Below are 72089 nucleotides of genomic sequence, written 5' to 3'. Positions count from 1 at the left end.
GTTTGATAGGGATTGCATTAAATCTGTAGATTGCTTTGGGTATTATAGTATTTTCACAATGTTGATTCTTCCAATCAAAGAACATGGTATATCTCTCCATCTGTTTGTATCATCTTTAATTTCTTTCATCAGTGTCTTATAGTTTTCTGCATACAGGTGTTTTGTCTCCTTTGGTAGGTTTATTCCTAGGTATTTTATTCTCTTTGTTGCAATGGTAAATGGGAGTGTTTCCTTAATTTCTCTTTCAGAGTTTTCATTATTAGTGTATAGGAATGCAAGAGATTTCTGTGCATTAATTTTGTATCCTGCTACTTTACCAAATTCATTGATTAGCTCTAGTAGTTTTCTGGTAGCATCTTTAGGATTCTCTATGTATAGTGTCATGTCATCTGCAAACAGTGACCATTTCACCTCTTCTTTTCTGATTTGGATTCCTTTTTTTTCTTTTTCTTCTCTGATTGCTGTGGCTAAAACATCCAAAACTATGTTGAATAATAGTGGTGAGAGTAGACAACCTTGTCTTCTTCCTGATCTTAGTGGAAATGGTTTCAGTTTTTCACCATTGAGGATGATGTTGGCTGTGGGTTTGTCATATATGGCCTTTATTATGTTGAAGTTAGTTCCCTCTATGCCTACTTTCTTAAGGGTTTTTTTCATAAATGGGTGTTGAATTTTGTCAAAAGCTTTTTCTGCATCTATTGAAATGATCATATGGTTTTTCCCCTCAATTTGTTAATATGGTGTATCACATTGATTGATTTGCGTATGTTGAAGAATCCTTGCATTCCTGGGATAAGCCCCACTTGATCATGGTGTATGATCCTTTTAATGTGCTGTTGGATTCTGTTTGCTAGTATTTTGTTGAGGATTTTTGCATCTATGTTCATCAGTGATATTGGCCTGTAGTTTTCTTTCTTTGTGACATCTTTGTCTGGTTTTGGTATCAGGGTGATGGTGGCCTCGTAGAATGAGTTTGGGAGTGTTCCTCCCTCTGCAATATTTTGGAAGAGTTTGAGAAGGATAGGTGTTAGCTCTTCTCTAAATGTTTGATAGAATTCTCCTGTGAAGCCATCTTGTCCTGGGCTTTTGTTTGTTGGAAGATTTTTAATCACAGTTTCAATTTCAGTGCTTGTGATTGGTCTGTTTATGTTTTCTATTTCTTCCTGGTTCAGTCTTGGAAGGTTGTGCTTTTCTAAGAATTTGTCCATTTCTTCCAGGTTGTCCATTTTATTGGCATATAGTTGCTTGTAGTAATCTCTCATGATCCTTTGTATTTCTGCATTGTCCGTTGTTACTTGTCGTTTTTCATTTCTAATTCTATTGATTTGAGTCTTTTCCCTTTATTTCTTGATGAGTCTGGTTAATGGGTTATCAATTTTGTTTATCTTCTCAAAGAACCAGCTTTTAGTTTTATTGATCTCTGCTATTGTTCCCTTCATTTCTTTTTCATTTATTTCTGATCTGATCTTTATGATTTCTTTCCTTCTGCTAACTTTGGGGGTTTTTTTTTTTTTGGTTCTTCTTTCTCTAATTGCTTCAGGTGTAAGGTTAGGTTGTTTATTTGAGATGTTTCTTGTTTCTTGAGGTAGGATTGTATTGCTATAAACTTCCCTCTTAGAACTTCTTTTGCTGTATCCCATAGGTTTTGGGTCATCATGTTTTCATTGTCATTTGTTTCTAGGTATTTTTTGATTTCCTCTTTGATTTCTTCAGTGATCTCTTGGTTATTAAGTAGTGTATTGTTTAGCCTCCATGTGTTTGTATTTTTTACAGATATTTTCCTGTAATTGATATCTAGTCTCATAGCGTTGTGGTCAGAAAAGATACTTCATAAAATTTCAATTTTCTTAAATTTACCAAGGCTTGATTTGGGACCCAAGATATGATCTATCCTGGAGAATGTTCCATGAGCACTTGAGAAGAAAGTGTATTCTGCTGTTTTTGGATGGAATGTCCTATAAATATCAATTAAGTCTATCTTGTTGAATGTATCATTTAAAGCTTGTGTTTCCTTATTTATTTTCATTTTGGATGATCTGTCCATTGGTGAAAGTGGGGTGTTAACGTCCCCTACTATGATTGTGTTACTGTAGATGTCACCTTTTATGGCTGTTAGCATTTGCCTTATGTACCGAGGTGATCCTATGTTGGGTGCATAAATATTTACAATTGTTATATCTTCTTCTTGGATTGATCACTTGATCATTATGTAGTGTCCGTCTTGTACATCTCTTTAAAATATAAGACTTCTGCTCTGCTTGACATATACTGCCAAACTCATTGGCATCATCAACTAGGAAAACTAGAATATAAACTCTAGGAGTACATATAGTGATCCATTATCTCACAAGTCCTAAGGTGTTCACTTTTCATAAGGGAGGTTCTGCTGAGAGACAGATTAATCCCTTGATTTATCCCTGAAACTCAGTCCTGATGGGTTTATATTTAAACAGAGCTAAGTGCAGGTGGGAATGGCAGAGTGAAATGGTTCATGATTCCTGGTAGTTTACTTTCTAAAGCAGAGTCATATCACACATATAAAAAGAGATAACTACAACACAAATAAAAATGAATAAAGGACACTCACGGATAAGCTCTTCAGGAGAGATAAACATCCTGAATTCTTTTACCAAGGAAATTACATAAAGGTGGGAGGTGTGTCTGAAAGTCAGGTAGAACTGAATTCAGATCCGCCTTCTGCTGTTGCTGGCTGTGAGAACCTCGACAAGTTATTCATAAATTTTGTGATCTTTTCTTTTCATATGGTAAAAAGTTATCATTTCTAAACTCTTCAGAATTAAAGTCTATTACATCAGTAAAAAGCCTCAATAAATGCTAGTGTCTTTCCCCTCTTCCATAGATGCTATTCAAAATGCTCATCAAACCACCGTGCCTACCAACTGCTCTGCAGAATACTGGCCTCTTTCTATTCTTTATACCTACCTGGAATGGTGATTCCCCGGGACCTTTGCACTTGCTGTTTGCTGTGCTTGGGGGGCTCATCCCCAAGATCTTTTCATGGCAACTCCTCATCATTAACCTCTCAGCCCAAATCACGCCACCTTAACCAAGTCTCCCAAGCTCCAGGCACTCCCTATCCCATTACTGGTTTAGCATCTTTGTAGTAATCACTGCCACATGAGCTCACCCTATTATTTGTTAGTTTCACTGTTTATAGATCAGTCTCCCTACACACACACACACACACACACACACACACACACACACGCACACACACAATAGACTCCATGAAAGGAGAGAAACTGAACACCTTGATCATGGCCAGATCAGCAGCATGTTTAGATCTGACCTGAGATCAATGGAGACCCTGGGGCGTGAGAGAGAAGGTTGTCATCCTAGAAAAAGCACTCTGGCCACAGTGTGAAAAATGCATTGCTTCTGGAAAAGACAAATTATGGAGACAGTAAAAAGATCAGTGGTTGCCAGGGGATAGGAGAAGGGAAGGATGAATAGGCAGAGCACAGAGGATTTGGGGGGCAGTGAAACTACAGTAAGTCCCTGACATACGAACCAGTTCCATTCTGAGAATGAGTTCGTAAGTTCAATTTGTTCGTCAAGTCCCACAAAGTTAGCCTAGGTACCCAACTAACACAGTCAGCTATATAATACTGTACTGTAATAGGTATATAATACTTTTCACACAAATAATACATAAAAAACAAACCCAAAAAATAAAGAAAACATTTTTAATCTTACAGTATAGTGCCTTGAAAAGTACAGTAGTACAGTACAACCATTGGCATACAGGGGCTGGCATCAAGTGAACAGGCAAGAAATAAAGATAGTGTACTACTGTACTCTATACAGTACTGTAAAGTACACAAAAGGACAATCACTTATAGAGGATGCACGCACATGACAATGTACGCCAGACATGTGAACTAACTTACATGATTGGACACGTGAACGCCCATTCGCATCTTTGAAAGTTTGCAACTGGAAGGTTTGCGTGTAGGGGACTTACTGTATAATGTCATATACATTTGTCCAAACCCGTAGAATGTACAACATCCAGAGTGAATCCTAATGTAAACGGTGGACTTTGGGTGAATATAACGTGTCAATGTAGTTTCATCAATTGTAATAACATGTACCATTCTGGTGGCGGATGATGATGGTGGGAGCAGAGGGTATATGGGAACTCTATACTTTCTGCTCAGTTTTACTGTGAATCTAAAACTGCTCTAAAAAATAAAGTCTATTTGTTTTAAAAAATGGGTTGAAGAAAGCAAACCTCTAGACAGGGAGAAGGGAATAAGACTGTTGCGTAATCCAGGCAAAATTAGAGGCCTCAGCTGAGCTAGAGTAGACTCCCTTCCAGGCTAGGATTGTGTCCTCTTGGTGTGTAAATGTCCCTACCAAAGCAGAACCCCTTGACACAGATACAACACCTTGGGTGTGAGCCCTCTGGTGTCTAGTATAATGGGTGTGTTACCTGCATTCATCTATCTCTTTTGCTTTTTATTAATTAAAAAAAGATTATATCAATTTGAATAGTCAGTTCCCACAATAGATTCTTAAGGAGTTTACAGTCAAGTAAATCCCAAAGATATTTCACATAAAATACTGTCCAAAAATTTTTCTCCATCTTCTATTTTTAAACATCTTTGTTGGTTTCAGACCAACCTGCTGGGCTACTGTGATCTTTTTGATTCCTCGTTCATTCAATGTAAGAGATCTCTCCCTTCAAGATATGTGTCACTCACATATTTTATAAGCCTGCCTTCTTTATTTTTATCCCATTACAGCAAATGATCTTTTATAAGCAACTGGTTTGCGGAGGGACTTTTGGAGCCAACCAATGCCCTTCCTCTCTCGTTTTGAGCTATGTTCTGTACGCTAAATTCCAGCGCAAGGAAGAGGACACCAGGGATTTTTGTATTTCTTTATGGACAACATTTCTGAAAAGGTTGACCAGTATAGAGCCAAGAGGTCCCTGTGGCACACACCTTAAGAACTCCATCCATTTGCATATCAATGCATTGATCCAATTTCTTTGGTTTTAGCTGTCGAGCCATAGTTCTCCATCTTGTTCACAAGGCTATCAGGAAAGAACTTGCTGATTCTGGTGGCTGTGTTGAAACTAGGATTGTCGTGCCAACTGTGAGTGCCTGCCACATGCCAGGGACCATTTGAGATAGATCTAGCACTGATTAAAAGTGACAAAATCCCTGCCCTCACGGATCCTACATTCCAGAGGAATGACATTCCAGTTGGTACCCAAACATTCTAACCTGTTCCATAAACTTCAGTTGATTCTATTGATGAGGCTTTCTTAGAGGAGTTTTTAGGTCATAATACCCATAAAAGTCCGTGCTTCTTCTAGGTATTGGTCCTTGAAACCTTACCTCCTTCTGGTTTTGTATATGTTCTTTAACAATTCTGAGCTCAACAGACTGATTCAGAGATGGAGGCATTTGTTTCCTGGATGGCTTCCTGGCTACACACTACTCAGGATCACAGCTGGGGATACACAGACGTGCCTGCTGTCCTGGCTTTTCCACTTGTTGACTGTCACGTGGGCAAATTACTCAGCCTCTTGCAGCTTGCTTTCTCGTCTGCAAAATAGGAATAATCCGACATACTGCCGAGCGTTGTTGTGAAGAGAGAATGAGCTGATATAAAACACTTCACGAGGTGCCCAGCACATAGGAAACCCTCAGCGTTTATATATATATAAGGCCTAATCCTCTTGACTCATGCTTTCATTGTGAGTTTCTAAACTACCATCAGGGACCTCCCTGATGGTCCAGTGGTTAAGGCTCTGCGCTTCCACTGCAGGGGGCACAGCCTTGATCCCTGGTCAGGGAACTAAGATCCCGCATGCCCTGAAGCCAAAAACAAACAAATGAACAAACAAACAAAAAAACGCCATCAGTTCTCTTTTCCTCTGAAAGTTTAAATACATGTTCTAGCTTAAATGTCACTTAGTCCAAGATATCATGTGTTCCTACAGCCCAGGAATCCACTGTCTCTCCTATAAGGCTGTGGGCTCCATGAGAACCAGGAGCTTCGTTTTCCGTCTTGTTTAAAACTGAATCCCCAGCAACTAATACAGCTCCTGGCACACAAAAAGCCATGCAAATACTTGTTGAAAGAACAGACTCAATTTGGGAAACATGTGCCTGCTGTTACTCCACTAATACGAACTCAAGGATGACAAGGCTCTCTCTCTCTCGTCCCATCAATTACAAATCGCTAACTGCATTTTCTCATCCATCAGAATTAAAGAAAATTCTCTTCATTGAATCCTCTGCATTTTCAGTGATGACACTGTCATCTTATTAGACACAGAAATAAACTACAGGTGGTCCCTGGCATGTGATGATTCGACATATTATTTTTTTTTAATTAATTAATTTATTAAAAAAATTTTTTTTTGGCTGTGTTGGGTCTTCGTTTCTGTGCGAGGGCTTTCTCTAGTTGCGGCGAGCGGGGGCCACTCTTCATCGCGGCGCGCGGGCCTCTCACTATCGCCGCCTCTCTTGTTGCGGAGCACAGGCTCCAGACGCGCAGGCTCAGTAGTTGTGGCTCACGGGCCCAGTTGCTCCGCAGCATGTGGGATCTTCCCAGACGAGGGCTCGAACCCGTGTCCCCTGCATTGGCAGGCGGATTCTCAACCACTGCGCCACCAGGGAAGCCCTCGACATATGATTTTTTGACTTTACAGTGGTGCAACAGTGATACGTGTTTCATAGAAACTGTACTTTGAATTTCGAGCTTTTGCTGGGCTCGCGCTGTGAGTTAGATACTCTCCCATCATGCTGAGCGGTGGCAGCCACAGCTCCCAGTCAGCCCCGCGACCACGAGGGTGGACAACTGATGCACTTACAACCTTTCTGGACCCAGACAACCATTCTGTTCTTCACTTTCAGTACAGTATTCAATAAATTACATGAGATATTCAACACTTTACTGTAAGATAAGCTTTGTGTTAGGTGATTTTGCATTTGTTAGATGAATGTACGTGTTCTGAGCACATTTAAGGTAGGCGAGACTAAGCAGTGATGTTTGGTAGGTTAGGTGTATTAAATGCATTTTTGACTTATGATGTTTTCAACTTTTGATGGGTTTATCAGGATGGAACCCCATCGTAAGTGAGGAAGATCTATACATTCTTCTTGAAAGCTTTACACACACTAAAACTATTTTTGTGGCCATTATGTTACATTTGTAGCAGATTCTTTTTTTTTTTTTTTTTTTTTATTTATTTATTTTTGGCTGTGTTGGGTCTTCGTTTCTGTGCGAGGGCTTTCTCTAGTTGCGGCGAGCGGGGGCCACTCTTCATCGCGGTGCGCGGGCCTCTCACTATCGTGGCCTCTCTTGTTGCGGAGCACAGGCTCCAGACGCGCAGGCTCAGTAGTTGTGGCTCACGGGCCCAGTTGCTCCGCAGCATGTGGGATCTTCCCAGACGAGGGCTCGAACCCGTGTCCCCTGCATTGGCAGGCGGATTCTCAACCACTGCGCCACCAGGGAAGCCCTCGACATATGATTTTTTGACTTTACAGTGGTGCAACAGTGATACGTGTTTCATAGAAACTGTACTTTGAATTTCGAGCTTTTGCTGGGCTCGCGCTGTGAGTTAGATACTCTCCCATCATGCTGAGCGGTGGCAGCCACAGCTCCCAGTCAGCCCCGCGACCACGAGGGTGGACAACTGATGCACTTACAACCTTTCTGGACCCAGACAACCATTCTGTTCTTCACTTTCAGTACAGTATTCAATAAATTACATGAGATATTCAACACTTTACTGTAAGATAAGCTTTGTGTTAGGTGATTTTGCATTTGTTAGATGAATGTACGTGTTCTGAGCACATTTAAGGTAGGCGAGACTAAGCAGTGATGTTTGGTAGGTTAGGTGTATTAAATGCATTTTTGACTTATGATGTTTTCAACTTTTGATGGGTTTATCAGGATGGAACCCCATCGTAAGTGAGGAAGATCTATACATTCTTCTTGAAAGCTTTACACACACTAAAACTATTTTTGTGGCCATTATGTTACATTTGTAGCAGATTCTTTTTTTTTTTTTTTTTTTTTATTTATTTATTTTTGGCTGTGTTGGGTCTTCGTTTCTGTGCGAGGGCTTTCTCTAGTTGCGGCGAGCGGGGGCCACTCTTCATCGCGGTGCGCGGGCCTCTCACTATCGTGGCCTCTCTTGTTGCGGAGCACAGGCTCCAGACGCGCAGGCTCAGTAGTTGTGGCTCACGGGCCCAGTTGCTCCGCAGCATGTGGGATCTTCCCAGACGAGGGCTCGAACCCGTGTCCCCTGCATTGGCAGGCGGATTCTCAACCACTGCGCCACCAGGGAAGCCCTCGACATATGATTTTTTGACTTTACAGTGGTGCAACAGTGATACGTGTTTCATAGAAACTGTACTTTGAATTTCGAGCTTTTGCTGGGCTCGCGCTGTGAGTTAGATACTCTCCCATCATGCTGAGCGGTGGCAGCCACAGCTCCCAGTCAGCCCCGCGACCACGAGGGTGGACAACTGATGCACTTACAACCTTTCTGGACCCAGACAACCATTCTGTTCTTCACTTTCAGTACAGTATTCAATAAATTACATGAGATATTCAACACTTTACTGTAAGATAAGCTTTGTGTTAGGTGATTTTGCATTTGTTAGATGAATGTACGTGTTCTGAGCACATTTAAGGTAGGCGAGACTAAGCAGTGATGTTTGGTAGGTTAGGTGTATTAAATGCATTTTTGACTTATGATGTTTTCAACTTTTGATGGGTTTATCAGGATGGAACCCCATCGTAAGTGAGGAAGATCTATACATTCTTCTTGAAAGCTTTACACACACTAAAACTATTTTTGTGGCCATTATGTTACATTTGTAGCAGATTCTTTTTTTTTTTTTTTTTTTTTATTTATTTATTTTTGGCTGTGTTGGGTCTTCGTTTCTGTGCGAGGGCTTTCTCTAGTTGCGGCGAGCGGGGGCCACTCTTCATCGCGGTGCGCGGGCCTCTCACTATCGTGGCCTCTCTTGTTGCGGAGCACAGGCTCCAGACGCGCAGGCTCAGTAGTTGTGGCTCACGGGCCCAGTTGCTCCGCAGCATGTGGGATCTTCCCAGACGAGGGCTCGAACCCGTGTCCCCTGCATTGGCAGGCGGATTCTCAACCACTGCGCCACCAGGGAAGCCCTCGACATATGATTTTTTGACTTTACAGTGGTGCAACAGTGATACGTGTTTCATAGAAACTGTACTTTGAATTTCGAGCTTTTGCTGGGCTCGCGCTGTGAGTTAGATACTCTCCCATCATGCTGAGCGGTGGCAGCCACAGCTCCCAGTCAGCCCCGCGACCACGAGGGTGGACAACTGATGCACTTACAACCTTTCTGGACCCAGACAACCATTCTGTTCTTCACTTTCAGTACAGTATTCAATAAATTACATGAGATATTCAACACTTTACTGTAAGATAAGCTTTGTGTTAGGTGATTTTGCATTTGTTAGATGAATGTACGTGTTCTGAGCACATTTAAGGTAGGCGAGACTAAGCAGTGATGTTTGGTAGGTTAGGTGTATTAAATGCATTTTTGACTTATGATGTTTTCAACTTTTGATGGGTTTATCAGGATGGAACCCCATCGTAAGTGAGGAAGATCTATACATTCTTCTTGAAAGCTTTACACACACTAAAACTATTTTTGTGGCCATTATGTTACATTTGTAGCAGATTCTTTTTTTTTTTTTTTTTTTTTATTTATTTATTTTTGGCTGTGTTGGGTCTTCGTTTCTGTGCGAGGGCTTTCTCTAGTTGCGGCGAGCGGGGGCCACTCTTCATCGCGGTGCGCGGGCCTCTCACTATCGTGGCCTCTCTTGTTGCGGAGCACAGGCTCCAGACGCGCAGGCTCAGTCGTTGTGGCTCACGGGCCCAGTTGCTCCGTGGCATGTGGGATCTTCCCAGACCAGGGCTCGAGCCCGTGTCCCCTGCATTGGCAGGCGGATTCTCAACCGCTGCACCACCAGGGAAGCCCTGTAGTAGATTCTTATGGTTGTTGTCACAGATATGTTTAAGCACAAAAATATGGGCGCATTTTATGTACAGGAGTTTTGATTTCTACCTGACATATGCTAAAATCTAACAATGATAGTCTACTAAGTATGTTGGCACGAAGGCCAAATACAAACGTTAATAGTATAGCCCTATAGGTTATAAGTCTGGGGAGCTAATAAGTATTTACTGAGAACCTACTGTGTGTACACTGCTGTAGTAGTTACTACGATAATACAGAAAAAAAATCTATTCAAAGGGCAAAATTTATATTCAAGCATACAAATGACACTCCTGCTAAGAAAACCTAAGAAACCAAGGGCTTCCTCTCTTGTTGGATGGAGTTTCATGCCACAGTCTTGGGCAATCAGGCCTAAGGGAAAGAGTTACAAGTGGCAGGTTTTGTAAAAAGCTGTCAATGACAATTTATACAATCCAATCCCAACCTAGACCTCCTTGGTTTATTTCCATTTTCCTGTGATGACAGGAAAACACACAAGGACATTTCTTTAGAAGCAATATTGTAATCATCACTATATGAGGGATAAACTGATAATAGAATCACTAGCTGTGAACAGGTAGCAACACCTACCTAGGCCTAGAGCGACATTTATGTACATACGTATCGTCTTCCCCCCTCATCACGTCAATGGCAGTATCTCTTGGTGATTGCCTATCCTACTGTACAACACGTTGAGCATCTATTCCCTGTTGAATGCCTGCTAGAATTTCTCAAGTTCAAAGACAGAGGTAGCAGGCAACCGTGTGCATGATTAACCCAAATACAATTAGAAATCCAAATCCACTAAAAAAGTAATTTCCTTTAAAATGGTCCTTAAGGAGAGAAAAGTCCTAAAAACTTTTTAAACAATATTTTACACAGATACACAGCTTTTTTTCTGTAAATATGATTCATATACATTCCTTCTTAGATGGAGATGTTAAGACCTGATCTCTATTATGTTATAGCTGACTTTTTTTCTGTATATTATTTCTTTGAGTTATTTGGGTGAATTACCTGTAAAGGAGATTTTGGTAAACATTTGAGGAACAATAAAAATTCCATGTTTGACCATGACATTGTACACTTTAGAAATCTTACAATTTTATTTGTCAGTTATACCTCAATAAAGCTGGGTGAAAAAAGATATGGAACATTTAAAAAATTTCATGTTTCAAATACCATCCAAAATATCAACAACCTTATCTATAAAATAAAATCAGTAAAGGTAATCATTATGAGGTAAGTAAATGGCAAACAGGTACCAAGCGTCATGTACTATTGAAACTGCTAGTTTCTAGAGCAGCAAGATACAAAGTGTGGGTAAAATCTGGCCGGTCCTGTGGTTTTGTAGATGAGGTTTGATGGGGTGCAGCCATGCCCTTTATACTGCTCTACTGCTACGATGGCAGAGTTGAGTAGATGCAACAGAAACTCCATGATACTCAAAGCCAAAAATATTTACTGTCTGGCCCATTAAAGAAGAATTTGCTGACTCCTGCTCTAGAAAAAAAATAACTAACGCTCTGGCCAAAAAAGAGGACAATTTCTTTAGTACGCTTTAGAAAAAAATTAAAACAAAATAACTCTTCAGTAATCACCAAAGCCAAATCAGATTGAAGGACTATGAAGTGTAGGCATGATAGTCAAGCTTTATAGCTATAAAAGACTTCAATAATCTCACCAATTAATAATTTTAGTTGATATTTGTTGTGTTCCTACCATGTTCCAGGTACTCTGGTAGCCACTTTACATACATCATTTCTAGTTTTCAAAACAACTTTCCATGGAGCTACTCGATATCTCCATTTTACAGATGAGGACGCTGAAACCAAAATAACTTACTGAAGGCTACACAGATCTATCCAGCTCCAGAGCTTGTATTTCAGGCATCTCCTAAACATTAAAGAAAGCTCATCGGGAACGTCTTCACAAGCAATGTTTACAGAATCGACATCACAAATCTCTCCAACGTGCCTCTGCACCCTGCGCTGAGAAAATACTAATATAAGAACTAATATTAAAAAAGTATTTTTGGAGACTTCTGGTTAAAAATGCAGGAGTATCCACTCTCCCCTGTGAAACCAATTGAAAAATGAGACAGCAAATGATACACAATAAATAACAATAAGACAGCTCCACATCATAATTAATGAGGAAGAGACACCAAATGCAATGAAGCTTGATTTATATCTAGGTAGAACATTAAGAGGGGACACTAGAAGCTGTTGTCAAATAGTCCATGATTTATTTATCTGTTAATTTGTTTTTCTTCAAGTCTTTGAAGAGATGGGGCTCATTTCCCTCATGATCTAATCAACTGAGCATATCAGTCTACATAGCTTGCTTAAACCATCACAAATGCCTTATTAAAACCTCATAAGACATAAACTAGTTTATCTTACCAGCTTGTCATAATTCCCTTCCATGCCCAGCTCTTCCTAACTTTTCTCTCCTTAAATCCTCAGTTTGGGCTGTTTTCAGCAGATGATCTTGCCTCCTATTTTGCTTCGTATAAAACAAGAACCAATAGGAATAAACAACTACTTTCATGCTCTTTATTACAATTTTTAGTATTATATGAAAATCACTGGGTTGTCATGTTTCCAGTACTTTAGTCAAATGGACCACTTGCTGGTGTTCTTTTTTTATACTAGCAGTACTTTATTGAGGTACAATTTACATATAGTAAAATGCATAAATGCTCCATGAGTTTGGATATAGAACAATTCCATCACCCTAGAAAGTTCTGTCTTGCCCCCTTTCCAGACAATTTATCTCCACACCTTGAGGCAACAACTATTCTGATTTCTATCATCACAGATTAGTTTTGTCTGTTCTAGAACTTCATGTAAATGAAATCATGCAGTGTGTACTCTTCAGTGTCTGACTTACTCAGCTCAACATGTCTGTGAAATGCAACCATAAACATTACAGATGTTTATGCTGTGTGTCATGCAGCTCATTTATTTTTATTGTATAAATATAAATTGTTTATCCATTCTCCTCATGATGAGAAATTGTGCCATCATTCATTATGGTAATATGAATATTCTTGTGAGTCTTTTTGTGGACATATGCATGTGAAATTGCCAGGTGATGAGGAAGGTATTTGTTTAATTTTATTAGAAACTGTCACAGATTGCCAAAGTGATTATGTTGTGATCGCTATTCTTTAAACATATCCCAGCTTTCTCAGTTCTACATCCTTAGCTGTTCTCTCAGCCTTTCCTGGAATGCCTTTCCAATGCTTACGCGTTGAATTCGACTATCCTTTTGGATGCAATTCATTGGCTTCATCTTCCATGAAGTTTTTCTACCCTAGCTTCTGTCCTAAACAGCCAAAGTGCATTTTTTTTTTATCTATTCTAGTCTTTCTAAGCATTTTTTGTTACTTCTTCTTAGGGTCTTTTTCAGTCAGCTTTTTCTATACCACATTCTATGAAAGCGAGATTATACTATGCACCATTGCACCCCTCAGGCCTAGCTCACAGACAATGCCAAACATACAGCAAGTTCAGACTAAAGATTTGTTGAATGAATAAATGGTTTTATATATACAATATCGCTTTCCTAAGATTATAAACTCCTTAATAGCAGAAATCATGTTTTACTAATTTCTATAATACCTAAAATTCCTTGCACTAAAATAACAGATATCTGATGTGTGCTTATAACAATTTATTAAAATATATGGAAATTATAATTAAATTAGATTTGGTGGATATGCAAAATAATTAGTGGATTTATATTTTATCACATGGTTCTAATAATCTTTCTCATTTGATTGAAAAGCTACCTTTTTGTTACAGTGTGAAAGTGGAAGCATATAAATGCTCTACCCCAAATTTATTTCAAATCAGAGCTGATTTCATATACTGTTTTCATAATACACATCTATGCAAATGTTTTCATAGAGATTCTCAAATATTAATCAAGAGCATTTGGGCATTCAGTTGTTCGAACTGACTCTCATTTAAAACGAAATTTAATTTTTTGGAAAAGCTGCTGTATTACAACTCAATTATTTCCTAGGATTTAGCTGTATTAATGTTCTTAATTTTAAATTGCCAGGCATTGTATTAAATGACAACAATAAAATTAATGCATAATTGGGTGAAAGCTTCTAGCTTTTAAAATAAAATATTTCAAGATAAACTTATAGGGTGAGTACTTACTTTAGAATGAAGAAGAAAAAAATTAAATCTCTGAAATGTTGTTCCATTATCAAGAATATCCATTCACCTCCTGAACTCAGGGGAATACTTCAGGATTCTGCTAGATAAGACTGGTTATTAGATGTCTTCTGATATTTTATCTGCTATTCCAGCACTTAGCTCTTACGAGAAATGTCATAACACAAAATGCATTTTATTGTCAGTGGAAGTTTAAGAGGAACTGTGGACATGACATTGAATTCCAATATTTTATTTAACTAGTCTAGGAGAGGATTTCCAAATAAAAAGCGTAGAAAAAGAAAAAAAAATGAAATTAAAAAAAAGCAATACATAGCAACTTTTCTTGATAAGAGAAGAATGCAAAACACAGATAGTTAATCTTGTCATTGTTTTGATAAAAATAATGTCTTAAAATTTTTGAAAAGACTTGTTAAGTAAAAGTTGCTTAGAGGTGGTTGTGTACTTGGTCTGATGATTTTAAAAGTATGTGTTCATCATTTAAACCAGGAATCTACAAACATTTTCTGGAAAGGACCAGATAGTAAATACATTTTGCTTTGCAGGTCATATAGTTTCTGTTGCATCTAATCAACTCTGCCTTCAAGGCTCAAAAACAGCCATGAGCAATATGAAAACACATGAGCATGGCTGTGTTTCTGTAAAACTTTATTTACAAAAATACCAACAAGCTATAGTTTGCTGACTTCGGATTTATAGAATACAAGAAAAATAAAATCCAACAGGATTTTTTTCTTCAGTTTGAAACAAATTCTATCCATTTCAACATTGTGTGACTTCCTAATGACAAACAAGCTTTACCTATACATCATTTGAGAGAGATGATTTTACCTTACCTTTTTTTTATCACCACATCCCTGATCATTCTAATATCTTGACACCAAGCAATTTCTCCTGTGACTAGTCTTTCCAAGAAGCAGTTAGCAGTCACCATTGCTCATTTTAAGATTTTGTCTATGTCATGTCACTAGAAATTTCCAACCATCTGATTGACTTTCTTCAGCGTTGAAATGATAAACAATATTTCATTTTTTGTGTGTGGATATATTGGCATCTTCTAGACAAGTCAAAACAAATATGAACAAGGTTCTATTCAAAATATTTAAGGTGTGGTACATATATATATAATGGAATATCACTCAGCCATAAAAAAGAATGAAATAATGCCATTTGCAGCAACATGGATGGACCTAGAGATTGTCATATCAAGTGAAGTAAGTCAGACAGAGAAAGACAAATATATGGTATCACTTATATGTGGAATCTAAAAAAATGAACTTAGAAACAGACTCACAAACTTTGAAAACAAACATATGGTTACCAAAGGGGAAAGGTGGTGGGAGGGATAAATTAGGAGGTTAGGATTAACATAGACACACTACCTTATATAAAATAGATAATCAACAAGGACCTACTGTATAGCACAGGGAACTCTACTCAATACTCTGTAATAACCTTTATGGGAAAAGAATCTGAAAAAGAATGGATGTATGTATATGTATAACTGAACCACTTTGCTGTACACCTGAAAATAATACAACATTGTAAATCAGTTATATTCTAATATAAAATAAAAATGAAATTCAAAAAATATTTAACAACAACCAACTATAACACCTTGGGTGCCAGAGCTGAGTCCTAGAGACTTCTTGTTGTCGCAGCTGTTAAACCTTTAGTTGCTAGATCACAGGGAAGTCCAGGAGATCCTGCTGGAGGGGCAGGAATGGACAGTTTGTGAGGAGGGCATGCATGGGACTCAGGAGAGCAGCAATTTGCCAGGATCTCCATACGTTGAGTGTATGCCAACTGTACATGACTCTAAATGTTTTGAGCTGCCAATGGGAAATGGTGAAAATAAATGTATCTCATAGAACCACATACATCTCCAAAATCAGAACCGTGTTTGAACATTCATTTCTTACCTGGAATCAGTCATGAGTCTCATCATTTCTTAGTCCAGTTCAGTTTGCTGCACTTGGCTCACTTTCATGTTAGTTTTAGTTTCCCAATTAGACTGTAATGTCCTTGAGGGCAGGTAATCCCATGGTGCTTAAATCAGTGCCTGGCAAATGAACTTTAAAACTTTGGGTCAATTGTTTAAATAAAAAAAATCCACATAGCTATATTAGAAATCTATATATATCTCCTTGGTAATTTACAAGGAATATAGCAGTTATCAGCTGTCTGTTTTGACATTTTTGTCATCATTGACACTATTTTATTAAAAAACATGGCTACAGAGTTAAGGCCCAAAAATGACTTTTCACACAAATAAAGAATTTCAGTTTTATTTTTAAGTAAACTCTAATTCAACAAACAGTAACATTTTTTCAGGACCATTTCACCTCACTCAATTTTTTAATAATTCCCATCACTGTTCGACTTAACTAAAATGATTCTACCAGGAGGAAAAAGGATCTTTTCATGGTGTATTTTTAAATGCAATAGAGAACTTCTGATTTCAGCTCCAACATGAAAAGAGCTTGGAAGTTATCACTTTTGTCCTTACAACAAGAGAAAAGTTGAACAAACTGCAAATCAGTGACGTTTCTTTAACTAGTTAAAGAAATGAGGTCACAGAAGAATGACCACCTTGAAATCCGACAAGACAGGCAAAGACACAGAATAACAGCCAACACCACCTTACCTGGGGCAGAAGCCACTGGGGCCGTCAACCGGCAGGAACACTTCACTCGTACCTTGGACGAATTCCTGGAGGCAGAGTGTGGATTAGCTTTAAGAGGAGAAACTTGTGGGGGTGAAGTCTTCTGTGGGTTTTACTTCCAGGAACCCCATCAGGCTCTCATAAGGAAGATCTGAGGGAAAAATTCCTCTTGTTTCAGGTGGGGGTAGGGGGGAAGTAACCATTTCTAATAAAACCAGAGCATGCTCTGTAGCAAAGGCCTGCTCTTCAAGAGAAACTGCTTTACCAGAGCCTTATCTACCTAGGAGCCCTATCTGCCTGTTTCACCTAAGGGGAGAAATAAAAGGCGAAGAAACACTTATGAAGTTCACTGCCTAGGGACTCAGTCCCACTAAAAGATTGAGATTGGGAGATGGGGATTGACATATATACACTATTGATCCTATGTATAAAATAGATAACTAATGAGACCCTACTGTATAGCACAGGGAACTCTGCTCAATGCTCTGTGGTGACCTAAATAGGAAGGACATCCGAAAAAGGAGGGGATATATGTATATGTATAGCTGATTCACTTTGCTGTTCAGCAGAAACTAACACCACATTGTAGAGCAACTATACGCCAATAAAAATTAAAAAAAAGAAGATTGAGATGTAATCGTAAGATGATAAACTGATCTTCCTCCTCCACACCTTATCTCCACATCAACAGAGCTCTTGTATAATAACTGTGTGATGGTGTGTTTTATAAGAAATGTATATTTGGTCATTCAGATGATCAAAATAGATTTCTCATAAGTATTTGGTCTTCATTCCAGGTTCCTGGCTCACAGCTCCCAAAACCCTTGGAATTTCCTAAGTGTTGAGAGTAACAAAGGTGTCTTTTATTATGTGAATGAGGACTTCTGGAAGTACCTGAGGATGGAGGGTGGTGCCAGGAGGTCCAACCCTGTGATGAGAGGGTTGGAACTTTCAGTCCCACCCCCTGATTTCTGGGAGGGGGGAGGGGCTAGAGGTTGATCAGTCCCATTGGCCAATGACTTAGCCAGTCATGACTGTGTAAGGAGGCCTCAATAAAAACTCAGAAGGACACTTTTTAGCCTTTGTCAGAGAGCTTCCACATCAGGGAAGCCTAATGCTTCTGCGTGCCACCCTACCATACTCCAAACTCCAAAAGGACAGACGCTCACCCTGTCCTCTGGCTTCTGATTCAAGTCTTTTTTTTTTTTTTTTTAATTTTTATTAGGGTATAGTTGATTTACAATGTTGTATTAGTTTCAGGTGTACAACAAAGTGTGATTCGAGTCTTTAATATCTTTTTACAATAAATCAATAATCTGGTGAGTAAGTGGGTCTTCCTGAGTTCCGTGAGCTATTCTAACAAATAAATCAAACCCAAGGAGAGGAAGATGGGAGCTTCTGATTTATAGCCAGTCCATGGGAAGAACAGGTAATAACCTGGACTTCACTGGCATCCTGAGTTGGAGGGAGTTCTCAGAACCTGCGATTTGTAGCTGGTTGGTCAGAAACACAGGTGACAACCTGGGCTTGAGGTGCATCTGAAGTGGAGGATGGTTTTGTGGGACTGAGCCCCTTACCGGTGGAATCTGATTCTATCTCCAGATAGAGAGTGTCAGAATTGAGTCAAATTATCAGACACCCTCCTGGCTTCTAAGAATTGCTTGTCGATGGGGAAGCCTCCACACACACATTGAAGTTGGGCCCAGGAACCCCTTTCATAATGGATTTCAGCTGACAAGGCTACAAGACAGACTCTATCTGAGGAGGAGTTCTCAGGGAAACCCAAAGACAACAGAGGAGGAAAACCACAAGGACACTACAGGAAACTACAGCTACAGCAAACATTAAACACAGCCCGGCCTGCAGCCAGATTAACGTAAAACTGCACACTCAAAGCCCATGTACCTCAGTTTCTATTACCTGATACATCAAGTCTGGCTTTCACCAAAAAACTACAAGACACATTAAAAGTCTGGGGGAAAAAAGACCTGAAGAGACAAAACAAGCAACTGAACAAGACTCAAATATGGCACAGATTTTAGAATAACAGGCGATGTAATTTCCTATGATTAATATGTTAATGTCTAATTGAACAACAAGCAAGAACAGATGGGTAATGTAAGCAGAGAGATGGAAACTCTATGAAAGAATCAAACGGAAATGCTAGCATCAAAGGCACTGTAACAGAAATGAAGAATGTCTTTGATGGGCTCATCAGTAGACTGGCCATGTCCAAGGAATGAATAAATAAACTTGAAGCTATGTCAAGAGAGACTTCCCATTTACTTTCAATGAGACTGAAATGCAAAGAGAAAAAATAAAAGAGACAGAATAGAATATTCAAATAGTGTGGGACATTGCAAAAGGTATAATATACGTGTAATGGGAATATCATAAGGAAAAGAAAAAGAGAATGGATCAGAAGAAATATTTGAAGTAATAATGGCTGATTTTTTTCCCCAAAGTTAATGACAGACACCAAACCACAGATCTAGTAAGCTCAGAGAACAGGAAGCAGAATAAATACCAAAAACTCTACACATAGGCATATAATATTCAAACTGCAGAAAACCAAAATCATAGAGAAAATCTTTAAAGGAGCCAATGAAAGAAAACACCTTCTCTCTGGAGGAGCAAGGATAGGACTTACATCAGGCTTCTCAGAAACCATGCAAGCAGGAAATGAGTAGAATGAAATAAAACGTTGAAAGAAAAAAACCTACCAAACTAGAATTCTATATCCAGCAAAGTTATCCTTCAAAAGTGAATGATAATGCAAATTAAAACCACAAGGGGAGATCATCTCATACCTGTAGGAAAGGCGATTATCAAAAAGACAAGAAATAACGTGTTGGCAAGGATGTGGAGAAAAGGGAACCCTCTTGTACTGTTGGTGGGAATGTAAATTGGTGCAGTCACTATGGAGAACAGTATGGAGGTTCCTCAAAAAACTAAAAATAGAACTACCGTATGATCCAGTAATTCTCCCTCTGGGTAGTTATCTGAAAAAACTGAAAACACTAACTCAAATGCTATGTGCCCCCCTGTGTTCATTGCAGCATTATTTGCAATAGCTACAATATGGAAACAACCTATTGATTGTTCATTGGATGAGTGGATTAAAAAAATGTGATATTATATACATACATAATATATATTATCTAATGGAAAATTATTCAACTATAAAAAATAATGAAAGCTTGCCATTTGCGACAATATGGATGGACCTTGAGAGCATTATGCTAAGTGAAATAAATCAGACAGAGAAAGACATATACTTTATGATCTCACTTATATGTGGAATCTAGAGAGAGAGAAAAAAAAGAGCTCATATATACAGACAGAAAACAGATTGGTGGCTGCCAGAGACAGGGGTGAGGGGTGAGTAAAACGGGTGAAGTGGTCCAAAGGGACAAACTCCCAGTTATAAAATGAGTAAGGCATGGGGATGTAGTGTACAGTATGGTCACTATAGTTAATAATACTGTATTTGCATATTTAAAACTTTCTAAGAGGCTAAATCTTTAAAAGCTCTCATCCCCCCCCCAAAAAAATTCTGTAACTATGTATGGTGACAGATGTTAATTAGAAACAAAAGTGAATGATCATTAGACTATCTCAGAAAAATGAAAACTGAATTGTTGCCAGAGGAACTGCCCTGCAAGGAATATTAAAAGAAGTTCTTCGGAGAGAGAGGAAAAAAAAGAAAGTTATAGGTCAGAAACTCAAGTCTACAAAAGAGAGGAAGAGTGTTAGAGAAGGAATAAATAAAGATTGCTTCAAGTTTGGGCAATTATGAATAGAGCTGCTCTACACATCCATGTGCAGATTTCCATGTGGAAATAAGTTTTTTACTTCTTTGGGTAAATACCAAGGAGCAAGGTTGCTGGATCATTGGTAAGAGAATGTTTAGTTTTATAAGAAACCACCAAACTGTCTTCCAAAGGGTCTGTACCTTTGCATTTCCACCAGTAGTTTAGGCTCCAGGAAAATGATTTCTCTTGAGGGCAGGACTTATTAAAAGAAAAGAATGCATATTTCAGAATGACTTTTTTCCCCTCCCTCTGAAGCAGGATGGGACTTTTCTCCAATCTTCACTGAGAGAACCTGGTAGGGCTCCCAGAGATAAAATTCACAGAAGTACAGGGCCTTCCTAAGACTGGAGTTTTTAAACTCTCACGTTTGGAGCCTTCAGCAATTCATCAATTACAACTCAGATTTTCCTACTCCAGCACTGGTTCCTGTGGGCATCTCTGCTTCAATAATTGTGACTCTCTGTATCTACCTGTTTCTCCAATTTGAGGGGCAATGGGTTGATCTTCAGTGTACTCAGTCTTTTACTTATTATGGTAGAATGACAACTTCCAAGCTCCATATACACTGGACCAGAAACCAGTGTCAAAGAAAAGCAGTGCTGGGCCCTTGTGAGAGGCAGCAAGACAGATTCTATTCAGACTCCTGCAGGAGGGGAAAGCGACTTCGGCATAAATCAAGCTCAACTCCAACTGAGGCAAAGGTAACTGAGGTTTTTAAAGGCAGAACAGAGAGAAAAAAAAAAAGAGATGACAGGGAAGTGAAAAGGGGGGAACAAAAAAGGGACTGAGAGGGTACGAGGAAATGGAAAATTACAGAAGGGAAGTAAGTGGAGAATTACTGAAGATGGTTTGGCACAGCGGGCTGGGACATGGACACTTTGTGGCTCAGCAGTATTGTGTTTTCTTGAGCAAACACTCAGCATGGGAGCTGGGGCCACCATCAGGAACATGGCTAGTACAGGTGGAAGCCAGGCTACAGTTTGATCCAGTCTCTTAGCACCGTGTGGGGGCCAGTCCTTTGGTCCTTTGCACCAGGTGGGTGTTAGCAGTTCATACAGGTTGTCCTGCACTTCCCAGATACTGCGTTTTTTACAGATTGAAGGTTTGTGGCAAGCCCATGTGGAGCAAGTCTATGGATGCAATTTTTTAAACAGAATTTGCTCATTTCATGTCTCTGGGTCACATTTTGGTAATTCTTGCAATATTTCAGACTTTTTCATTATTATTATTATCTTTGTTATGGTGATCTGTGATCAGTGATCTTTGCTGTTACTACTATGACTCACTGAAGGCTCAGATGGTAGCAATTTTTAGCAATATATATATATATTTTTTTTTTTTTTAATTTATTTATTATTTTGGCTGTGTTGGGTCTTCGTTTCTGTGCGAGGGCTTTCTCTAGTTGCAGCGAGCGGGGGGCCACTCTTCATCGCGGTGCGCAGGCCTCTCATTATCGCGGCCTCTCTTGCTGCAGAGCACAGGCTCCAGATGCGCAGACTCAGTAATTGTGGCTCACGGGCCTAGCTGCTCCGCGGCATATGGGATCTTCCCTGACCAGGGCTCGAACCCGTGTCCCCTGCATTGGCAGGCAGACTCTCAACCACTGCGCCACCAGGGAAGCCCATGCAATATTTTTTAATTACGGTATGTACATTGTTTTAGACATAATGCTATTACTTAATAGACTACAGTATAGAGGAAACATAACTTTTATATGCACTGGGAAACCAAAAAACTTGTATGACTCATTTTATTGCAGAATTCTCTTTATTGCAGTGGTCTGGAACCAAACCCGCAATATCTCTGAATTATGCCTATATATATATATATTGACCACCAATCTAAAACTAAGTGTGCAATGATTTTACAATTTAAGTTTTAATTCTTGATAATGTTTCTTCCCAAAACAACCAGGAATATAAATAATACGAAAATAATCTAAATCAGAAATAGAAAGTCCACACTTCATTCAATTTGCCAGTAGAAGTATGTCTACATACTTCATTGGAAAGCCATAAGGCCAGATGCATTTGGGAATTCAGAATTTTTTGGATTTTAGAAAAGTAATGTGGTACATACACTAAGTATTATGTAACACCCACAGCAGGGTGTAGAAAAGCACTGCAAAGCACCACAGAATGAAACTCATTAAGATTTTTGCAACAAAATACATGAATACTCACACTAAGTGTGATAAATAAAAACACATATAACCTCATGTTAGTTCGGGTCAGGTTTTATACCCAAATGCCTCTTGGTGCCAAACTTATGAAAACCCTTCACTTTGCGGAGAATTTTTGATTTCAGAATTGCAGATGAGGGATCGTGACTCTTTACTGCCACATATTTTTTTCTTTCCTAAACTGAAGTCTTTCAAAATGGATTAAAACAAGCGTGAAACTGTTGCAGAATAAAAAAGAATTTAGCCTAAACGTTGTGCCTAATAACTTGTAAGAAGACAGGCTTAGAGCATCTTTTCCCTTCTAAATTCATTTTTATTGGCGAATGTGTCTGATACTTGATGGCATGATTTCCTTTGGAAATCATACTATATACGTGGTGTATACACACACACTGATTTTTTTTCTTGGATTAGATTTCTTCGAGGGAAATACTTTGTTTCCGTCTCTGTTGTAATTGTCTGCATGCTGGCGCGTGACAATGTCTGGTCCCTGTGCACCCCCAAGCATGCAGTCTGTCAAGTGCCTTCTTGGCAAGCTCTCTCCTGGGCTGATATTTTGACAAGCATCTGATATGCTCTCAAAATCCATTTCTTATTTGGTAAAGGAGTTAGAGTGACCACAGGTTTTACGTGTCCCCTCTGCCCCTCCTGACACGTTCCTTTTGGAGGTTTGCTGTGACAGGCGGTTTGAGAAGCATTGTGCTAAAAGACAGCTCTCCTCATGCCTCAAATGCTACTTAAGTTTAGTTTGAATGGACTTTCTCTTCCATTTTTTTCCAATATAAGACTTCCTTCCCAGTCAAGCTTTAACCATTCATTTATCATTGTCAGAAAAGATGAATGGCAAAATGATCACACAGGGAGATCTTAAAACTCAGTGTTTTCATGCTTTTAGATTCATGTTCTATTCTTCATTGAAACTTTAATAAAGACTGTCAATGAGAGTCAGCAGTAAAATTCTGCCTTGGTTCTGGATTTTCTACTTCATGGATGACCTTGAACAAGCCATATTGCTGTCTTTGTGTCTCATGTAGTGTATATGAGTATATCATAGGCTGGTGTGAGGATTAAATTGGTTAATGCTTATAAAGTACTCAGAACAGACCCTGCATATAGTAAGCACTCAAAAAATGCTTACTATTGTTAGCAAAATGTATCTGGAACCGCCTAGAAAACTCTATTCTATACATAAGGCGTACAAAGGAAACATAATAAAATACACATCTCAGAACATATAACCTCCGAATAGTGACTCTCTGATTCCATTTTTTCTATGGTATTATAAATTCCTATGTGATTCCAATCCTGATGGAAGTCATATATTACTTCTGTGTGCATATACCCCGTGCTCAGCAATTTCTTTTCTCCTGAATCTAAAATAGGAAGATTCAAAAGATCATGCTCCCTCTGTCTCTGAAATGGCCTTTTCTTTTGTAGTTTCAAGATTAATCTTTAGTTATCCTTTCAGAGGAAAACTGATATTTCCTCCAAGAAGCCTTCATAGATTCTGTCTCACCTTTAATTCCCTGTTTATATCTCTATGACTGTTCTTTTACGTTGTTCAATAATTCTCTATATTTCTGTCTCTTCCATCCGCTTCTTAAGGGCAGGAGAGCCTTACTCATCTTTGCCTTCCCAATGATTCTTACACTGTTTGGTACAGCATCGTAAGATGAGATAAAGGACACAGGATGTACTTACTCATCCTCAGTCAAGGAGCTAAGGGACTGAATGAATGAAGCAAACCAACATTTTGTCAAAGCAAAATATCAACAATTTCCTACCATATTGGTCTCATGTTACGTACATTGTATATCTCATTGAAAAATATTTTGAAAACACTGTGAGCATTTAGAACTCAAGTAATTGTGCCTGATCAGCAATGAATTAGTCCAAACAGTCTCACTTTACCTATCTTTTTCTTTCTTCTCACAAATAAGAGCGCTTCAAACAACAAAACAAATTAGGAAAATATACTTTCTCAATGCCCCAGCAAACAGAGTTTGTCTTACTGACAAATATTACAACAAACAAAAAGTACAGGCAATGTGCAATCCACACTGGTCTTCTTAGCATTCCTTAAATATTGCCAAGCACTCTCTGCCTCTGGGCCTTTGCACTCACTGTTCCTGCTGCTTGGCACAATTTTCTTCCAGATATCCATGGCTCTTCTTTCACGTAACACATTATTCTACTTTGTTCTCCTCCATATTATTCTTCATTTTTTGCTATCTGACACACTAAATATTTACTTGTGTTTATTTGTTTATTGCCTGAGTCTCCCCCACCAGGATGTATGTGCCATTAGCACAGGGATGTTGTTAGTTTTGTTCACTGCTTTGTCACCAGTGCCTAGTACTGCGCCTGGAATATAGTGACTACTTAGAAAATATTTGTTGAATGAATCAATACACAGAATATTGCATAAAATATAAAATCAGCAGGACATGATGCAGAAGGTTAATTCTTCACGCTAACATTTGTCTACTTCTTTCTAGAGCTGCTGCGTCCAATACAGTAGCCACTGGACACATGTGGTTCTTGAGTGCTTAAAGTGTGGCCAGTCCAAATTGAGATGTGATGTAGCTAGAAATTACACACTTGATTGTGAAGACGTAGTACCCAAAAACATGTAAAATATCATATTAATAATTTTTGTATTTATTCCATGTTGAAAAGGTAATCTTTAGGATATATTGGGTTAAATAAAATATGTTATTAAAATTAACTTCACCTGGTTCTTTTTTACTTTGCAATGAAGCTACTAGAAAATTAGAAATTATATATGCAACAGGGTTGTTCTTTTAAAGTTCAGTCCTATTATTATCCTTCTCAATTCATGAGGCAGAGATTTAGAAATGTATCCCAATATCTCTTTACCGCATCTTGTTTGGTGAAAGTGTTGCCCACCAGGGTTCTTGTTCTCCTTAATAAATAGAAACCTATCAGAGGCCAGACAAGAGATTCAGGCAGGGCTTTATTGGAGCCCCTGCTGCAGCAGAGGTGAGTGAGAACAAACAACATGTCCCTTGCTTGCCTGCTCCCTGGTGGGGGGGCGAGCTCGTTCCTTATACAGGGTGAGGGTAGGGGTGTGTCCAGGGGTCGGGCTGGAGGGGTGGCTTAGGTGGCCTGCCCACCCCTTAGGTGGTGGTGTGTGCAGGGGGGGCATGCGCAGTGCCCTGCATTTCCTCCCAACCCCCTGCTTTTGCTCCAGGCTCTTCAAAAGCGGCAGTTGGGTTTTTTGGTCTTTGTGTATTTTGTTGTCCGGAATTTGTCCCAACTGCGCATGCGTGCAGTTATTTTTTTAGTCCCGTAGAGTTTCTTTGTGTTTTGTGGCTCGAGGAGAGGTGTGTCCGGGTGCCAGCACTGCAGCAAAGGGTCCCAGGTCCCTGCCTGTCTCAGAAGTGCCTATACTTTTCAGCTGGGTGGGTGACTGCCAGAATGAAGACCACTCTTCCCAGCGTCCCCCGTAGCCAGGTGTGGTCCCTGGCTTTGCACTGTGAATGGCATATGGGAGGAAGTGTTGTGTGACTTTTAAAGAGAAAGGATGTGCCCTTCCATTCCTCTTGCTTCATTCGCACTCCTGGTCAGAATTTAGACAAAGTGATGAACCACCTTGGACCTTGCAGACGAGGACAAAAGCCTACAGATGGCAGAGCAGCAAGATAAAAGGACACTGATACTCCTGTGATCATACCGTTCCGTGAGAGAGACACAGACTTCAGTCTTTTTCAAGGTGCTGTTAACTTGGGTCTCTGTTGCAAGCAGTCAAAACAACAACTTAGCAGATACAACTGATCATTGTAAAATATCAATTTCATGGTATGTTCCTATAGCACGTTTCAATTTTTCAAACATTTCTCAGGGTCTCATTTGATGTCCACAACAACACCATCAGGTCACTAGAACAGATGTTACTATCCTGATTTTATAGATGAGAAAAACAAGGCTTAAAGCGTCTCTAGACCTGTCAAAAGAGGAGATGTTTAGAAAGCCACATGCCCGGAATTACAGCTTAGGTTTTTTGACTTGTGTGCTAACGCTCTTTCTACTGCATTGCCCTACAGTGGAGTCAACCCTGATCACACACATGACAGCTGCATCTTGCACATTTCATCAGGCTTTTTAAAAATGAAGACAATAAATGTTCTCAAAAAAACAACAACAACTATTCTGACTTTCAATACGAAGGATATTTAAAACTGGAGAACATGATGGCAAAGATCATGTCTTCCATAGCTCATGTCTCCCTTGGCACCCAGTTCTCTGCCCTATGAGTCATGTCAGTGAAAGGAAACACAGAGAAATATGGAGGCATCTCAGGGATGAAGTGAGGACCTGAAGTGATGTGTCACAGATAAGGCAGAATACAAATGAATAGAATAAAAACATGTGCCATGAAATTAAACCACAGCTGCAGGACTTAAAGATGAGGAAAATTAGAATTCTTTTCAATGGTAATATTATACTAAAGGAATTAAACTATTGAGACCTAAAAGAAAGGTTACAGCTGTCTATAAACTTAGTTATTTCCTGTGTCCATATACAATGTACTATAATTTAAAAAGAGAAAAGAGAGAGAAAAGTTAACCACAATTAAATGGGACTTAAGAATCTTTGCAACACATATCATTTCTTATTAACCTGAATTTCAGTGAGGTACCAGGTGTAGTTTGATGCTGTGAAAACAGAATTCTTGTTTCAACTGTTGGAGTAGTAGAAGTTCCCATACCACTTTCTGCTTAAGCTTCTCAACCTGTATCCAAATCCACGCACAGGGATAAATCAATGGTTGAGTTTCTGCTCTTTCAGCTTCAGCCCCAGTTGCTAAGACTGCTGATAAAGTAGCTATTGCAAGAGCAATTTAGGGGATGAAGGCATTGGTCTATAAGAAATTGAATTGAAAACAATTCATTTTACACAACATCTAGCCATCAGGTGATATAATTCCAATCTCTATCAAGCCATGACAAAAGTGAAAAATGCTTGAATTCCCTTAGGAATAGAAATCTCCTCCCTACTCATCTACATGTTTTTAAATGTGAACACTTTTTTAATTGGAATATTGCTAATGAGTACATTTAAAACCACTTTAGGGAGAATATATATATCAGTTTTGTAAGCTTAAGATTACAGTAGTCAGGTTCTTGTAAAAACTGTATGCAGATAATTATACCTTGTTTTAGTCAACTTTCTAAAATCGTACTTTTTCCAATTCAAGCAATTATGAACTCAAGCAATGATTACTCATACACTTCCACAAATGGTTTCCGAGTTAGTAAAAGAAGAATGGTTTAATGATGAATTAAACACCAATTTCCACATTAACCAAGTCAGAAATCTTGGAGGTACTGCTGACATTTGCCTTTCTTTCATCCGCTATATCCAATCAGTAACTAAGTTGTGGCAATGCTTCTAAAAGCTCTAGGATCCATCAATTTGCCATCTTCACTACCAATACCTTGGTACAAGCCACCACCGCCTCAGTACCTGGGCTACTGCAGTAGACTCTCCACTTCTCTCCACATCTTCTTTTTCCTTCCCTCCATTTCATCCTACCACAGAAGTTATGATGGTGTTTTTAAAACATTAGCTATAATCAACAGAAATCCACACGTATACTGTATTTACCAAAAGACATGTACAAGAATATTCCTTGTAGCATTATTTATAATAATATCAAACTATACACAATCCAAATGTCTATAGCGGTAGAAAGGGTAACACTGAAATTCTGCATGGCAAGGTGAGTAGAATGCACTACACCTAGGTGCCGTGGCATGAATGTTGAGTGAAGAAAAAAACACGATGTTGAGTGAAGTAAATCAGACACAAAGAAGTACCTATTTATAATGCCATATATATCAAGTTCAAAACTAGGCAAAGCCAAGGTGTTCTTTTTCTCCAGCTTTATTGAGATCTAGTTGACAAATAAAATTATATATATTCAAAGTGTATAATACAATGATTTTATATATGTATACTTTGTGAAATGATTATCACAATCAGGTCAGTTTACACATCTATCACCTCACTTCACAGAGTTACCGTGTGTGTGTGTGTGTGTGTGTGTGTGTGTGTGTGTGGTAAGGACACTTAAGATCTATTAAGAAGTTTCAAGTATACAATACAGTATTAATAACTACAGTCATCATGCTGTACATTAGATCCCTAAAACTTATTCATCTTAAAACTGAAGACTTGTACTCTTTAACCTGTGTCTCTCCATCTCTCCCTCCCCTAAGCCCCTGGTAACCACCATTCTACTCTGTTTCTATGAGTTTGACTTTTTAAAAAAAAAGATTCCGCCTTTAAGTGAGATCATACAGCATTTGCCTTTCTCTGTCTGACTAATTTCACTTTGCATAGTGCCCTCAAGTTCCATCCATGCTGTCACAAATGGCAGGATTTCCATATATACCACATCTTCTGTATCCATTCATCCATTGATGGGCACTTAGGTTTTTGCCATATCTTGGCTATTTTGAATTAAATGAAGCAATATGCATGGAAGTGCATATATCTCTTTGAGATCCTGTTTTCATTTCTTTTAGATATATTCCCAGGAGTGAAATTGCTGGATTACATGGTAGTTCTATTTTTAATTTTTGGAGGAACCTTATACCCTTTTCTATAGTGGCTGCACCATTTGCATTCCCACCAACAGTTTAGGAGGGTTCCCTTTATTCCACATCCTCACCAGCACTTGTCTCTTGTGTTTTTGATAACAGCCATTCTAACAGGTGTGAGATGATAGCTCATTGTGGTTTTGATTTGAGTTTTCCTGATGATCAGCGTCGCTGAGCACTTTTCATGTACCTGTGAGCCACCGTCTTCTTCAGAAAGATGTCTATTTAGGTCCTTTAGGCAAAACCCATTTGCGATGTTGGAAGTCAAGGTACTGGTATCCTGCAACTTTACCAAATTCATTGATTAGCTCTAGTAGTTTTCTGGTGGCATATTTAGGATTTTCTATGTATAGTATCATGTCATCTGCAAAGAGTGACAGTTTTACTTCTTCTTTTCCAATTTGTATTGCTTTTATTTCTTTTTCTTCTCTGATTGCCATGGCTAGGACTTCCAAAACTATGTTGAATAATAGTGGTGAGCGTGGACATCCTTGTTTTGTTCCTGATCTTAGAGGAAATGCTTTCAGTTTTTCACCATTGAGAATGATGTTTGCTGTGGGTTTATCATATATGGCCTTTATTATGTTGAGGTAGGTTCCCTCTATGCCCACTTTCTGGAGCGTTTTTAATCATAAATGGGTGTTGAATTTTGTCAAAAGCTTTTTCTGCATCTACTGAGATGTATTTTGTTGAGGGTTTTTGCGTTTATATTCATCAGTGATATTGGTCTGTAATTTTCTTTTTTCACCTCAATGTTCATTGCAGCACTATTTATAGTAGCCAGGTCATGGAAGCAACCTAAATGCCCATTGACAGACAAATAGATAAAGAAGATGTGGTATATATATATACAATGGAATATTACTCAGCCATAAAAAGGAATGAAATTGGGTCATTTGTAGAGACATGGATGGACCCAGAGACTGTCCTACAGAGTGAAGTAAGTCAGAAACAGAAAAACAAATATCGTATATTAACACATATATGTAGAATGTAGAAAAATGGTACAGATGAATCTGTTTGCAAGACAGAAATAGAGACACAGACGTAGAGAACAAACGTGTGGGCACCAATGGGGGAAAGGTGGGGTGGGATGAATTGGGAGATTGGGATTGACATATGTACACTAATATGTATAAAATAGATAACTAATCAGAACCTGCTGTATAGCACAGGGAACTCTACTTCACTTTGCTGTATGGTAGAAACTAACACAACTTTGTAAAACACTATACCCCAATAATAAAAAAAATTGTGGATTTTCATTTCAAAAAAAACCAAGATACTGGTAACCCTGGGGGTGTGGGGAAGGGGGAGACCATGACCAGAATAGGGAATTCTGGGTACTGGTTATATGGGGGTGTTCACTTTGTAAAAATTCATTAAACTCCACACTTAGGATTCGTACTCTTTTCTCTACATATGTTATATTTCAACACAAAATCTACTTAAAAAAATACTAATCTGATCATGGCATGCTCCTATTTAACATTAGGCTTAGGACAAAAGGTCAACACCATTGCAGCACAACATTACAACCTTACTGTCACATCATGGCTCCAGCTTCGTAAGGACCACACTTCCTTTCTGCATAGTTTCGGTTTCCTTCAATGAACGACAATCCTTCTCACCTCAGGGCCAGCTCCTGGGCTCGCCCCTCTCCCTGGAGGTCTCTTTTCCTGCCCTTTGCCTGGTTCACTGCTTCTCACCTTTCAGATCTCGGCTTCAACTGATTTTCATGTGGAGGCTTCCCTGACCCTCGAGCAGGTCATACCCTCCTGTTAAGCCTTCTGGCCTCTTTGCATCACCTGTAACCTTTGCTTCATTATCTGATCTAAACACAGTTCTCTCTCTTGTCGCTCTCTCTCCAATTAACTGCCCCAGAACCCACCAGCACCATTAAGAGGGAAGTCTACCGTGTCCTTCTCGGGGTCTCCCCCTAAATGATCCAGGCACCCTGCAGGGCAGTCAAACCAAGGAGTTTACAAAGCAATGATTTATTAAAATACTTCATTATTCTATGACGCATGCCTGATTTTTTCTGTCAGTTGCTGTAGGTTTGATGTATCAACTGTAGATTTCTTAGATGATATTCTGTCTTGGGGTGGCTAAGTGTAGGCAGCTCTTTAATAATTTTCATCCCTAGATGATGATCCTGCAAATGAACAAAATGATTATATTTCACATTACATGTATGAGATTGCATGATTCAGATGATCAGATCTCAGTCTTCTGAGTCTTCTTATGCCAGAAAGTAAGAACATGCTCAGAAAATCTGATAGGAGGATGTTACAAAGATACAGGAAATAACTTGAAGGGAATCTCACAGGCCAAATGTGGGACAGTAATGAATTGTAAGCCACAGAAAAAATTAAAACCCAGGAGTAAGAACTGATAATAAATAGATTAATAAATGGGAGTAGGAAGGGCTCTTGTTCCAGCCCTCAGTGGAATGCTGAGTGCCAAAAGGTAAACACAGAGAGGGCGTCGGGTTTGTAAAATTACCATTTCTCAATCGCGGGAAAAGTGAGTTCAGGCAAGAAATGTCAACGGATGCTGAATCTAGGAGGAAACTTCAGATGAGAAGCACTGTATTTGCATAGTCAAAGTGTCTCTCCACAAATTGCTTATTAAATATACAGGAAAATATAGTAAAAATATGGTAGAGAAATTGGACAAAACCTTGACCAGGTGATCAAAAGTAGCACCACCAAAGGGGACAAAATGGACACGATGTGCCTCGGGATGTGATACTTTGAGAGGGTCTCAGCATCACTTATGTAGGACCCCTACGAGGACAACTGCCTGAACATGGTCATTTGGAAATACCCAACAAACCCCAAACGAGGAGCATTCTATTCAAAAAAAGGCCTTGTATCCTTTAAATATGTCAGTGTCATGAAAGACTGTGGAACTCTTCCAGATTAGAGAAGATTAAAGAGTCATGACAATTAAATAGATATTTGATCTTAGACTTGACCCTGTACTGGAAGGGGAAAAAGGATATTAAAAAGGACATCTTGGGTCAATTGACAAAACTGGGATATAGACAGTAGATTAAAGTATTGCATCAATATTAAATTTATTTACATTGACAACATTGACAAGTCATCATCTTATTGTACCTTCCCAACTCCAGATGCAAACCACTCTGGTCCATCCTCCAAATACGTGGTTGCCAGAGCGTCTGCTTGCAATGATCATGCTGATATCTGCTCGCCTATGTTCGTAACAGCGTGATTCACAATAGGCAAGAGGTGGAGGCAACCCAAATGCCCACAGACAGAAGACGGATAAACGAAATACACACAATGGAATATGATTCACCTTTAAAAAGGAAGGAAATCCTGTCACATGCTGCTAAATGGATGAATCTTGAGGACATTATGATAAGTGACATAAGCCAGTTACAGAAAGACAAATACCATACGAGTCCACTGTTACGAGGTATCAAAAGTAATCAAACTCATAGAAACAGAAAGTAGAATCGCAGTTACCAAGAGCTGGGGGCAGGGAGGGGGAAAAAGGAGTTGTTGCTCAGTGGGTATAGAGTTTCAGATTTGCCAGGTGAAAAACCTCTGAAGACCTGTTTCATATACTACTGAATTATATATATCAAAATGGTTAAGATGGTAAATTTTATGTTATGTGATTTTTACCACAGTAAAAAAAAAAATGAATGAGCATGTCATTCTTCTATTTAAAATTTCTTCATAGTTTTCTGTCACTTTTGGGCAAAATCAAAACCTCTTACGTTTCAAACAAGGTCTTGTATAATCTGGCTACCGTCTGCCTTTCATTCTCAGGCAGTTCACATCATTCTGGGTACGTCACGTACAAGTAATTTCTTCAATTCACCATTTTCCCTTATTCCTTCTTGCTTTGCACATGAAGGACCCTCTGCCTGGAACAACCCCTCAGTTCTCGTCTACCTTCAAGATCAGGCTAAGCATCACTTTCTCTTGTGTTCTCTGAGACCCCTGGCTTGAGGTAGGACCCACCACGCCCTCCTCTCATTTCACCCCATATGTATTTCAACTTCACCTTCTACTGCAATATAATCATAGGATTCATTGCCTGTCCTCCAAATGGTATTGATCTTGAGAATAGAAAATGTGCATACTTGCTATTTCTGGATCTCTAGCCCTGGCAAGGTGCCTTATACATGGTAGCAGGTCAGTAAGTGCTTGTTGAATGAGTAAATGAATGCCTAGTCAAACTTAGATAAAGAATCTTGTTTCCTTTTAAACATCATAACATTTAAATATTTGTCAATATCGTAAAAGTTTTTAAACAAATAAGGGTTATACATAAAGGTTCCTGTAAGTATTTCTGTGAAACCAATATTCATTCTGCATCTTTTAGGGGAGTTAGCACATCCTCCATTGAATAAAGACTGGAGGGCGTGACAATCAAGGTGACTTGCTCTCCTCTAGCCAAGGAGTGGAGACATGACCCAAGCGAAGTCAATTTATCTCTGTATTTGTAGACTTTGGATCCTGAGCAGAATGACAAAGGGACTGAACATGGCTTTGCCCCAAATCACCATCCATCAGCTACTCTTCTGAGATCAACATACAACAGTTATTTTTTGCCACAATAATATTACATAACCAACTACTAGAAAACTCAGTTCCTTGAAAGAATAAGCATTTATTTGGCTCCTAAATCCACAGATCAGTGATTTAGGCTGGGCTCAGCTGAGTGGTTCTTCTCATCTTGGCTGATCTTGTCCGTAGGTCTGGCAAGGAGCTGGCTATTAAATGTGACAACAAGAACTGGCCTATGGAGCTGTCATTCCCGATAGGCTCGCCCAGCACATTCTCATGGTGATGACAGAGTAGTAGGAGCAAACAACACCACCGAGCAAACTCACCAGGCTTCTGTAACGTGTGCTGACATCCCGAAACTGAGCCCAGAGTCAAGGACAGGGACAGAGAGCCCCATCCGTAGTGGGAGAGTACGCAGAGTTACACGAGAGGTGTAGATATAACGGGAGCTGGAGAATCCCAGCCAGTAAGGCTGTCTGTCTGGTACCTATACCAACCCAAAACCACTCCAGCTCCTCTGATTCTCCTCTTTCCTCATTCTGGTTCTTTTCCCTTCCCTTCAATTCTGTGAGCTCTCCCATGCCCTCCAAGCTTTTCCCCTGTTTTAAGTTAATTAAAGTTGATTTGGGTTGCTTACCACCGAAGAACACTCACGTAAGCTTTCTTGAAGTTCAGTATAAATATGCTTACTATATATGCAGTTGCATTCTTTTATTTCCTTAGATTTCCTAAAACAGGAGTAAAAAACTATTATTTTCAGATCTGAGTGTCTCTGTTTTGGGGGCCTTTTTTTAACCTATAAATTCGAAATTGATTTTTGCACACTTCAACTTTCTATAGAATCAGCAGTTCAACAGTAAATTTAATGAGCATCTGGTATATTCATGATAGTGGTCCCTAATACTCTTATTTTCTCCACCATCATTTTTATCATTTACCTTTAAAACTAATAAAAATATAAAATTATCTCCCTCATTTGTTTAGTTGCTTGTTATCTGCCTTCCCCACAAGATGTGAGCCTAGTGAAAGCAGAGTCATTGCCTGTTTTGTTCACTATATTCTCAGCATCTAGAACAGTGTCAGCACACAGGGAGTCTTAATAAATATTTGTTCAATTGCCTTAAACTCACTTGGGTAGATTCAGCATACAGTTTTTAAAAACAGTTGCTTTTAAGCAAATTTACCAACTCTCACAATATTTTAGTTTTCATTTTCTAACTCAACTGTAAATCAAAATTTTATTCTTGCCACCCTTAGGATTCCAGGGAAAAAAGAAACAGCTTCATTGTAGTTATCATAATGATTAATGGATTGGGTGCTCTAAACCCCACAAAAGTCAAGGAGGTGTGCTGATTAAGAATGGATATAAAAAAAAGCACAGAATAGGTAATGAGATTATACGACTTTATTCCGAAGGCAAAAAATACCAAAACACAAACTCTAAAGTTGAGTATATTTGCTTTACCAAGAGGTTGGATTTGGTTTTTTCAATGACAGCCTCATGATAAAACTAGGAGACAAAATGAGGCTAAGACATAGTTAGTGAGTTTGAGGTCGACATGTACACACTGCTATATTTAAAATGGATAATCAGCAAGGACCTACTGTATAGCACAGGGAACTCTGCTCAATGTTATGTGGCAGCCTGGCTGGGAGGGGAGTTTGGGGGAGAATGGGTACATGTATATGTATGGCTGAGTCCCTTTGCTGTGCACCCGAAACAATCACAACACAGTTAATTGGCTATACTCCAGTATAAAATAAGAAGTTAAAAAAAAAAATCTGTGATTGATTACAAAAATGGCTACAAATTCTTTTGTTCCGATAGGTACACCCCCGAGCGCTGTGACTTCGTAGCTCCTCCTACTAAGAAAGATGGTATACATCTACATATTTTGAATCTGGGTTTGGCTGTGTGATTTGTTTCAGCCCATGAGACATCAACATACATGATGTAAGCAGATGCATGAGAAGTGCTAGTGCATCAGGGTTTTCACTGTCTTGCTTTGTTAGAACCCCAAGACCACCAGGTGAAGACGCCTCCTGGAGAATGAGACACCACAGGGAACAGAGACAGGTTGAATCAGCTGAGCACCCCCAACTCCCAATCAAACCAAGTTTCCCACTAAGGAAGATTCTAGAGAAGCTTCAAACAGGATTAACCAGTCCAACAATGGCCAGTCATGTGAGTGACATGTTTGTAGACTCTCCAGCCCTGGCCAAGCCAGCCCAGACCAAGAGAACTATCCAAACAACTCACAGAATCACAAAAAATAATAAATGTTTAGGATTTTAAGCATTAAGTTTTGCTGTGGTTTGTTATACACTAAAGCTACTATTCATCTGAAATAGTAGTTCTTGACAAAAAGAGGGCTAAAAGCATCACCAGTACTAAGGCAGTGGGAAATCTTATAACTTGAAGTTAGAAATAAAATAAAATAGCTGGAAAAGTATAGTTATAAATTAAAGTGGGGTTTGTAAGATGACATTTAATGTTAAATTGTAGGGCTTCAGTTTCTTTGAGGAACTAATCAAAATATCCCTTTTTAAAAATAGTTAACTACATTTTTGTGGGAAAATGTATTGCACATAAGAGACTGATATTATTCATAATTTTGCTAAGATGATTGCTAGCATCCACCATTTTACACTGGTATTGTTTTGTGATAACAGGCAGGATTTATTTTCTCAAGTGACCAAGAAGTCAGATTCTTCTCTTGGAAATGGTTCTAAAAGAGTGGCGTGATCAGGCAAAGGACTAAAATTTTTTTCCATTTTCCTACCCTATTTGGCAGGCCAAAAAATAAATTTAAAGTAATTTTCCAGTGTTTCAGTACAGAATATTAGCGTGACCATGTAGAATGTGAGCTGATAAAATACACTAATAATACTTTCTGGGCTTTTCAGTCAAAGAACATCTTTCTCTCGTTTGTAGCTCAGAGAGATTTTATCATATGCTCTCTCATTGTAGCCTAGGAGGCCTCAGATAAGCTCCTCGTTTCCAACTGATAACTTTAGCAATTCTGATGACTTTCATCTGAGAAAGACAGGTAATAAAGAAATGTAACAGGATGTTCAAATGAAAGTTTTGACTGAGGCAGAAGATATAATAGATGTGAAATTCCCAAAATCAATCATCATCTGCAAAATTTACAAAAGCTGTATTAAGAAATTGTTCCTGGAGTCCTGAACAATCCAGTGAGAATATGAAAGTCCCCGCAGAAAGAAGACCTATTTTGGGGATGATCACCTGTAGAGACAGCTGGTTGCCATGTGGGACTGGGGATGAGGGTGAGGGGTGATAGAGGTGGAGTGTAGGGGAGGCACTATTTCCCTCACCTCAAGCACAATGAAGGGGTTTCTCAGGACTCCAGGAAGAACTAGAATGTTCCTTGCTGTCGAGGGCCTTAGAGAACTTGCATTACCTCCCGCCTGGAGAGCCAACACAGATGGTACCTGGGCCACAGCCGTGCAGGTGGTTCCCCTGGACGAGATGTGGGCGAGGAAGAGGGAGCTGGTGTGGCCTCGGAGAACAAAAAGCTGGGGGTGAAGGCTGTGCTCCTGGGAGCAGAGGAAGGCATTTCCAGAGACCACCAGGAACCAAGGCGGACAGTGGCCCAGGCCACCAGGTGAAATGCAGAGGGGTCACCCAGCAGGAAACCGCTGAGGTTTCATGACGCACCCACAGGAACCAAAGTCAGCTTTACACCCATGCCGGGCTCCAAGGGTACACGGTCACCTCCCCAAGTTACCGGCTCCTAGAGGAATTTCCTGTGTTCTTACCATTCCTCTCTCTGATCTCCAGCCTCGGAAGAGCCAGCGTTGGAAGGTGAGAGGCTCAGGGGGAGGAAATGGCAAAACAGAGTAGCTGCCAACCACTGCCCCCCACCCCGCTAGGTGCTTCCAAACAGCAGGAAAGTGGTTGCGGACATGGCATGAAGTTGAGTTCTGATGCACTGTACATTCTAACATCTGGATTAAGACTGTTTATGACTTAAATCACTGGAGTATCATAATGTAAGAGGGAGCAGAAGAGCGAAGGGCCTGCTGAAAATTTTATCTGGAGAAAAACGAAAAGATTACACGAGAAAACTTGCAATTTGACAACCTCACACGTCGGGCCTGTTTAACGTTCTGATGATGCTAATAATGTTCTGTTTATAGATGCTATTGCGTGAATACGTTCTGTAAAAATGTAGATTTGAAGAGCTTCTAAGAAACTGTTGGTAAGTACAGTGACTTTTTCCCTATTCAACACTTATTATGGGCTTAATTGGGTCCCCCAAATTCATATGAAGTCCTTTACTCCAGTTCTTCAGAATGTGAGTGGACTTGGAGACAGGGCTTCAAACAGGCCATTAGGTTAAGATGACGTCATTCAGATGGGTCTTAATCCAATAACACTGGTGTCTTTATAAGGAGAGGAGATTAGGACGTAGACATACACAGAGGGAAAACCACGTGAAGACACAGGGTAAAAACAGCCATCTACAAGCCAAGGAGAAAGAACTCAGAGGAAGCCACTCTTGCCAACACCTTGATCTTCGAATTCTAGCCTCCAGAACTGTGAAAACAAACTTCTGTTATTTAAGCCCTAGGAAACTAATACAAGACTCTACACAGATCGGGAGGGAAGAGGAATTTGGTGGCTCAAGTACAAGGGTTCTAGTATTCATCACTGCTGTAAAACCTTTGGCTCTGAAAAATGTATTTAAGGCTCTTTGGAGCTTTCGTCAACTTTTCATCATCACCCTTTGATTTTTTTGAGCAGGAATCTTCTATGTTAATCAGTCAGGTGTAGCTATAGGGTGGGGCTTTCTTGGAGTCAAAATCAATACATCCTCCCGGGGCCAGATTGGAAATTTCATTCCTGCCTGATAAAAGAGAAATTAAGTTTGATATCATACAAAATTAGGGTTGTATTTTAATTCACAGTCTATTTTCTACTTGTTTCTAGTGTCTTGCCGAACATCTCAGAACAGTTCGTGAATTGGAAGCAAGTTCAACTATTGCAGAAAACATTAAATGACATGGCTTGTCTATGATGAGAAAGGGTTTTCTAAATGCAGTTGGACATGTTATATAGCTGTTGTTAAAAGATATAGCTCACTGAAACTCATGGTGTTTTATAGACATTAGCCAACATTCAATGGATTGTCTTTAATAAACTCATTTACCAGCCCAATTAGCTCATTAACTTAGAAATGCTTTTTTCCATTAAATTATTCAGGAAATTCTACCAGAAATTTTACTAATTGCACACTATAGATATTGAAGTTCTTGTATAGGTTGTAAAGTCAGCTGTAAAAACCTACCTTAAAATATTTTAAGCTAATTCTTTTTTTCCTTTTCCATTATGGTTTATTACAATATATTGAATATCCACTGGTCCCTGTGCTATACAGTAGGACCTTGTTATCTATTTTATATATAGTAGTTTGCATCTGCTAACCCTGAACTCCCAATGCATCCATCCCCCATCTCTCCTCTCCCTTGGCAACCACAAGTCTGTTCTCTATGTCTGTGAGTCTGTTTCTGTTTCATAGATAGGTTCATTTGTGTTATATTTTACATTCAACATATAAATGATATCATATGGTGTTTGTCTTTCTCTTTCTGACTTACTTCACTTAGTATGATAATCTCTAGGTTCATCCAGGTAGCTGCAAATGGCATTAATTTCATTCTTTTTTTGTGGCCAAGTAATATTTCATTTTATATATATATATATATATATATATATATATATATATATATATATATATATATATATACACACATATATATATGCCACATCTTCTTTATCCATTCATCTGTTGATGGGCATTTAGGTTGCTTCTATGTCTTGGCTATTGTAAATAGTGCTGCTATGAACACAGGGGTGCATATATAGTTTTGAATTATAGTTTTGTTCAGATATATGCTCAGGAGTGGGATTGCAGGATCATATGGTGGCTCTATTTTTAGTTTTTTGAGGAATCTCCATACTGTTCTCCATAGTCGCTGCCCCAATTTACATTCCCACCAGCAGCAAAGAAGTGTGCCCTTTTCTCCACACCCTCTCCAACATTTATTTATAGACTTTTTATTGATGGCCATTCTGACTGGTGTGAGGTGGTACCTCACTGTAGTTTTGACTTGCATTTCTCTAATAATTAGAGATGTTGAGCATCTTTTCATGTTAAGCTAATTCTAATTCCACTTCCACAATGTGGTTTAACCATGAACTTATACAAGTACTTAAGCAGATACACACCTATATATTTTTTTGGGGGGGGAGGGAGGGATATACATGATACTTGGTGGCATCCTTGTTGATACTTGCATGCAAAAATGCAAAGCTATAGAGAGCAAATAGTCAAGTTAAGCTCTTAAATTTTCACATAGAATGGCAACTCCTTCAGTCAAATGTCATCTACTTGGAGATGGAAGTAGAAAATCACCATTATTATCAATAATATTATACTATTCATAGGTATGACTATAATTGTGGACAATACATGGAAAATGAGATTCCTTACTATAAGACTGTGGGTAAGTTTCTTCTCTGTACCTACTTTCTTTATCTGCACAATGGGAGTAAAAGCACCTATCTCATAGGGTTCTGAGAATTAATAAGTAAATATATATAAATACAAATGAGTACATACTACTATATACAAAGCATTTCTCCAGATAAGGAAATGAAAAGATGAACAATAATCTCTGATCTTAAGGAGACCCTCCATGCTTACAGTAGACTGTTTGCAGAGAAGGCTCCAATTAATGGCTTCCTTGTCTCCACACCCTTTGTAAAATACCTTTGAAGTGCCTCCTGTTAAGAGGCAGAATTTATTTCCTTACCTTTCAATCCAGGCTGGATGTGTGACTTGTTCCAGCCAACAGAAAGTGGTGGAAGTGAAAGAGTGGCAGTTTTTAACCCAGCTTCAAGAAGCTTCTCATGCTTCCACTCCCTCTGGTTCCTTCATCTTTGCCATGAGAACACACCTGCAATCCTCCACTGGAAAATGTGAGATCCACAGCCTACTTATCTACTGTTGCTCTAGTTGTCAGCCAGTCAGCTCTACACATAAGACCAAGTCCATCCTAGACAAGACAGACCACAGCCAACTGCAAGCTGAAAGTAGACACATGAGCAAGCCCAGCTAAAAGCAGCCTAACAGGACCTAGATTAAGAGTGAGTTCAGAAGACACCAACTGATGCATAGACTAGTCATAAACACAATAGTACAATAAGTCCCCTACATATGAACTTTCAAGTTGCAAACTTTCAAAGATGTGAACGTGCTTTTGCATGTCCAATCACGTAAGGTAGTTCACGTGTCTGGCTTGCATTGTCACATGTGTGCATCCTCTACAAATGGTTGTGCTTTTGTGTACTTTACTGTACAGTACTGTACAGAGTATAGTATCTTTATTTCAAGCCCAGGATGTCCAGAAGCAAGTGTAAAAGCAGCAGTGATGTAGTTGGTACTGTACTGTACTTTTCAAGGTATTGTACTGTAAGGTTAAAAATGTTTTATTTCTTGTGTTTGTTTTTTGTGTATTATTTGTGTGAAAAGTATTGTAAACCTATTACAGTAGAGTACTATATAGTCGATTGTGTTAGTTGGGTACCTAGGCTAACTTTGTTGGACTTACAAACAAATGGATTTAGGAACATGCTCTCGGAATGGAGCTCATTCGTATGTAGGGGACTTACTATAAATGGTTTGGGGTGGTATGTTGTACATGAATAGCTAACCAATATAACATACATTGCCAACTAAGTTTTAACCTTTATCTCAAGAACATGATCTGATTATAATCCCCCCAAACCAGGGCTTTTATTTGGTACGTGCAGAATCTAAATTATTATTGAAGTCTTGTGGAGTTTGTGTTTTCTTTGAAGGCTACTCCATGCAGAGATGGGAGATCAATGATTATCTTTAGCCAAATCCTGCTTAAAAATACATTACGTTTGGCCAGCAGCAAAAACTGCTTTTTAAGTCTTGGGATATGATTATTATCTTTAGGAGCTACACATATTCTTCAGTATACTACATTCCTGCCAATTCCTACTATCGTAATCGGCCCAATTTACACTTAAGTTATTTGCCTGGTTCTAGGGAGGGATATTTCAGGTTGCAATCCCTGGTGTAGATTGTTACTGTAGGCTCTTTTTTAAAAATGCAGTGCATCTCTGAGTCAACATACTAATGGGAATTCTAACCAGTGCAATAAGGCAAGAAATTAAAGGTACACAGACTGAAAAGGAAAAAAATAAAACTGGCCCAATTTGCATATGACATAAAAATCTACATAGAAAATACCAAGGAGGGCTTCCCTGGTGGCGCAGTGGTTGAGAATCTGCCTGCCAATGCAGGGGACACGGGTTCGAGCCCTGGTCTGGGAAGATCCCACATGCCGCGGAGCAACTAGGCCCATGAGCCACAGCTACTGAGCCTGCGCGTCTGGAGCCTGTGCTCCACAACAAGAGAGGCCACGATAATGAGAGGCCCGTGCACCGCGATGAAGAGTGGCCCCCACTTGCCGCAACTAGAGAAAGCCCTCGCACAGAAACGAAGACCCAACACAGCCATAAATAAAATAAATAAAATAAAAATTAAAAAAAAAAAAAGAAAATACCAAAGAATCTATGAAAAAAAACTTATGGAACTACTAAATGAGTTTAGCAAGGTTGCAAGACACAAACATGAGGAGACTGAGATTAAAAACACAATGCTGTATATAATCACTCAAAAAAAGAGAGAAATACTTGGGTATAAATCTAACAAAACTTGTATGCTGAAAACTACAAAATTCTGATGGAAGAAATCAAAGAGAACCTAAATAAGTGGAAATACATACTGTTTTCATAGATTAGTAGACTCAACATAGTAAAGGTGTCAATTCTCCCCAAATTGATCTATAATTTTATAATTTCTATCTAAGTCAGCAAGATTTTTTTCATAAATATAAACAAGTTGATTTTAAAATTTATATGGAAAGGCAAAGGAATTAGACTAGCTAATACAATTTTGAAAAAGAAGAATAAAATGGGAGGAAACAATCAACCCAATAGTAAGTCTTAATATATAGCTATATAATTAAGACAGTATAGTATTAATGGAGGGATAAATGCATAGTCAATGGAACAGAATAGAGAACCCAGAAGTAGACTCACACATAGATGGAAAGATAATTTTTGAGGCACACAGGAAGGATTGTGAGTAGGGGAATGATTCCTTTCAACCAATGGTGCTGAAGCAATTGGTCATCCACAGGCAAAGAAAAAAGAAAAAAAAAACCTTGGACCTAAGCCTCACACTTTATACAAAACTTTACTCAGAGTGGATCATAGATTTAAATGTAGAGCATAAACTTATAAACCTTTTAGAAGAAAATGTAAGAGAAAATCTTCAAGACTCATAGCTGGGTAAAGCATTTTTAGATGTGACACCAAAAACATAATCTATAAAAGAAAAAAATCGATAAATTGGACTCCATTAAAATTAAAGATCCTGTCAAAAAAATAAAAAGACAAGCTGTGGACCAGGAGAAAAATATTTGCAAACCACAGATCCAACAAAGGATTTGTATCTAGAATACAAAGGGAGTCATGGCTTTGCACAGTAGTGTGAAACCATAAAAAAGACCATGCAAGTTAAAACCATACAAAGCAACCTTAACAGTCAGTGGGAAGAGGTATACGTGTTCCATGACTTTAAATATTTTTGTCAAAACCTTAAAAACTTTCTTATTTTTGGTAATAAATACAGAAAAATTTTACAAGTAGAAAAACATTTCTTTAGTACATTTTAATTTAAAGCATTAGAAACACTGATAAAGTTTTAGTACTACGTTAAAGGCTACCAGGTGTGCGACAAATATACTATATCCCCTCTTTGTCCCTGGAAGACTTCCTTAGTTGGTCACTGCACATCACACCTGACCTTGTATCTTTTTCAACACGTGTTTCTGGTAGTCATTTTAACCTGAGTTGGCACTTGAGGTGAAAACTATGGCATTATTATATTTTAAACAAATTTTATTGGAGTATAGTTGCTTTACAGTGTTGTGTTAGTTTCTGCTGTACAGCAAAGTGAATCAGCTATATGTATACATATATCCCCTCTTTTTTAGATTTCCTTCCCATTTAAGTCACCACAGAGCAATGAGTAGAGTTCCCTGTGCTATACAGTTAGTTCTCATTAGTTATCTATTTTATACATTGTAGGGTATATATGTCAATCTCAATCTCCCAATTCATCCTAACCCTCCTTTCCCCCTTGGTGTCCATATGTTTGGTCTCTACATGTGTGTCTCTCTTTCTGCTTTGCGAATAAGTTCACCTGTATCATTTGAAAACTAAGGCATTATTAATTGCTAATAGTGAACAGAGAAAAAGTTATCAATTTGGACTGTGGGTGAGGTCAGATTGACTTAAAGAAATGAAATGTCTGATAATAAAATATCTCATAACCGATGGAGGCCAACTCTGAACTAGGTGTAGTGGATGCTATTGATGGTCCACCAGTGTCCCCTTGGCTACCTGAGTTTTCTTGCACCTGTGGACAACCCCCAACTCCCTGACATGTTCCCACCTTAGGTCCCTGCATCTTCCCCTTTCCCTGCCGGAGGGTTTTGTCCAGTGTTACTGAAACTTGCTCAGCTGTAAAAGCTAAACCAAAGTTTGAGAGAGCTAAACCCTTGGGAGGCAACCTTCAATCACTGGGGTTGGGAGTGGTAGACAAGTGTCCCAGCCTGTCCTCTGGTGGGAGGGTCCTGATGTTTGTCTCACAAGGTCTCTGAGAGGGTCTCCAGCAAAACTGAACCCCTCTTACTTTTTATTGGCTCTTCTCCCTTCCCTGTCTCACTTGCCTACCTTCCTAACATGTCTCCCGGTCTTACTTTCCAAATAATCTATCTGCCTCTAAGTCCTTGTCTTAGAGTTTCCTTTTATAGGAGCCCAAATTAAAATTCCAGGTTGACAAACTATTACAGGAACCATTTTATAGGCAGATAATTTTTATAATCAACATTACTTTTAATGTCTATAAGGGAGTCATTGATTTTATTACACAGATTTTAGAGTTGGAAGGACCAGTGGTAAATTCTATTTTTGGTCACTATTATTCATTAACAGCCCTACTCTGTTGAACTCAGGAGTGGCCATGTGACAGGCTTTGGCCAATGAAATGTGGGTGGAAGTGACATGTATCACTTTCTAACAAAGGCTTTATGAGCTAGCTCATGGTTTTCCATCTCTCTCTTCCCTCTGCCTAAGGCAGTCAAAGTTCCAGCTGAAGCTACTCCATCATCCTAAGCCCAAGAGTGAAGATGATAGAGGTGGGACACGACCTCACCTGACCTACAGTGAACACGTACAATCAATAAAAAATAGACATTTTTCTTGTAAATTACTGAGGTTTTGGAGCAATCTGTTGCCACAGCATAATTTAAGCTAAATTGACTAATAAAGGAGAGTTAAAGATAATTTAGTCCAGTGGTTCCCAATCTTGGTTAATCATAAGATTTGCTAGGGAACATTTTACACATAGAGGTTTAAAAATTCTTATTCTTGTTCTGTATGTTGGGGGCAGAAAGTAGACTGTATCACATAAATACTTGTGTAGCAAAGTTTGTGGGAAAAAATGTTGATTGCTAGGATAGATGAATCACTTTTCACACTTCAAGGTAAGGATATCCTAGTGGGGACAAGGGGGTTATATTATTTGATACTGTTTACTTTCATCAGATGTTCTGTTCCAACCCCATTGTATAAAGAGATTGAAAAAACGTATCTCTTTAGATTGCTCTGAATTTTGGAGGGATGGGGGGTGAGGGAGTGGATTTTTCTATTATGTCATGGTGGAGAAAAAGTACATCCCATATTCTTGAATCCCCAGGCTCATTGAGAGGCTGCTTCCTGAGTTCTTGGAGCCCCCAGGTGAAGAGCTCAGTGGTCACAATTATAAACTATAATGAAATCTGGGATTTACTTTGTCTGCTTTTTACAATAACTTGTCAGCTTTATGAAGATTATTAAATAATTAAATGAGTGAAGTAAGTCAGAGAAAGAGAAATATTGTATGACATCACTTATATGCGGAATCTAAAAAGAAATAATACAAATGAACTTATTTACAAAACAGAAACAGACTCACAGATTAGAGAACGAATTTATGGTTACTGGGGGCGGGGAAGCATGGGGGAAGGGATAGTTAGGGAGTTTGGGATTGACATGTACATTCTGCTATATATAAAATGGATAACCAACAAGGACCTACTGTATAGCACAGGGAACTCTGCTCAATGTTATGTGGCAGCCTGGATGGGAGGGGAGTTTGGGGGAGAATGGATACATGTATAGGTATGGCTGAGTCGCTTTGCTGTGCACCTGAAACTATCACAACATTGTTAATTGGTTATACTCCAATATAAAATAAAAAGGGTAAAAAAAAAGTATAAATTTTTAAACATTGATTTCTTGGGAACTAATATAGCACTTAGCACATAGAAAGTGCCCAGTAAATTTTTTTTTTTAATTTTATTTATTTAATTTTGGTTGTACTGGGTCTTCATTGCTGTGCGCAGGCTTTCTCTTGTTGCGGAGAGTGGGGTTTACTCTGTTGCGGTGCCCAGGCTTCTCATTGCGGCGGCTTCTCTTGTTGCAAAGCACGGGCTGTAGGCGCGTGGGCTCCGGTAGTTGTGGCTCGTGGGCTCTATAGCACAGGCTCAGTAGTTGTGGCACTCAGGCTTAGTTGCTCCGCGGCATGTGGGATCTTCCCAGACCAGGGATCGGACCCGTGTCCCCTGCATTGGCAGGTGGATTCTTAACCATTGCGCCACCGGGGAAGTCACCCCAGTAAATGTTTTTCTTAGAGATTTACTGAGAGCTGCCATACAGTAATCCCTTCCCTCCAATGAGTAATGGTAGCTTATTTTCCCATCTCATTCCATCATCTAAGTCCATCTTAAAACACTGGATTTGGAGAAGATCTTTTGGGAGGCCTACACCGTTGGCATCTTTCTCCTGTTCTGGCTGCCTCGTGTGGGTTCTTTATACTTAGAATCTGAGGAAAGCTGTGGATGTAGCTAGGTAAAGAATGAAAAAAAACTTTCAAAGAATAATCTTGTCTACACATTAGCAATGAGGAGGGACTCCTCATAACCAAGTTTAATGTGACAAATTCCAAAGAGGAAACTTTATATTTCTTTTCACTTCGGGTAGGCATAAACCTAGGACAGGTGCCCTCAACCCCTGCCACCTCATTGCCTCAGGCAAATTCCTTGATTCAGTTTTATCTTTCATAAAAAGAGTATGTCTGTGGGGAAAAGTGAGGGTTGAGGTATTAAGCAACACACTATGATGTTGTAATGTTAAAAATATGTACTTCAGACTGTGGTTTGACATTTGAAGAGCCTGTGGTGAAAAGCTTGAGAAGGTGGTAGAAATCAATCTAACGCTTCTTCATTTGTCCTGCAGTGAAGAAAAACACAGTTCCCATTCCTTTGGTAAAACTACTTTGAAACAAGCAGTTTGTTAGGAGTGTGAATGAAATTTACCACTGTCTTAAAAAAAAAAATCTAAAAAAAAAACCAAAGCAAAAAACCCCATCCCAATTTAGCCCTAAGTCATGTAGGCACTGAGGCACAACTGTTTTAAGAATAGGCATGTATATTGAACTTCTCCTCACAGATCCTCCTGTGAATTAAGCTCTGATTTCTCATTTTGGGATCTCACTTAAGCTGGTTGAACACTAGTGGGTTAAATTGCTGAACTCGCTTTGTCGTAGTGTTCTCATTTGGAGATGACCCAGGGCAGTGCTTTGCAGATTTTTGTACCAACCAAACTGTTTCCATTTGGGTGCCCATAGAAACAGATTTTGAGACAGTTTCCTAGAGTAAAATAATTTATTTGAGAAATACAGGAAACACAAGTAAGGAAATGGGAAGAGAGATGGGGAAGGAAAGGCAGCCAATAAGAGGTTCATTATCAAGTCAGTTACTACCAATGTCCACTGACGCATAATCCCAGGGGGAAAATGGTATAAAATACACACCTCTGAGATCTCCCACTTCAGAGATGAGGGGTATATATCTGTATTGTATCTGTATTAGTCAGCTTGGGCTGCCATGACAATATACCGTAGGTTGACATGCAGAGAGCAAGATGGGAAAGCAAACTCTCTGGTATCTGTCCTTATAAGGTCAATAATCTGATCATGAGGACCCGACCATCAAGACATTATCTAAACCTAATTACTTCCCAAAGGCCCCATCTCTAAATATTGTCACATTGGTGCTTAAGGCTTCAACATATGAATTTTTGGTGGGTGGGATACTACACAGACCATAGTAATATCTCTAACTTTCTATCTCTACCATCTCTGTGTATCTACATCCTCTCTCACCCTCTCTCTGTCTCTCTCCCTCTTTCTTCCTTGCTCTAGGGAGCTGAATATTAGTTCCTCACTCCCATCAGTCATGGGTTGAGGGCTGCTTTAGGGGGTTGATTCCAGGAACTTCCAGCCTACTGTTTGCTTAGGCAGAGCAGACTCTCAGTAGCTTCAGAGAAAAGCCCTCAGGCAGTGAAATTCAGACAGGTCGGTGAAAGTTGGCCCATAGACACCGAGGGTACCAGCATCAGTTTTTACAGCTGGGGACGTATCCCACATCTACTATGGTAACCATTTGGTTTCTGAGATGACTTTCCTATGTTACTCAAAGTGTGAATCTTTTAAAAAGTTTTATGTTTCAAGATACAAATAAATGTAAAATGTGAATTTTTTTCCATAATATATTTGGCATTAATTATAAATTTAAAATTATGTTTAAAATAACAGTTGAATAACTTAATCTTTTCCTCCAACACAAAATTTCTTTAAATGAAAGAGAATGTCTTAGACTGGTTTCCTTTGAAAATAGAGACTAAGACAAGTTCTTTCATGCAAGTAGTTTATTTGGAGACTAACTGCAGGGGCCAGAAGGGAAGGCTAGGGGCATGAAATAAGGAAGGAGGGAAAGCCAAGTAAGGATGAGTTACCAAGTTGGCTATTGCTGTAGGTTGACTGGTGCTTGATCTTGCCGGGATCTTTTGAGGAGCCTATGAAATACCTCTCAGAACTGTCTAACCGGGGATCAGTTTATGAAAGAACTATGCTGGGACACAGAAGAATTGCATACATGGTAGAAATGTTTGAACTAGCACTTGTGTGTATCATGGAAGGTCTGAGTGACAAAATCTTAGGTTGCAGCACTTACTAAAGGAGTCACCTAGGATTCCTGCTTCTCTCCTATGGGGGATCAGCTTTTAGGTTGGGCTGGACTGGGAAATTTCTTTCTTTGCAGAGACAGGTTGGGTAGAAACTTAGAGAATGAAATTTTCAGGTTAGAATATAAAACACACTTCTAGTAGCTGGTTATAGGCATTTTTTTTTTTGGATCGCATTGTAAAGGGCAAAACATCTCCTTAGGAAACAGTGAGAGAGAACTTGTTTTGAATCTGAATTCTGAGAGATAGTAGACGTAGAGCCTGTATTAATGTTCTCTTATGAGAAATTGCCCACAACACATACATGCATGGGAAAAAAACAGCATTGGTCAGGAAAAAATGGGCAAAAAAAGGTAAGAGGCTAGGGGCTTCACTAATTACTAGTGAGGGGATTCAATATTAGAATCTCATTGTTTATTTACAGTTTTTAAAAATAATTATACTAATGCATAAACAGTAACCTCTTTAATTTCAATTTCATAATATTGAGTTCAGTTATTCTCAACCATTTTCATTTTTTCCCCTTAAATTCCCAAGACAAAGAATATCTCCCGATACAATGAAATATAGATATCTGGACTGAGTTGAACTTAGATGGCAATCACAGTCAAGATTCTGGAGCTCAGAATGGGCAAACCAGGTAAGCAATGCCATTTTTAGAATGTTGTTTTAATGAGGCTTATTCCTGTCTGGTTTGACTGCATTTTACATACGCAATCACCTGGCTGGGAGTAAGAAGAGTTATTGTCATGACAACCAGGACTGACTGACTTGCCTTTCAGAAATGGTAAAAATTCAGCATGTTTGTAGCTGATACCTGTAGTTGTCAATGACTTTCTAGAAGGTCATACAGTTTTGGCAAATGGTTCCTAGTGGTGTGGAAAGACCACAGGACAAGGAAAAACATGAGTTAAGTTGTAGTCATCTTGCCTCTTTATGAGCCAAATGTGGAGGCCTCAGGCAAATCTGTTGGGGCCTCAGTTTCTTAATTCATTTGACAGGAAGCTGTAGGCTAGATTATATAGTCTCCAGGCTTGTTCGCAAGTTCTAAATTTCTCTAATTCCATAGGTTTATATATTGTTAGCACATGGAACAAGATAATCACTCCATAATCGTGTCATCACTTTTAAGCATTTTGTGAATTCTCTTTTTATCTTACCTTCAGAACAGACAGAATACTCTCCAGATTAAAAAAGAACAACTCAAAACTCTTGGGGGTTAAAAATAATCCATAAAGAAAAATGATTCTAAAATGTTTTCGAGCAATTGCAGTTTAACAGTCTGCAAGTACCTATAATTTTTCAAGGTAATAGACTTGAATGGTTCAACTCATTTGATACACATATGAACACTGGAATTTTTTAAACGTCAAAGCCTGTACTTCAAACAGCAGTTGATTATTTTGATTATCGATCACAATAGTAATGTGAACGGACTCTGTGAATTTGTTCTTTGTCCTACCTCGCCATGTAGGCTGGCAATCCATTTTAGCTATCATTTATATAATAGCTATCTAACTCGTGTTTTTTGTGCAATATAAAGCAATGTTTCATAATGAAGAGTTTTGTCTGTTTCGTGTTCAAGTGCCTTATCTCTTCCATCAGTTGAAAAGCCAGCTGTGATAGTATGGTTGCCATTGTCAGATGGCCTCTTTATTCTAAAAAATAGATTGACTCACATTAAGATGTTTTCCTGCTCAAAGGAGTTTGAGAGAACTTTAACATAACACTTAGTCATTGCCCTTTTCGCAATCCTTCCTTCCTCAGCTTCTAATTAGGCCCCATGGGTAACTGGAGTCATCATTTCCTTGGAGAGACGGCACACGGTACCAACCTGTTGGTTTCTTGATATGGAGACCCAAAGATGGACTTGCTTCTTTTGGTCCATATGTCTATGGTCTTTTTAATCTGTTCACTCTTTCATCTTTATCTCCTATTCTTCTCTTTCTATTCCCTGCCATTCCCTTAATCTAATACCGTTCATCAGGTTTCCTGACATTTCCCTTTCCATTCCTTTGAATATTCCTAGACTTTCATCTGAATTCATATGCTTATCTTTATTTATTCTCACTTTACTTATAAACACATGCCTTCATGACCGTGACAGGCTTCAGGGGCATGCAATCTGTGCATTTACATGGGCCCCGCACTCAGAAGGCCACATGCTTGGTTTAATGCTCTGCTGTTGCCACCTTGAAGTTTTCAATAAGCTTTGAACAAGGATCTCCGCCTGTTCTTTTTGCTCTGAGCTCCACAGATTACATAGCTGCTCCGATTGTAGCTCTTTTGTTCCCTTCTAGCTGGGTAAGTGGTTTTCGTTTTAGTTCATCTCTCATTCTTTTTCACTCCTCATCATTTTTTTTTTTCACTTATTGACTTCCTGTGGTATGTCCTGTTGACTGCTATTTTAATATAGCCATATTTAGCTCTGTTTATTTCTTACATCCTTCAGGAACATTTAACATTATATAAAAATTGTATATGGTCAACTTTTGATTAGCCACCCTGACTAAGGGAGAAGGGAGTGAGAGAATCAATGAAGACTGCAAGTCATACAGCCAGTAATCATTCTGGAGAGCATTGTATGGTCTGCACCTTCTGGAAATTTACCTTTTTATTCATGTTTGCCCAGGTTAATTGGTTTGCACTCCCTGAATACACAGTAATTGGTGGTTGGGGGAACCTGTTAAGTGGCATAGGCTAGCTAACCTGAGGTTAAATATCTCTGCTAAAAAAGGAGATTGATTGTTTTCGTATTTTATGTTCTTAGATATATAAAAAATGATTTTGTGTGTGTGTGTGGTTTTTACAGGTTTACTTGAGGAGGTTAGCAGGATGTAAAGACTTTTCTAATAACATTCAGACACCATTTTTGGTTTTGACAAACCAAATGACCTATTCTTATCTTTTTGCCTGGTGGCAGTTTGAGTCACTTTACTTTGTGATGTCATCTGCCCAGAAGCATTTACATAATTATTAAGCATTTAAATAATTATGAAGCATTTAAATAACTATGAAGCCCCCAGGTTGACCCAGCTGCCCACGTATGTTATCTTGTCATTTTTTTTTAAAAAAAAAACCTTTTTATATCACATATTATGTGCCAGTCACTGTTCTAAGCACTTTAAAAGTACAAACTCAAAAAAAAAAAAAACAAAAGTACAAACTCATTTAATCCTATGAAATGGGTAGTATTAATTATCCCCATCCTATAATTGAAGAAACTGAGGCACAAATAAGTTATATAACTTTCCCAAAGACACAGTCATTAAGTGCTAACACAGGGATTTGAACCCAGACAGTCTAACTCAGGTCCGTGTGCCATGCTGCCACTCTAATATATGATCTGCTTAATTTTATTCATCCAGACCCTTACAGAGATGGAAACTGAGGTGGCTGATAGAATAAAGCCTTATCATAGTAGAGAACTTCCTAAATGTCTCTATTTCTTTAAGTTTTCTTCCGTTGGCAATACACAATATCCAGTAAGCGAATATGTTAAAAAAAACAAACAGGCAAACCTAGATATTAAAACTGCGTGTGACTCTGAAGCGGAAATATCTGGGCTGCTATCCTGGATCTTACTGGATGAACACTTGGCAGCATATTCCTGGGAACTCATGTTAAAGAGATGCTTCGCTAACTGTCACAATCCCTTTTGGAAACCTGTGATCACAGCTGCTGACATTGCTGACATCTTTTATCTACTGCCATACTTTTCCTTTTGGCTAAGCATTACAGAGTGTGGACTTAGAAACCCAATCATTGTGCTGCATCTGAGTCAATAGCTCTCAGTAAACATTCCATTAGAACTCCCATTAGGCCCGGGAGTCTTCCCATTTCTCAGTCTTGTCTGGGCTTTGCACATTCTCTCATGAAAAAAGAGCTTGGGGATTATCGTCTTTACCTGTAGCTTCTCACGGACAAATGAATCCCCTATTATTATAGAAATCTAGTCAATAAAGCCATCAGAATTCTTAAAATATTGACAGTAGAGCCAAGTTTGGTACTTAACCTCTGTAGTATGTTCTGGGTGTGAAATATAAGAGGGAAATGGTATTTATAAGAAAGTACCTTAAAGTTTAAAGTGAGCTAAAAATGTTAGATGCTAGAAAGGAATTGCTGACTTGAAGTTGGACAAGCCGAGCTCTTGACTTGGTTCTGCCACTGAGTATCCTGGGTAGTTAATGAAATCTCTGCAAAATGAGAAGACTTAGCCTGATAATTGTTAAGTGTCCATAACCGCCTCCAATGCTAAGTTTTTTGACTTTGTTTTATTCCCACAAGCTCATTTCAATCCTGGGTGGATTCACCTATGGAATCCACATGATCCAAAATGGTATGAGAAATGGCTCATGGCTCCTGTTTTGACAGCCTCTGCCCTTTCTTTTTCTGGCATCTAAGTATCTCTTCTTCTCATTCGCCCTCTCTCATAACCTGCTCTCTCTCCACCAGTAGCAAGTCAGAACTCATACGGCAATTTGCTCCTATTCTAGCACGTAAGAACTTTTTCTCTGATGCCTTTCTTCAGGAAACAGGCACATAGGGCTGGCGTGTGTTTACCTTCCTTAGAATTCTAGAACGTATGCCCACCCCAAATAACACTCTCATACCTGAGTTAGGGCAAAGCCGGCAGCTATAGCAGATAAACATCAAGCCTCAAACCTCTTTACACACATTGGGTATTCTTTTTTTTTTTTTTTAAGATTTTTTTTTTGATGTGGACCATTATTTTCTTAAAGTCTTTATTGAATTTGTTACAATATTGCTTCTGTTTTATGCTTTGGTTTTTTGGTTGCGAGGCGTGTGGGATCTTAGTTCCCCGACCAGGGATCGAACCTGCACCCCCTGCATTGGAAGGCAAAGTCTTAACCACTGGACCGCCAGGGAAGTCCCACATTGGATATTCTTGATCAACTGGTGGCTTTCCGTCAAGCGGTGCCTCAGAGATCCAGCTTCCTTTTAGCCCGTGGCCCCAGCCTCTTCTCTACACACCTCTCAGGGTCACCACACGTACCTGCAGCAAGACAATGGCAGGGGAAATAGCATGGAGTGTCATTAGTGGAAACTTTTACGGGCCCAACCTGGAAATAGTGTACATTGCTTTTGTCCATATTCTGTTGGCTACATACAGTGTGTCTGGAAAATGTGGTCTAGCTGCCTGGGAAGAAGAGGAAGCTGGTTTGATGAGCAGCTAGGCCAGTAGTTCTCAAATTGTAGAGGACATCAGAATCACCAGAAGACTCTGAAACCACAGATTGCTGGGCCCCAGTCCCGGAGGTTCTGATTCAGTAGGTCTGGGTTGGGCCCCAGAATGTGCATTTCTAATCAGTCCCCAGGAGATGCCGATGCTGCTGATCCAGGGAAAAAGCCTTGGAAACCACAGAGCTTATGTGTCTTTGCTACACTGTGAACCGTATAACACGGGAATTATCCTTCTTGAGGACTTCAGTCTTTCTCTGAGGCAGAGGAGAGAAAGGCAGTTGGTGGAGGAGCAGGAAACTTGGCTTGAGAGGAATATAGGACTCCAGGGCACAGAGTCTGGTCTTGATTCCACTAAGCTGTGTGACCCTAGCAAGTAACTTCACTTCTCTGAACCTAGGTTTTCTGTATGCGAAATGGGAATGATGACAGTACCAGTTCAGAATGGGAGAAAATATTTGCAAATGAAGCAACTGACAAAGGATTAATCTCCAAAATTTACAAGCAGCTCATGCAACTCAATATCAAAAAAACAAACAACCCAATCCAAAAATGGGCAGAAGACCTAAATAGACATTTCTCCAAAGAAGATATACAGATTGCCAACAAACACATGAAAGGATGCTCAACATCGCTAATCATTAGAGAAATGCAAATCAAAACTACAGTGAGGTATCACCTCACACTGGTCAGAAGGGCCATCATCAAAAAATCTAGAAACAATAAATGCTGGAGAGGGTGTGGAGAAAAGGGAACCCTCTTGCACTGTTGGTGGGAATGTAAGTTGATACAACCACTGTGGAGAACAGTATGGTGTTTCCTCAAAAAACTAAAAATAGAGCTACCATATGACCCAATAATCCCACTACTGGGCATATACCCTGAGAAAACCGTAATTCAAAAAGAGTCATGACCTACTAGAGAATGGACTTGAGGATATGGGGAGGGGGTGGGGTGAGATGTGACAGGGTAAGAGAGTGTCATGGACATATATACACTACCAAATGTAAAATAGATAGCTAGTGGGAAGCAGCCGCATAGCACAGGGAGATCAGCTCGGTGCTTTGTGACCACCTAGAGGGGTGGGATGGGGAGGGTGGGAGGGAGGGAGATGCAGGAGGGAAGAGAAATGGGAACATATTGTATATGTATAACTGATTCACTTTGTTATAAAGCAGAAGCTAACACACTATTGTAAGGCAATTATACTTCAATAAAGATGTTTAAAAATAAAAAATAAAAAAAAATAAATAAAATAAAATAAAAAGAGTCATGTACCACAATGTTCATTGCAGCACTATTTACAATAGCCAGGACATGGAAGCAACCTAAGTGTCCATCGACAGATGAATGGATAAAGAAGATGTGGCACATATATACAATGGAATATTACTCAGCCATAAAAAGAAACGAAATTGAGTTATTTGTAGTGAGGTGGATGGACCTAGAGTCTGTCATACAGAGTGAAGTAAGTCAGAAAGAGAAAAACAAATACTGTATGCTAACACATATATATGGAATCCAAAAAAAAAAAAAATGGTCATGAAGAACCTAGGGGCAGGACGGGAATAAAGACGCAGACATAGAGAATGGACTTGAGGACACGAGGAGGTGGAAGTGTAAGCTGGGACGAAGTGAGAGAGTGGCATGGACATATATATACACTACCAAATGTAAAATAGATAGCTAGTGGGAAGCAGCCGCATAGCACAGGGAGATCAGCTCGGTACTTTTTGTCCACCTAGAGGGGTGGGATAGGGAGGGTGGGAGGGAGATGCAAGAGGGAGGAGCTATGGGGATATCTGTATGCTTATAGCTGATTCACTTTGTTATAAAGCAGAAACTAACACACCATTGTAAAGCAATTATACTCCAATAAAGTTGTTAAAAAAAAATGAACTCCGGGAAGCAGGAGCTCAGAGCTAGAGGTTTTCGTGGAAACCCAAGCCCCTGAAAATGTGGCAAAGGCTAAACGTGTCAATTTCACGACATTAACAGCCTCAGAAGTTTTTGTAGAAAGAACCCAATAACAATGTTGCAAATAACTGATTCATTATGCTTAGAGAAAACAAAGGACATCCAAAACCATGACACTTATAGTGGTATTGCTTAAATTACATTTTGGGATATCTTCTTACTGATTCACTCATATATCATTTACATGATGATACTCTTCTTTCTTTATACTTTCATTGGGCTTTTAAATTTTATTTTTTTAAGTTTAGGCGTGGTTGCATTTTCTACAAACTACCAAATTACCCAAACAGAACAGATTGAATTTCAAGGTTAGGGAGTTTTTCTAATAATAATTTATGGTCCAAGTATAATGTGATGAAGTAAGGTATCGTGCATGCAGGTACCAACCTGAGACTATTTTTGCCAAGAGTTGGCTCAAAAATGGGGAAACATATTTCTAGCCTCAGTTAGAAATGCTCTTAGAATACATTGATTATTATTTCTGAAGAATGTCTTTTTACATATACTCAGGTATTTTTCAGCAAACTGGTTTAATTTCTAGGGATTCCATCTCGTGTAAGATTGTTTCCTATGCATTTTCTTCTGAAATTATAAGAATCACCTCTCCCTTAATTTCTAGGAATATTCTAACACCTTTATTTTCATGGTTTAATTTATGAAAAATTGTAAACGTTCCATTTTCACCTTTGAGAGTTATTTTTCTCCAAGCCTCTGCCTTTTGGAGTATTTGCAAAGCTCTGAAAATGATCAGGCACTTCCACAATGAAGAGAATAATCTTTCTTTCTGTTGGGCTGTTCCTGGGGTAGTGATTAGCAGTATCTTCACTGAATATTTAACTTCCTCAAAATTGTTTATCTGTGCTGTGGATCAGTGAAAGATCTGGGTAAGCTGTCACTACTTTACATAATTAAGTTTTTCTTGCCAAAAAAGAGAAGTAACAAAATATGGAGTGAAAGAAGCATTAGGTTGGACTTTTAAAACATTTTCCCCTTCATGTTCTTTCCCCATTTAAAATAATCCCAAAGAGAAGCAAAATAGCTGAGATTGAGGAGGGACTTTATGCAGATCAGTGAAGCTGACAGCTCACATTTTCTTGCAAAACTCTTAAGAATTTTCCTCCGCAGACCCCTCCGCAGGCAGTGATACACAGTAAATGCCAGAAAGAAAACAATTTCCCATTGTTCATAACTATCTGGTTTGGTGTGTGGGTGAGAGGAGGGGGAGGGGAGGGAGAAGTTCTATTGCAGGGGAGCTAAAGGCAGACAGAGTTAACAACTCAAATTTACTGAAATGATAATTCAGGCTTCTCATGGCACTTTAAATTAGTGCAAAATCACAGGATTTGTGCTTAATCTCATTTTTACTATGTAGAAAATAGGCCTCAGAATTAGAAAGAGATATACTTTTAATGCTTAAGTAGGATGTCCAGTCACTTTCGAAGAATTTGTGGAAGAAGCAGACTTTGCTTGCTTAGCTGCCCTTAATCCCTATTTCCGTCTCTTTTGAGTGGGCTAGTGGACCCAGTGGAATCCCCATCTCCTGTATGTATTGAGCTTGCCAATGTACAGGGGTGTCTTTCCCTGGGGAGGGTAATAGGGAAAATTGCATTTGCTTATCTATCACAGATGAAAATCACCTGGGGAATATAGAGTATTTTTCAATTCTGGTACCATTATTTCCAAAGCAATCAAATGCAGAGGAATGAAAGTCAAACAGAGAAAAATGCTGACAGATTGGGCAATCTACATGGCTCTCTGGGACCGTAATTATTTCAGTGTTCAAGAGGAAAATGCACATTTGAAAGATGGTAAATTCCATCCAATGCAATCAATCATTCATCTCCTCTAGCAACAATAATTGTGGAGGAGGTGGTAGTTCAGATTTTATGTACTCATCCCTGTTTGTTTGCTTGAAGGGATACTAATCTTACATAACATGTGGACATTCCTGCCCCATTAGAATATAGCTCCTAGATGATTTTCAAATATTGGTATTGGGTACCCATCACCTGTGAGTGATGAGGTCAAAGTAAATAAGATGCTGCAGCAGCAAGAGCTAGATGCTCGGCATTGCCTTTCTTCTAGAACATTTTGTACTTTCTTTTCCAGATTTAAAAAATTGGTTATCTGTCTGCATGTATGCATTTTTTCCTACCTTTATAATCTGAGGGTGATTTTATTATTACAGTAAATCTTGGTTAACTGATGCTTTAGGAAGATGCTTTTTCTGGATAAACTAAAAGCCTGATATGGTTCTTCCTGATGTTCTTAAATATTTTATTAGCAGTGTCTCCTCCACCCCCTTCCTATTCATAGTCTCCTTCAACTTAACGATATAAAGCAGGTGGTAGTGTTGTCAAAACTGGGTTTCCATTAGAAACAATCTCTGAGAATGTGGTGTGTTTTCCTCCTTATTTTTCTCATTATTAGGTGTCTCATTATTAGGTGCCATATTAGGCTCAAAAGGCCCATATGGCAGTTTGGAAAAAATGTATATCCTGTTTGAAACCAACATTCTGAGAGTTTTCAAGCCATGAAAATCAGATATCATCGTTTTTATTTTTAGTTTTTTAAACTTTCAGAATGTGGATTCTGAGTTTCTCTTTTTCTTCCTAATTCTGAAAAAAGCCCAATCTCCAATACCACCTCCCCTGTGCTCCCCTTCTGGTGCTGGATGGAGATGTGCTGATAAGGAAAGACAGTCCTGCAGTGAGGCTGAGGCAGATTTATACCCCAGTCTTGATGTTCGGGAAAAGCTGTTCAGTCACTGACACATCCTTTAATTATTGATGGTTCAGAAACTTTATCATTCTTGGGGACTTCCTTGGTGGTGCAGTGGTTAAGAATCCATCTGCCAATGCAGGGACACGGGTTCGATCCCTGGTCCAGGAAGACCCCACATGTCATGGAGCAGCTAAGTCCTTGCGCCACAACTACTGAGCCTGCGCTGTAGATCCCGAGAGCCACAACTACTGAGCCCTCATGCCACAACTACTGAAGCCCGTGTGCCTAGAGCCCATGCTCCACAACAAGAGAAGCCACCACAATGAGAAACCCATGTACCACAACAAAGAATAGCCCACGCGCAGCAAGAAGACCCAACACAGTCAAAAATAAATTAAAAAAAAAAGAAACTTTATCATTCTTAACTTTTATTTGTAACCCTTTTTCTCAGATAATTGAGGCTGGATAACGAAATTGCTATTTAGTGGAGGAAACTAGAAATAGCTTTCCTTTCTCTTAGTTTTTTGACAAGAGAGAATGAAAGGGAAAAAAGAGAAAGAAACATAGGGAAGGTATGATAGGGGTTAGGATACTTCAGTATCCCCTGCCTTAGAATGGGATAGCAGGAGAGCGTTCATAGGAGCAAGGAGAGGGCTGTTCCCTGCTTTATATGAGGTGACCTAAAAGTTCCTATTCCCCCCTCTTTCAAACCTTTTATTGAAATACAATATACATACAGAAAAGGGCACATATCACAAGTACATAGCTGGATGCATTTTCACAAGTTATCGCACCATGTAATCAACACCCAAGACAAAACCAAGCCTAATAGCACCTAGAAGCCCTCCTTGAATTTCCCTCCAGTTACTGCCCCTCACTCCCAGGATGACCACCATCTTAACCTCTAACAGCTCAGATCTGCTTTGCTTGCTTTTTGTTGTTTAATATAAGTGGAACAATACAGTCTGCCCTCCACTGACTGGCTTCCTTCACTCAATACTGTGTCTGAGAGATTCATCCATGTTGCTGCTTGTAGTTTTAGATCACTCATCCATCCACTACGTCTTAACTATCTGAATTTGATACTCTACTTGTAAATAGCCATTTTCCTTTCTTAGAGGGATGGGAGTGGTTAAGAGCGCAGAAGCTGGAACTAGCGTGTCTGTGTTGAAAACCCAGGTCTTCTATTTATTAGGTATATCACCTTGGTTAAGTTCCTCAAGCTTTCATTGCCATAATATCCTTATCTGTAAAGTGGTGATCATAATAGTATTTTCCTTATGGGGTATGTCCTTAAAGAGGAAGATATTAACTTCGTATGAATACATGTAAAGCATTTAGAAGAGTGCCTGGTATATGGACAGTCCTAAATAAGTGTAAGTTATTACTAATTCTCTAACTCCCACTTGGTTTTCTTCCTTTTGTGTCGATTCAGCCTCTGAGCACAGAATGGGGGGATAATGTAGGCTAACTGATCAGAAGTGGAGAAGAAGGGCTTTGACAGAAATAAAGGAGGTTCTTGATATCATCTGCCCTTTGCTCCCACTCTGTCAATTTTAGACTTAAGTACTTACATTTGCTTTTCAATGGTTTATTGTTTAATGAAAACTCCTAGTTACTCACTGGAAATCTCAAAAATAACAGCATTTAGTATACAGTGATAAAAATTTAATTTGCTACAAAAGCTAAAATTCATAAAATGATACAAAGAAGTAGTAGCTATGAGAAACTCCATGCTGGGCTTCCCTGGTGGCTCAATGGTTAAGAATCCGCCTGCCAATACAGGGGACACAAGTTTGATCCCTGGTCCAGGAAGATCCCACATGCCGTGGAGCAACTAAGCCCATGAGCCACAACTACTTAGCCTGCGCTCTAGAGCCAGTGAGCCACAACTACTGAGTCCGCATGCTACAAATACTGAAGCCCGCGTGCCTAGAGCCCGTGCTCTGCAACAAGAGAAGCCACTGCAATGAGAAGCTCGCGCACCACAATGAAGAGTAACCCCTGCTCGCCGCAACTAGAGAAAAAGCCCGCGCGCAGCAAAGAAGACCCAACACAGCAAAAACTAAATTAGTTAATTAATTAATTTAAAAAAGACAGATACTGTATGATTCCATTAAAAAAAAAAGAAACCCCATGCTTTTATGCTGTAATCTCCTTTCCTGTCCCACTAGTTACTTTTCATATTGATAGTATAGTAGTGCCTTTGCTGTGTTTATGATTTGAAGTTTTTTATGGGGGTGGTGGTGCTGAAGAGGAGGTGGAACGCAGCCTGAATGATCACGAGTGACAACGATTTCCCACCCTCACTTCACTACCTCACCCTCACTCACTGGCCCCAGGCCTTCCACCCCCGCTTCAGCTCCCACTTCCTTTCGTTCAGGTCAAGGATAAGTTGGGAACAATTGTGCAATATAATTTAGCTACACAAAGGATACATGAACTGATACTAAATTATCTATTTCTCCCTCTCTTTCCTCTCTCTTGATAAGAGAGTCTCACAGACTTGAAAAAGTGTTTATGGAAATTGTAATTTTTTATAACAAAGACATTAGAATGTTTATAGATATTTTATTATTTAAATTGAACATTAAGTTTTCTCAGAATATTGCTTATGTTTAGTTATTCCTGGAAATTTAGGAAGTCTGTAAAAAAAAAAAAGTGTTCATCACTGCTATATTTAAAATGGATAACCAACAAGGACCTACTGTATAGCACAGGGAACTCTGCTCAACATTATGTAACAAACCTAAATGGGAAAAGAATCTGAAAAAGAATAGATACATATATATGTATAACTGAATCACTTTGTTGTACACCTGAAACAACATTGTTAATCAACTATCCTCCAATATAAAACAAAAAGTTAAAAAAAAAAACTTGTTCTGTTCATAATGTCATCAGGTGCTGTGTTTTTCTTAGAAAATATGTCAAGAAAGTTCAGATAAAAATTGCACTGTCATTGCCTATTTTCTTTTGTCTAAAAATACTTTGTATTTCCCATTTTCATTGCTATATAATGTGTGAAAAAAGAATTTCAAGAAGGCATAGGACACAGATATTATAACGTCTTCAGGGTAGCTATCTTATGAGAGACTCTTGACTAGTTTCTCACATCTAACTTACGAACAATGCCTCAGTGTGATAGTTTAATCTTGAAATACAATTCACTGAAAATTTCAGTCAAAGTAAATAAATACCCACCTTGGTCTCATTAGTCCTTCATATTATGAGAAAGCAAGTATGCCTATGGACACGTGATATCAGGAAACTCAGTTTTGAGTAAGTTTATTTATATCTATATATGAAACAAATTTTAAATATTTGAAAAAGTCAAGTTCCATAGAAACACAGCCAAGGGGAAAAAAAAAGAAAATATGAACTCACTGTGTAATGTAATTGTATGGAAGTCCCATGATTACAGCCAGGACCCCCTTGAGTAGTTCAAGATGGAATTTGATTAGTGATATTAAAAGCATGTTTTTGAGCTATATACCTTTGCTTTTGCTTCACAAGCTTATACCATCATCCATTCTTCTAAAAGTTTCTCCTTAGCTAATGTTTATATAGGTCTGTTACGGTGAGCAAAACATGGCCTTTCTGTACTAGTGGGTCAACTCTAATGGGGTATCACTGGAGTTGTTTCAGAGAAGTTAGGATAGGATGACCCTGGTTTGCCTGGGATGGTCCAATTTTAGCACTAAAGGTTCCATGTCCTGGGAAACCCCTCTGTCTGGGCAAACTGGGTGGGTTGGTCATTCTAAGATCTTCTGAGCCTCAAGCATTTTTACCACTGGCCCTTCACAGAATCTGAAATGAATCCTTTAGACTGAATGTTGTGCTTTTGGGAGTCCCATGTTAAAGTGTAAACATACCAAGATAACAGATTAATATCGGTTTTCATCATTTATTTTTTACTGGGAGTATGTTTATCAGCCAGGTAGCTTCCATTTCAGACAGTAAAGAGCTGAACCATGATGGAAGAGTAATTTTTCACAGTGGGGAGAGAAGGGAAAGAACAGCTATTTGTTAAGCACCTACTGTGTGCTAAGGAGTTGGATGAGCTCTTAATAGAAATGATTCTGAATAAGGCACTGGGCTTCTGGAGAAGGTGTGATATTGGAAGAGTGGGAGAACTGAGGAGCGAAGAGAGAAGAAGAAAGTCATTACTCACCTGGGTGGAGGAGACAGACCTGAGGTCACAGCCAGATCTGCCGTTGGGCTCTGCATCTTTCTAATGATGTAAACGTGGCCCAAAATCTTAACCTCCAACACTGTTTCCAAATCGCTAAAACGGGGATTCACCACTTTCCCTACAGGGATTTTGTGTTTTGTAAAAATTAAATGAAATAATGCATGTAACATACTTATGCTAGTGTCTGGTACCTAAAAAGCAATATATAAATTGAGGTTGCTACTCCTACTGTGGCTGTTGTATTAGTTCAAGGACATCTGACTGGAAAGCCACAGCCTCTGGGTTGCTGACATTCATCCCTGCTTCTGAGAGTCTATCATTGCTTTGTCTCTTTGACAGGTATTTGGTGGCTTTGCTGGAAATCACTGGATATATTGTTGCATATGTGCATATGGGCACACAAATAGAAAAAAAAATAACAAAAAGCAATTGACTTTACAAAATCATAATCGCGGGAACATTTACGCCCCATTCTGAGACATGTTCTGTTAGGGTTCTCTCAGGCATCAATCCAATGCCTCCAATTTTTATGGGATTTAAGTTGCATTTAAGGTGCTACATAAAAATAAAATAATTAAAAAAATGGAGAACAATTTTGGGCATTTTCAGTTCTGTGCTATCAAACGGACTGCACAAAATTCTTCATTTTCTTCCACATAGCTCTGCCTGAACATTATTTATGGTAGTAGCAAAATAGTCAACACGGAATGAGAATTTATCTAGCTAAGATATCTCAGTTATTCATAGGTGAACCGATAGCCTAAACTATCATCAAATTTCACTAGCAATATTCCAATGATAGAATCGTATAAAATTGAAGTTGTAATGAAATGTAACTTTACATATATTCACAGATTTAAAAGGAAAAAAGAATACCATTTACTCCTATGGGTGTCAATTTAAAGTATAGTTTCCTATCTTTTTGTATAGCCACCTACTGAAGATAGGTACAATAATTGTGGTGAGAGGAGAACTTTTTTTATCCACTTTTATTCCCCAAATAAGTATTACATGTTAACACTTAAAATTGATCTTTAAAGCCTTGACATTAATGTGAATAGCAGAAAATCACAGATTGTCAAATTTGTAAGGTATAGCAAATTGTGGTTATTACAATTCCCTCGTGTTAACAAGTGAGAATTTTGCTTTGTGATTGCATACACAGATGTGTCATATCTAGGTCTTTTAATTTCAATTCTATTTCCATTTCATTACACTGTTTTTCTTAAGAAAAATCTTGGCAAATATCATTGGAATAGGTTTCCAAGGATGGAGGGGGGAAATCGAGGAGTACCTTCCAGAATGCCAAATAAAGTCCAATAGTTTTGATAATTTTAAAATGCTGGTAAAATAAAGATATAATCAATATTGTCAGAAAGAGCATAAGGGAAGTTGGCAAAGTAATCTTTTGGAATAGACTCCAAAGTGCCCCCAAATGGCTTTCTATTAAATCCTCGTGAGAATTCTAAGGAAATGACCTGGTGACCTCTGGGGATACTGTGCTTTTTTTTTATCTAGAAAATAAAGGAGTAAAAGTAATGGTTAACTAAGCTCTATTTATTTCTAATTCCTCAACCCATTTAGTTCAGAGTTTCTCAAAGTGAGATCTGTAGACCACCAGCATCAAAATCAATATGGTGCATGTTAAAAATGCAGGTTTCTGGGCCAGCCTTCAAAAATGACTGAATCATAGTCTCTGAGGGGTAGGGCCTAAGACTCAGCCCTTTAGTAACTTTCCCAGATGATTCTGAAGTATAATAATGCTTAAGAACCATATTTAAGTGTTACTCTTCTATGTTGGATTAATGGTTTGATAGATAGGCTTTACTTTAGGGTTAGTGGCATTTGAAGAGGTAGCTGTTCTAAGTGTTGTTTGCAGGTGACTTTTAGTTCTATTGTTTTATAAAATAAATATTTCATCGTCTATGGCAGAATCTGAAAAGCCTACCAAGACATTTCTCAGACCAAAGAAGGTTAAGTCTGTAAGGTGTGGCTCTGCTGAGGCGGTCATTTGGCATACACCTATGAGCTTTGAGTAATGGACATTACATCTGTAAGAATTCCGTGGAATCAACAGGCTTCCTTCAGAGATGGAAAGTGATGCTATGAAGCTGGAAGGAGCTGGCATTTTTTTTTCTGTGAAAAGGTCAGATAGTAATTAAGTTAGGCTTTGCAGACCACACAATTTTTGTTGCAGCTATTCAGTCCCACTGTTGCGGTGTGAACACCAGTGAATGTCCGTGGCTGTTTTCCGAAAAAATTTTATTTACAAAATTTTATTTACAGTCCGTATTTGGCCTGTTGGCCATAGTGTGCTGACCCCGATCATGGAACATTTAGTATGTGAGTCAATTAATATTTAAAGTAAAACACAATGGCACAAATATTGAATACCTATTTATAATCCGTATATGAGAACATTGATAAAATAGGTGCAATAAAAAATATGGATATGCACAAAACAGAAGGAGAGTCACAGATACAGAAAACAAACCTATGGTTACCAGGGGGTAAGGGGGGGAGGGATAAATTGGGAGATTGGGATTGACATATACACACTACTATATATAAAATAGGTAACTAACAAGGACCTACTGTATAGCAACAGGGAAACTCTACTTAATACTCCGTAATGGCCTATATGGGAAAATAATCTAAAAGATTGGATATATGTGTATGTATAGCTGATTCACTTTGCTGTACACCTGAAACTAACACAACATTGTAAATCTAATATACTCCAATAAAAATTTTAAAAAATGCATGGATATGGTGTTTCTTTTGCTTTCTGTCCCTATTTGCGGTACATTGGTCTTTTCATGAGTAATAAAATGTGGGAGATTGTAAATATCGCCACAAATTGTCCTTGCATCAAGAGGTGACGTCTGTTTCCACAGTCCTTAAGCCGGCCTCCTGGTTTGCTCTGTCCAATAGAAGGCAGACCCTAAGCCTTGAGAGGCCTGGAAGCTTCCATTCTCATGCGGGGAGTCCTGATGGAGAATGAAAATCCATGCGGAGAGAGGCCAGCTGCCTCTGCCTTCCCAGGCATCTCGTTTGAGGCCCACACCTGTGAGTGAACCCACCTGAGAACAGGTAAGCCCAGCCCAAATGACCAAGTCACAGAATAGTGAGTGAGTTTTGTTTGAAGCCATCACCTTTTAGTGTGTGTGGTTATGCAGGGACAGGTAACGAATGCCAATAAGAGCAAGGCCCTGAGCTGAGTGCGAGCAGGGGCAGGATGTGTCTGAAGTGTGAAGAGAAGACTGAAACGGAGGAGGGCCGAGATGGGGTGTCTGTGAGCATCCTGGGCGAGCACAGGTGGGCTGCTGGAGAGAGCTAAGAGTTCACTTGACGTGCACGAACTCCCGGTTGTTTAGAGGAAGGCTGGTCAGGAGTGTTGTGTGCTCTTCGCAGAAACGTTCTGGCTGTGCAGGTGCAGGCGGTGAGTAAGCGGGGAGCTGGCTTGAACCATGGCGGGGGGGGGGTAGGGGGGGCGTGAGGCGCGGGGCGGTGTTTCAGCAGGTTAGCCTGAAGACAAGAAAGTGAAGTGCGGGTTTACGCAAGGGAGTGACTCCTGTGATAATGTCCTGGGTGCAGAGGAAACTGAGGCTAGAGTGACTGTGAGAGACCTTGCCAGGCTCCATGGATTGCGGGATGCTTCTAGTGGGATCAGAGACCAGCAGAGGGGAGTTGCGGAGGGCAAGAGCTGGGGAGAGAGGAGCTGGCCGCCAGAGGGCGCTCTCCTGAAATGAAGATGATGGAGCGGCTAGTTCTGCAACGAGCCGGTTTGGCGCAGCTGAAGCCCCCTGGCCAGGCTGCCTTCCGGTGTGTTTCTATTTAGGGCGGGGCGCCGGGACGCTACAGCCATATTGTTTTCCTGCGCAGGCGGCCCGGGCTGGCGCTTTTGCAGCTCCCACGCACGCTCGCCAGTTTGCTGGCTGCCGCGCTGCTGTTGGGCGGCCCCAGTCCTGCCACCGCACCAGCCTGGACCCTCCTCCAGCCTCTCGGCCCCTGGGCCAGGTCTGTGTCCCGCAGGATGCCCACGTCATCCGGGTGGGAGGCTGCCGGAGCCTGACATGGTTTCCAGGCTGTCCTTCTGGGTTCTCACTTGTCTTTGCTTTTCTCCACTTCATTTCCAGCCGCCTCCCCTGAGGACGTCCAGTTCCAGCATCGGACACGAAGATGACAGCCTTGCAGAGAGTGAGTAAGCAGGCCCAGTTCTGCGCTGTGTGTCGTCTCTCCGTCGTCAGCGGTTCTGCGTCATGGTGGAGGGGGACGGGCCGCGGCCTCCGTCCTGGCCGTGGATAAGCTCGCAAGGGAGCAGGTGCGGAGGGTCAACAACAGGCTCTTTTGGAAGACAGGAGGTCAAAGGACTGACATGACGGGGTATTGCGGGAATCCCCTTTGTGGATATTGAACTCCCCGAGAATTAGGGCCGAAATAGTGTTGGAGAGAATAGTGTTGAGCCCCGAAGCGAAAATCCTCAAGGACTGAGGGGGCCTCAACAGGGGGCTCCATGTATAACCTCTCGGGGAGATGGCATAAGGGGCACCATCGGATGTAGGGGGAAGCAGTGTGTCAGTGGTCCAGACCACACACAAGGGAGCATTCGAGCAGACCTACTGCGCCCAGCGCTAGAAGGTGTATGGAAGGGTGAACGTGGTGCCAAATCCTGCGGCTCTTCTGGTGTTAAGACCCTCTCCTCTCCTTAGCAGGCCCAGAACTTTTCGGGCCAGATTTTATTGTGACTTGAGTTTAATTCTTGATCTGGTGATCAGGAGGGGAATTTGGGGCCAACCCCAAGGGTTAAGTGCATCTAGTGAATAGAGGCAGGTGAATGAGAATGAATATCAGGTGTGGCCTCGAGAACGGCTACATCAGTGACAGGTGGGTGCGGGCCTCTTGCTTCGAGGGTGATGGGGGGAATATCTACAGGGCTCTTGCAGCCTCTGAGCCCCTCAGTGACAGGTGGGTGCCGGCCTCTTGCTTCGAGGGTGATGGGGGGAATATCTACAGGGCTCTTGCAGCCTCTGATCCCCTCAGTGACAGGTGGGTGCCGGCCTCTTGCTTCGAGGGTGATGGGGGGAATATCTACAGGGCTCTTGCAGCCTCTGAGCCCCCTGTAAGACTGGCCAAGCCCTCTGCAGTATCCCGTGTTTCCTAATGCCTTATTTGTCCTAATCCCGCAGTAAAACTTCTTGAAGTCTGTTTCTTAGGGAAACTGACCAATTATCCCCTCCTTTTCAAAATACTCCTTTCTCTTTGGGCCACGTTCTTAGGTCTTCCCCTGTCACACTAGCTCCTCTTTCTCAGAGTTTTCTGGTTTTTCCTTACCTCCCTGGCTTGTAAACATTGGATCTTTTCTTTCCCCTACACTCATTTTGAAGTGAGTTCACCCTGACTCATGGCTTTAAATATAACATAAAAATAAAATGGACTGAAAGAACTTGGATTGCTATGTCAAGGCTAGGAGCCCACTTTGGAGGCTAACCGTCATGAATTTAAAATACGACCAGCTGGCGAGGTGATGTATTTTTTCCTGGCCATCATCATTGTCTAATCATAAACAGGCATTCATTCATTTATTTATTCAGTCAGTAGATATTTAGTTTCTTTTTTGTGTCAGGCGTTTATCTAAGAGGGAACGGCAGAGACCAAAATAGGCCAAATCCCCAAACCCTTGGCCTTGTGGGGTTTATATTCTGGTAGACCTGGTCCGTTCCTTAAAGGTCCTCACTGACCAGTGGGTAAGACACTGAAATTCTTTGAGCCTTAGTTTGGTAAACTGTTGGAGAGAATCAGACCCATCTTGCAGGTAGGCTGTGACAGTCAAATGAGATTATGTACAAAGAGGGTATAGGATCTTGTCTCACACTTAGGAGGTCAACAAGTGGGAGTGGTTTTTTCAGAGATATTCTGGCTCCTGTCTCTTTTTGGTTACAGCTTCAGAAAGACATAGTTGCTGCTTACAACTCCTGGGTTGGGATTTCAAATGTCCTTTAACCCATGGTATTTAAATATTTTGTAACATTAATAAAAGAGATGAGTTCATTCTATCAATATTTAATGAGCCCCTACTTTGTGCTGGGCACACAGCGACATAGACAATGCAGTTTTTCATTCTCCCTCTCTTGCTGGAGTCGAATGACTAATGAAGGTGCTTTCTACCGCAGAGCATGTTAAAAGAACACCATTCTCAACATGCGACGATTCCTTTCCCTGTCATTGTCCTTGAATAGCCAAATTATGTTGAAAGAGTTCTCTTTTCCTGAACTCAGCAGAATTTTCACAGCCCGCATCCCAAATCCCAGCCTATCCCAAATCCTCTCCTTCCGTCCTGAACCTCGATTCTGAAAAGGAGTATCTTTTCCCTCTTTTGAATTAAATAAATTTTTAAAATAACATACCAATAGACAGTACCGTGATGGTTTCAAATTTCTGGTGGTATCCTAAAAACTAGTATTTTGTAGCTCCCTGCTTTTGGGTTAATCTTCCTTTCATCGTTGCTTCTACTTCGTCGTCTTCCTCCTTGGGGATTAATTCTCCATTAATTCTCTCCTCAGTTCTCTTTTTCATTGAGCAGGACTCTCCCTTTGTTCCCTGGTTCTTGTCCTTTTCCTGTGTCCCCTTACATCGTTTCTCCCTCGCTCTACACTTTGATTTTTTTCGTACTGGATTTCTGTTTTCCAGCCAACAATTCTGTCTTCGACCTTTTCACAGTCTCCAGCTCATTCTTGCTCATATTTCTTACCTTCTCCCGGTCCCCCTCCCCTCTTTTCTCTTCCCTCCTTCCATCCCCTCTCTCTGCCCCTCTGGTTCTCTTTCAATTACTGCTTTTAATTAGAACTCCTGTGTTGCAGAGTGATAGAAAAATATAATGAGATATGGATGAGTAGGAGCCTCGGGTTTTTACACTTCAGAGCCTTATTCTTTTATCTTTGTCCTTTGGATCCGAAGATTCTGTTTCTACTTCGATTTCCCACGGTGTGACTGTCGAGCTTCCCCCTTTGCTCTGTGGAAGGATCTTATCAAAGGTCCCCAAAGACTTCTTTATTGCTGACGGTAAAGGTCATTTCTCCTGAAGATTATTCAGTCGTTCTTCTAGAATCCTCTTTATCCACGTACGCTACGTCTTTTGACCTTGTTTCTTCTTGCCCTGACCCAAACTGTAACTTGAGTATTGACAACACCCTTGAGGAATAGGTCAGGATTTCCGTATTTATTAAGAGTCCTGTTTGAAAACAGTGTGATTTCCTTTTGGTTTGGACCTAATTGCTTCTGTTAGTTTTGAGGCTTTGTGTTTAATTAGTGATCCTACGTAATGCATGTGGCTGAAGTCTCTCGAGGACATTTTGCTGCCTTTTGTGATGTTTCATGTTGAATGTGTGCTGTATCTCACAGCAAAATGCATCGCAGTGTCAGCCTTTGGGACAGCGTGGGATGGGACCAGGGTTTGAGCAGAGAAGGAACAAAACTAATTCTTTCTCTGTTGCTTTCTTTTTCTTTCCTGTCTGATATGGGGTTCCGCTCTTTTCTTCCAGGAGATGAGGAAAGAGAAAATAAGGAAAAGAAAAAAAAAAAAAAAGGGAAATGGAAAGATGGAAGGGCAGGCAGCTGTAGGAATTTAACTGTTGAGATGAAGGGGATAAACAGAAAGATTATCCACAGGTATTCCACATTTTCCTTCTCATCGTGCCAACTCCATCCCTTGGGGTTTCTTTCTCTTTGCTTTAGTGCTGCCTTCTTGTCTTCTAAGGGCCTGTTGTTCCAGAAAACTGCTACTTTCATGGAACAAGCGTGAATTGGTCTCTCCCTTTCCAGTGAGATTAGTGACTAACATTTAGAGCTTTATTTACTAGCTGCATAGATGAAAAATAGACTTTAAAATGTCTGATTGCCTAATCATTTGCTCAGTTGGATAATTAGAAACAGCTGGGATCAGTCTAAGGCTGTTGTATACTTTGCTTATAAAAGTCAGATGAGACCGGTATCAAAGGAGTACCTGGAAGGCAGGTTTACGATACAGAAGCGAAAGGGCTGTGTATAAACATACTTTTTTCTCAGCAACGTGTAAATTCATGAGAGCTGACGGGAGACTTGATTCTTAGTAAGTAGAGTGGAGCTGCAGAATTTAAATGCGGAGACTTTGACTATCCAATAACAGGAAAAGCCGACATTTAACCAAAGCAATGAAACAGGGAGGATCTTAACACTTCTTGAGTTTAGATTGGGACTGGGGTCCACACACATTTTTCAGACCAGGGAAGGCCAGATAGTGGAAATGTATGGCTTTGTAGGCCACATGGTCTCTGTTGCAACCATTTATATAAAATGCACATTAGAACAGTTCCAAGAACATAGTGAATTTCAGATTTTATCGTTAGTATTCTGGTGGCAGCAAATAAAGATAAAGGCAAAGTACTTGGTTTAAAAACTTTAAAAGCTTCCGTAGGGCATTTCTTGACCCATCAACTTCTTAAATGTGTTAGAAGCCATCGAAATGAATGAGCCGCTCTCCTCAAATTTGGGATTTCCTTGGAAAAGGCATATGGAATAGAATGTGCTTCAAATAACTTTGAATAAGTGACTTGATTCGTTTTTCTCTTACCTTTCGCGATGCTCCTCCGTACAGGCTACATTACGTTAATATTGAGGGCCAAA

The sequence above is a fragment of the Balaenoptera borealis genome, assembly GCF_965194805.1.
Source record: "Balaenoptera borealis genome assembly, chromosome: 1".
In the NCBI taxonomy this organism is placed as follows: Eukaryota; Metazoa; Chordata; class Mammalia; order Artiodactyla; family Balaenopteridae; genus Balaenoptera; species Balaenoptera borealis.
This window is presented reverse-complemented; position numbering follows the sequence as displayed.